The sequence below is a fragment of the Glossina fuscipes genome, unplaced genomic scaffold (assembly GCF_014805625.2).
Source record: "Glossina fuscipes isolate IAEA_lab_2018 unplaced genomic scaffold, Yale_Gfus_2 1, whole genome shotgun sequence".
NCBI classification, from domain to species: domain Eukaryota; kingdom Metazoa; phylum Arthropoda; class Insecta; order Diptera; family Glossinidae; genus Glossina; species Glossina fuscipes.
This window is the reverse complement of record NW_023998415.1, coordinates 16526309-16598397: the sequence shown is the minus strand read 5'-3', so window position 1 is coordinate 16598397 and position 72089 is coordinate 16526309. Positions and strand designations below refer to the sequence as shown.

The 72089-nt window shown below is 32.6% G+C and overlaps 6 protein-coding genes across 9 annotated transcripts in view; 2 read left to right on the top strand and 4 right to left on the bottom strand.

Annotated features, from left to right (window-relative positions):
• Window positions 1–20981: 20981 nt before the first annotated feature.
• On the bottom strand, window positions 20982–27827 carry LOC119632178 (syntaxin-7). The gene is made up of 6 exons (XM_038024973.1): window positions 27097–27827; window positions 26960–27029; window positions 26687–26831; window positions 22052–22306; window positions 21824–21979; window positions 20982–21760 (listed from the first exon to the last, which is right to left on the bottom strand). The coding sequence occupies exons 1-6, from the start codon at window positions 27230–27232 to the stop codon at window positions 21665–21667; spliced, it is 858 nt and encodes a 285-aa protein (XP_037880901.1). The 5' UTR covers window positions 27233–27827; the 3' UTR covers window positions 20982–21664.
• A 447-nt stretch (window positions 27828–28274) lies between these two features.
• LOC119645387 (actin-related protein 3) lies at window positions 28275–30564 on the top strand. Its single transcript, XM_038045596.1, has 7 exons — window positions 28275–28458; window positions 28664–28844; window positions 28937–29143; window positions 29201–29308; window positions 29372–29908; window positions 29984–30067; window positions 30127–30564. The coding sequence occupies exons 1-7, from the start codon at window positions 28415–28417 to the stop codon at window positions 30220–30222; spliced, it is 1257 nt and encodes a 418-aa protein (XP_037901524.1). The 5' UTR covers window positions 28275–28414; the 3' UTR covers window positions 30223–30564.
• A 2375-nt stretch (window positions 30565–32939) lies between these two features.
• On the bottom strand, window positions 32940–36609 carry LOC119632269 (transcription factor 25). Its single transcript, XM_038025093.1, has 9 exons — window positions 36373–36609; window positions 36048–36221; window positions 35801–35988; window positions 35422–35738; window positions 34956–35363; window positions 34746–34887; window positions 34362–34685; window positions 34047–34300; window positions 32940–33615 (listed from the first exon to the last, which is right to left on the bottom strand). The coding sequence occupies exons 1-9, from the start codon at window positions 36511–36513 to the stop codon at window positions 33437–33439; spliced, it is 2127 nt and encodes a 708-aa protein (XP_037881021.1). The 5' UTR covers window positions 36514–36609; the 3' UTR covers window positions 32940–33436.
• Window positions 36610–37952: 1343 nt separating this feature from the next.
• LOC119631763 (FACT complex subunit spt16) lies at window positions 37953–43591 on the top strand. Of its 4 annotated transcripts, none has more exons than XM_038024254.1 (9): window positions 37953–38235; window positions 38513–38776; window positions 38838–39137; window positions 39210–40387; window positions 40459–41325; window positions 41389–41660; window positions 41848–41992; window positions 42722–42856; window positions 43007–43591. In XM_038024254.1, exons 1-9 carry the CDS (start codon window positions 38167–38169, stop codon window positions 43200–43202), a joined length of 3426 nt encoding a protein of 1141 aa, XP_037880182.1. In that variant the 5' UTR covers window positions 37953–38166; the 3' UTR covers window positions 43203–43591. The 4 variants fall into 4 exon arrangements, with proteins under 4 accessions (XP_037880182.1, XP_037880180.1, XP_037880184.1 ...); XM_038024252.1 differs by having other exon boundaries at window positions 37954–38235; window positions 43004–43590; XM_038024256.1 differs by lacking the exon at window positions 42722–42856 and having other exon boundaries at window positions 37954–38235; window positions 43007–43590.
• A 4343-nt stretch (window positions 43592–47934) lies between these two features.
• On the bottom strand, window positions 47935–49680 carry LOC119631959 (protein PFC0760c). Its single transcript, XM_038024599.1, has 2 exons — window positions 49479–49680; window positions 47935–49390 (listed from the first exon to the last, which is right to left on the bottom strand). Exons 1-2 carry the CDS (start codon window positions 49531–49533, stop codon window positions 47940–47942), a joined length of 1506 nt encoding a protein of 501 aa, XP_037880527.1. The 5' UTR covers window positions 49534–49680; the 3' UTR covers window positions 47935–47939.
• A 9683-nt stretch (window positions 49681–59363) lies between these two features.
• LOC119645071 (transmembrane protein 134) overlaps window positions 59364–72089 on the bottom strand; it is a 29518-nt gene continuing 16792 nt past the window's right edge. Inside the window, exon 2 of the mRNA XM_038044934.1 lies at window positions 59364–59816. Coding sequence (XP_037900862.1) covers window positions 59465–59816 — 352 coding nt within the window. The 3' untranslated portion in view covers window positions 59364–59464. The remainder of the gene's footprint in view (window positions 59817–72089) is intronic.

Here is a 72089-nt window from a genome sequence, read left to right as displayed (position 1 = left end):
TTTATATATAAAGTATATAACTGTAAAATAGTGTGAAATATTCTTCAATATCGTATAAGGTATTCAAACTTATACTTAACATATATATATATATATATATATATATATATATATATTTCTCGGCAATTATGGGCTGCGTCCACATACAAACGAGCTAATTGATTTCTATATACACTCTGATGCACAAATGTTAACATATTCGTGACCGCTAACAAGACGACTCACTTCATTTTGAACCCTCTATTATGGGACGCACTAATTTAGTCATAGATATGTATGTGTCCGGATATGGAGATATTGTTATTGTTTATACAAAAGTACAGCAGCTATTATTGCGAAACGATACGCATATATAACGTAAAACGATTCTTCGTAATATAATTTTCCATAGTGTACAGGTACTGGAAACTTGATAACATGAAGCCCTTACGCAGATTGCTTATCTGTTAAGATATTTCTCTACATATTCGTTCTTTCATTTTGTAAATCTGATAAAGCTTGTAAATATTGGACTTGTAAAAATTGTGAAAATATCTGGTGCGATATGCATTATACTGACGCAGGCATAGGTGCAATGTATTGACTTGTTGCATGCTACTTAATATTCCAGCTCCAGAGCATGTACAATGTACGTTCATTTTTATTAAAAATTTTCCATTTGATTAACTGAATAAGAAGGAAAGGAAATGAACTCGAAAAGTCGATAAAAAGCAATTAAGGCAATTAAAGCGATTCTTAAGTATAATATTTGAAAAGCTCAAGCAAACCTATACAAATCGAAGAAGTTCTTTTCAATTGCACAATTATCTCTCTCTTGATGTTGCCCCAATTTTTCAGATTTCGTGAGCGAATTCTTACCCGCTCATCTTAGCACCCTAGTAAAATTCAAAATACAAAAATTCAAATTTGATTTGTTATTGTCTTCAGCATAAGCATAAGAATATATATATAAAAAAAAAAAAATAAATAAATAAATAAATAAATAAGAAAATTTATTATGTGACATCTTGTGACGATAGCAAGCAAGTTTTCCAAAAAAAAAACTTAAAGCAATAGCTTCGATTTGGACTCCATAGCCTTACATAGTTTACATACGTATACGCATTGCATGAAAGCACTTTGTTCAATGCAATTAATTCGAATATTTTAGCATAACAATAGTTGGATATATACAACAAAACAAACACAAACAACTGCCACAACAATATTATCACATAGAGTGCAGTTACAGGAGAATATATTAACAAAAAGGTTCGAATGAGTGAAAAGAGTGAATAAAATATAAAGTATTTTATATACAAAGAGCCCACCACCCTTCTGCAATGATGCAAATGATGGGGTTGTCTGCTTCTAAAGTGACCAACAAATTTTAACCAAGATGTAGCAAAAGAATTTCCGTCACAACTCTACGAAGCAGTACAAAAGTACAGAACATGCCAAAACGCTTGCAGTAGTGAAAAAATATTCCATATTTTTTTATTTTTTTTTTTTTTTTTTTTCTTAGTAAATGCTTTTAAAGGAAATCTTAAGTCTTAATGGAGGGCGGATTAGAAAAAGCTTAGAAAGATTTTACGATACATTTAGAAACTGAGAAATTTCGCCCTTTCCAATGCTCTCCAGCCCCCCCCCCCCCCCCCCCAAATTGTGTATCCTCTTAACTTCTATATTAGGAGGAGGGTTTATCATTAAATATATGTTCAGAATCCTTCGTATTAACAAACGACTGAAATATATAGTCATAGATGTTCTATATTTTAATTCAAAATATTACATCGATGTGATGACCACAGAAACTAAATGAGAAAGAAAAACATCAACAAAAAAAAATATGTATATATACATATATATAAAATCATATATCGGCCAATCACTTGTTAGGCATATAATTACTTTCATAGGTTAAAAAATGTTGGCAGATCTGATGATCTATGCTTTATGATGCGAATAACAAGAATAAAAAGAAAAAAAAGTATATTGTGATACAAACGTTTCACGTGCTGTAGTAGTAGTAGTAGTAGTAGGAGCAGTGTAGTGTAATGCGGTTTCAGTTGTTTAAACTATTTTTGAATGTTGGGCGAAAGTCATTTTCCGATTTTGATGAAAAAATTTCATTATTCTTCATTATCCCTTTACTGCGCTTTTCTTTTCTCTTTTTTTTTTTTTTTTTGTTTTTTGTTTGTTTGTTATATTACGTACGTGTACGTACGTACGTAACGTATAAAATGATTTATCAGTTCTTTCCACCTTGTTTGTACCTTAAGGCTTTTTTTTTTTTTTTGAATCGTTTTGTATGAATGCCAAGAATTCGAAGGGAAAATATTTTTTTGTTACATAAACAAATTCAACGAATCGTATTAATTTACTAATTTATATGCACAAAATTTTCTAAAAACATTTTACACACTCTTACGAATGCATAATCATTTTTTCCTATTTAGAATTTAATTAAATCGAAAATATATTTAGTGATAATATTTTCAAGAAATCTTTATATTCGCATTAGAGAAATACAAGCTTCCTCTTCCGTTGGCCGTTGATCTATTTAGAGGGAATTTAAGTTGTCCACAATAGAATTACGGTTAATCTATTCCACATTTTTATATACCACATATTTAACGCGGCCTATTTTATATACAGCAACATAGAATAGATGGTGAATTATTAATGACAACGTATCGTTTTTCGATCGTTAGTCGTTTTAATACTTAAGCTGTTGTGAACAGATTATGCCTACTTCCTATTTCTTATCTTAATCTTTGAAATTCTAAACACACTCAATACTAATCGATTCAGAATCTTATCTATACATTTTAGTTTGACTAAGGAGATTATTATATATACATATATACATATACATATATATATAAATCTTTTGATGATATCTACCTTCAATCTTCATTAAAAGTTCAAAAACATGGTAATTACACGACCTCTTCTTAAAAGAGAAAAAAATTCGGAAAACTTGACGAAAAGATTCGTAGAATCAGGGATTCTAAGATTCTGAGTTCAGTTTTGAGAGTTGGGACAATTGTAAGCGCTTTCGGGGGGTGACTCTCTACGCTAAACCGAAACGTAAAATGATCGGAATAAATTTTTTTTAAATTCATCATCATTAAGTTGTCCATGACATATCTTATCATATATATGTGTATGCGTATTGCATATATTTAAACTTTCTTCAAGATTCTTCAAGATAATTAATTGTACAATCAGATTTAACCAGAGAAGAAGAAGAATTCAAAGACTAAGGTCGCAAAGTTCCAGCATCGGAGGCTATCGGCTTTATTGAAAACTTTACCCACAATCAATGAGTTGTTAGTCGAGACGTGTAGCCCTCTCGGCAAAATTACAAAATGATCATTTTTCAATTTTATTCATGAGCGAACTAATACATCAATTAACCTGATTTCCTCATTTAACTTGAGACAAGTAAGAAGACAAACTTTAAGATCAAATTTAATTTTGTAGACAAAGCTTCGGCGGCATTAAGCTAGTATTCAACCGATTATCGTCATGTTGCCCGAAAATATATACTATATACATATCTTAACGGCTTAACGTGGTACATTGCGAGGCCTTGGTTCGGAATAAAATTTCGATTTTGTTTGTTTTGGCTAAAACAAAAATTGACATCCTTATAGTGTATAATGGAATTCAAAAAATTTGAACTTCCATTGATCGCACGAGTAGTCATTCGTCTGATTTGCTAAAATTAATGCTTTTGTTTTATCTTTATCCGCTCCCGGTGGCCCTTCCATACGCGATGCAAAAGCCCCGAAGCGAAACTTTGCAAACCAGTTTTGGTAATAGCGTTCTGCCCATTCATCCTTCTGCCCATGCGCATCATATAATTTTTTTTCTTACTTAAACGTTATTCCTATTCTTTTTGCTTTAGTTCTAGTAAAGTGCGCTGAATATGTTGATCTCGTCTCTCCACATATAGTAAGTCAGTAAACGAAAACTTTGAAATATATGAAGAGAGTGCGCCTCAAATGTAAACCTGGCTGCAAACAAATGCAATTAAATTCACTTTTAAGGAAAAATAGCTGCGCTATACTTGTTATCACCGCCTAGAATATCGTGTAAGTGTAAAAAAATATCATGGGAAGATTTATTTTACGGCTATAAGCATCAAGTCCCTTAAATTATATAGATTCTTGATCAACTTAAAGTAACAAGACATTTTAATCAAACTAAAATCAATTCCTTACAGGATACGGATCGAATATTGGTTTCAACATACATTTCAGTTCGTATATTTTGAGCTAAGACAATAAAGAAATGGACCTGATCCGCCTACAAGCACTTGAAGAATGGATAAAGACTAACAAGCTATACCTCTAAAAAAATTCATACAAATATTTTCTATATACCATTTCGCCGACTTACCCGATTACTGATACTTAATCGAATTCATTGATTATCTTAGATGGATAAAGAAAATATTGTATTGAAAATAACTGTGATATCTTGGCCTCTAGATCGATTTTGGTTTGTCTTCTCCGAAGGATGCGGCGTATATTCCTTTTTTTATGAGAACATATTGCTTGCAACGCCCAGAAGGAAACACCAAAGACCCCACAAAGTGTATATATATATATATTTGATCAGCATGAAATTCTAAATTGATGTGTCCGGTGAATGTCCGGCTGTCCATCTATCCGTCTGTGTAATTTCTGTTGTAAACATTCTCCTGGTCGCAAAAGTGAAGCTATCGATTTCAAAATTTGACAGAAACATTGGAAGTTCTTGCACGCAGGTTGGTATTGACAATGGGCGTAAATTGAGAATACATTTGTTTTTCAAAGGGAAAGAAAAATCGGTCTTTTTCTCATTACTCATTACGAATATTCCATGGGCGATGTTGTAGCATTTGACCACGCCCAATATTATAGTCTATCAGAATTTAAATCGCATAATCCCATAACGTGCACAAATTCTTGACCAGTGTCAAATCTTGAATGCACGTAAACATGTCTGCTGTCTCGTCTGTCCGTCTACCTGTTCGCGTAACTTTCTAGCATTTGTGGTAATATATCGCCTGAAAATTTGCAAAAGAATTTTAAATTGACCTACACTTTTCAAAGGTCACGCCCGCAACGCCCAAATGCCTCTGCGACAATATTTTTATTTTGAAAATAGGAGAAATCCACTGCGGCCAATCCATATTATAGAGCATTAGAATTTTGTTCTTTTCCTTCGATTCGGTCCCGATCGAATTTGATTACTTGATTTATTTTTGACTTTCATTGTTCGGATTGTGGGCCCTAAGCAAAAGATTCTGTTTCATTCTCTGAGATTTTAATCGTCACTTAGCTCCTTGCTACAGCTTCCCACCTAAACAATGACGAATGTTTTCATGCCCTGCACCACTTGTGGTACAAGATGTGTTAAATAAGTACAGACGTATGTAACTGGCAGAAGGGTTTAAGATAGATCCACCTTTTATTATACCGATCGATTCAGCATCGTAATCTAAATTAATCTAAGCCTGCCTGCCCATCCCGCTCCGTATTATAGAGTATGAGAATTTTTTTCTTTTACTTTTTTTGTCTTTTTCTTTTACTTTTTTTGTCTTTTTCTTTTACTTTTTTTGGGTTAAACGGTGATGTGATGGATATAAAAGATTCGGTCGCGACCGAATTTAATTTTCTTACTTGTTTCTTCTTCTTTTACTAATTTTCATATTTCGTTAATATGTATTTCCATTTTAGTTATTTTCAGTCGCTTAACGACCGGAATAACTGGAAAATTGCAGGATTTTCTTAGAAATATGAAGAAAGGAACAACACTTGAATCGCACTATATTTAAATTACGTAAAAGACATGTATTGAATAAAACGATCGTTTACAAACATATTTTATGTGATATAAACGTGACATACGCTTGACTTGACTATCTATACGAAAGAAAGTGAAAAAAGAAAATGTAAACGAAATCTGACGCCTTATTTCCCCTGAGGTCGGACGAAATCGAGCAGATAGACGAGCGGGCGTATTATAATGTGTGTGATTTCAATGAATTTAACCGCTATTATGCACATAGTATAACAATCAATCATTTGCATGGACATGGAAGGAATATCTTCCTTTTGATTTTAAGCAGGCGTAACAATCATTAGTAAAAACCATAAATAAATGCTTAGTCAGGGATAAAAACAATGGAAACAAAATATTATACAAAAAAAAAAAAAAAAAAGGAGAAAAATCTTATCCAACACATGCGGTAATCAGAGATAAACGAATATAATCATAAACAAAAAATTTGAAAAAAAACAAAAAAAAAGAAAAAAAAAACGAAGAAGTTATGAGACCAGACTAGACCAAGTGTCGCCGTAATATCGGCTGCATGTTTGAATCCACTTAAAAACAAATTATGAAATAATACTCAATGGTAAGGCACGATCAAATTTTCTAATGTTTTTTTTTTTTTTCTTTTTCTTATTGAATAATATTTCCTCTACTTACGATTGGCATTACTTGAGAAATATGAGTAAAGCAAAAAAACAAAAAAAAAAAAAGACACTTAAAGAGAGAAGAGACTTTGACTTTAAAAATAATAAACGAAAAATTGCAGATGGTGGAATTATCTTAATAATCTTTTGCAGAAGGAATTCCTTTTTTACTAGAATTTCAATAAAACTTACCCGATATGTTATACATCGGTCAAGAAATCTTCTTCGTCAAAATTCGATCACATCCATTCGCGCAATCGATCCTTCAAGTGCGATACAATTCGGCCAACGTTTCTCTATTACTTCGACAATTTGTTCAAACTGATGGAAAGCAAATAAATGCCACAATTTGACTCAAATCTTTGCAAAACAGCTTATAAACCCTGGAATGCCAATATGTAAGATGAGGTTGCGTAGAGCATCAGTTTTGTCAGTTTAGTGATCGACTTGTGACAGATTGCAGCCATCTCTTCAAACTTCACTATTGCATTATGAAGAATAATTTTCAGGATTTTTTTATGAAGTTTTCTTACGCAGCTATATCCTCATTGCATCATTGTCTAGAAAAGAGAAAAGAGGAAGACAAAGCAATAGAAAAGATTCGGATTTTTCGATTATCTTGAAGATAAAAAGAACATCCGTATAACTTGTATGTGATGCAAATAATTAATTATAGTATGAAATTTGCGAGTGGACCTACTCCAAAAACTGATATGAGCTTTGCGTTAGAAACGACCTCTTGGGAATTATTTCACCGACGCGTTTTTTATCTGTAGTTAAAAAAATATTCACTCTCTTGATAGAGATGGTGTTAGTTAGTTAGTTAGTTAGTTAGTTAGTCCTTGAATGAGCCCCCAGCGAGAATCCAAGCTTTGATCTGTTACGTTTAATATCTTTTACACTACCTAATATTATAAAAAAAAAAATAAAAAATAAAAAATAAAAATAAAAAAAAAAGAATATGAATTCAAATCGAGATTTGTATGAGAGTGCGGCATTCGAACTGATATCAAAGTTTCATATATCTTCAGGCCAATAGTATCATATCAAAAGTGTCCAAAACCTGTCGCACACACGTTATTGTCAACGTTTTTTTTGGTTTGCAGGCAAAATTCACAGTTGTTACACTTTGATTGCACAAATTTTTGCGCATTGACGCCGACCGAACAAGAAGAATCAATATATGCCCGAGACTCCATTTGAGTGAACTCGTGATGATAGGTATCGCATAACCTCGAGGCTAGAATATTTAATTTATGACAAATACACAACCTTTTCCTCGCTCGTACGGATAAACATAGTCACCCGCATAAATACATATATGCCATATGTTAATATAATGCATATTTTCAATAAATATTCGAGCAAAAAAAAAAAAAAAAAAAGAAAGAAAGAGTTATTATATATGAATAAAAAAAACAAGAATTTCATTCTGTGTAAATCGTGAATTGTTATTATATCCCATGTGTATACAATGTATAGTAGAATTAAATTAGAAGCAAACTTTAATAGCACTCTACACTACTATATCTCGGATGCAGTTTAACACGCATCTTAGTGCCAGTAAAAGTATTCAAGTTAGATGAAATTTATAAGCATTTCATAATAAGATCCAAAATTGATACAGTTAACTGCTAAGTAAGTAAAGTTCTAGATAGATAAACAGATTGATTCGTGAAATGAGCCGATGGAATTGATAATAGCCTTAGAGGCTTGACACAATCTATACACTTGCAATTTACGGATAGCTTTAAATCCATTTGTAGCAAACTATTTTCTTCTGTGTGTTATTGGAAAAAGAACCAAACTCCATAACTCCTTGTCATATAGGGAAGGGAGAGACAAACGAAGCAAATTGGGCAAAACATTGAGAATTTTATTGGCATATATATATATATAAAAGTTCTTTCAATGTTGTTCTTTTCAATCACAAATCCAAGAAGCAACTAATGAATACTTTATAGTCGGGCTAGGCCGACTATTAAATACCTTGCATAACATTGTCTAACGCAATTCCTATTGCCACAGAACACAAAAATTATACTCCGTTCTCATAGCAACTTACTATTATGCAACTGTGCAAAATTTAGACCTTTTTGCAAATGAAATCTTGCGATCCGTTAGAATGATTTTGCCCAAGAGGTTCAAAAATTCATGTACCTTTGATATTATTTTTTATGTCAAATTACAAATGGATTAATTTTTATTATAACATATTAAAATTTTGACTTTTCTACCCAATAAAAGGATAAAGTTTCGCGAATTCCTTACATAAGATAGGATCCAACAAATGAGCCGAAATTATCCAAATTTAATACAGTTAATTTTTTTATCTTAAATTACTATTATGATATAATTCTCGTTATGAATCATTGAAAATGATTTCTTTTTGTCGAAAGAACATCAACTTTCTTTGCATGAGAGGGGATTCTAAAAATTGCCCCAGATGGTCCAAAATTTTCATACCAATTTATAATGCCAATATACTACTATTTAGTCACTTTTGCCGAGAGATTTTGAAAATTGCAATTTTTTCCCATATAATGACTTTACAGAATAGCGCAGCATATGATCGTGGCGTGGTCGAGAAAGTGGACCAGCGTTCGTCCTTGGGTCAAAACACGCCATTGTACCAAATTTCATCGCAATATCTCAAAAATTTCGACCCGTAGCTTAAGCACAAATTTACATGGACAAGAGTCAGACGAACAGACATGCTTGTGTAATAAACGTTGGGTCTATCTTAAGGCCTTCTGCGTCCGCATTAACTTAATTTACCCTGTGTCACAAGCGCTGTAGAGTATAAATAGTAAATAAATTTTTAATTGCTTCCTACAATCCAACAGTATAGGAAACTCGTCGCTCGTTAAATGTTTAGCATGAATGGTAAAAAGCAAAGAGCTTACATACAATGGAACTTGTCAGGTCGTGGTTATTTCTGTTATTGGTCTAAAGATATATATATATATATATATATATATATATGTATATGGATTTTAGGCAACATTTCATTATTGTCCTTCCAGATCTATACTCTATAATATAGTACCCCCATTCCGGGTAACTCACCCCTATCTACGCCCAACCATTTCAATTCATTTCGCACTACGAACATTTAACTAAGAGAAATTAATCTGAACAGCCATGAAAATGATCGCAATCAATGATCGCAGCTTTCATTAGTTACTATACGTTAGTACGTTGGACTTCAAATTGCGTACAGCCCTACAATATGAGGAAAAATGCCATAACATTGCAAATTCAGTCGAAAATTCATATTCAAAAACTACTATTCGCGTTAGATGGCAATTTGAACTTTAGCGCAAAAATCGTGTATATAAGATTATATAAACTTGATATGAATCAGATCATTAATAATCTCGAAATAAGTGATTTTATCGTGACTTTTGTACATTTGTATCAGGGATCTAACAAAAATTGAGAGCAATTTTTCTTATAAAATTATATAATGAATGAGTCGAGCAAAATTATATCAATAAAAATATTATCATCAGACAAGGCCGACTTTGAAAAACTGTACGTCACTTCAGTCTAATAAAATAATTTACTTATTTTCATTGTAATTACCTAAGCTTGTCCTTTCATGAGAATCTTTGTACTATGGTGGTGGTACGATGTCCAAATTTGATATAGGAAAGCAAAAACAGCTTATTACTCTTTACAAATTTTCATAAGAAATTTGGATCTTGTTTGCAATGAAAGGCTTACCTTTCCATGTTTACTATTGTGTGGGGGAGAGAATCCAAGTATTCCACATACATTAAAATATAACGATATACTATTTCTCCACAGTTTTCCAGTCGAGGAATATTCAAAAAGGCAAATTCCATTCTTATAAAGATGTCACGTTATAGCGAGATATGTTTAACGAGATGCCAACAAATGTCAGTGAACGAAATATTATGAAAATATCTCGATAATTTTCTATCTCGACAAGCAAGCTAAAAAACGTTTCAGAAAATGATTCAGAATCGATTGATGCGATGAAAAGATACGTCTTTCTGCATTTCTTCTAAACATACATCTGCCTTTATGCGCACACAAGCTTAATGTAACTGGTGACACCAATTATCATATATGGTATATATATAACATGACGTTATTTATTTATGAATACGAAAATTTTTCTCTGTACTTACACTCTTCATAATCTTAGATAATTATTTAATAAAAATCTTAACTTAATTTAGAGAAGGATTTATGGATTTAAGTTAAGGTAACATTATGGCATTAGTTAGTATAGCTTTTTGGAGAGCTATTTGCAAGCGGATTGATTCATTCTTCTGCCAAGAACTTGAAAGTCTGGAATAAAGCTTTTCGAGTTAACTCGAATCATACAAATTCTTGTCGTTTTTTTTTTTTTTTTCATCATTTCGCAACACATAAAGCGCAAAACACAGGCGTCTGTTGGTATTTTGGCAGATGCCGCGACACTGACACCTTTCAAAAACCAATCTTCAAGATAAGGCAAGAGAGAGGAAATATATGAAATATTTTTCAAAACAAAATTAATAATTTAATGGTTAACTATATATGCATAACACACCGTCGCCCCTCCTTGCATCCCAAAAATGCACTTTTTTCGATCTGTTAGTGTAGTGATGTTACCCCTTAACATAACATTGGCATAATCTTATAAATAAAGTAAAGATCCCTTCGGAGTAAAAGGATCGCAAACGCTAATGCATATGTCTGTCACTCTGTCATCATACATTAAAACTCCAAAATGATTCCGTAATTACATTGGGCCCATGAACAATTATTGCTTAAATACGGCAAATATATGTGGTTTTTAATGCTGAATTTCAGTATCACATCGCACATCATATCATACGTTTTGACAGTTGAACCGTCACGTTCAATTATCATATAAACAATTAGTTGGGAAAACTTCCGATACAAAAATATTTAAATTATTTCTCATCAATTTAAGTATGTATGTGTATAATCGGAAAAACAATTTGAACGAAAAAATTTCGTATAGTGTGTTAATGGTTTGAAATAATAAGCCGATTGTAGCTGAAGCTGTAAGTCATAGCCGATCATTGAAATTTTAAAAATTTCTTTAATTAAGGAATTTCCAAAACAAAATTTCTTTCTACATTTTTTCCTCTTTTTTTTTTTTTTTTTTTTTTTTTTTTTTTTTTTTTTTTTTTTTTTTAATAAGCTAAAGTCAAAACATAAGTTTAGCATTTCTAAAGATTTGTTTATAAGCAATGACTTCGTAAATGAGATTCAAATGACAGACAATATGTCAATATTATTATAATGATGTGGTTAAGCAAGAAAAAGAAAAAAAAAAGAACAAAAAAAAGGAATTATTGCATTTAAGACTACAATGAAGAAGAAAGACGAGAATGCCTGAAACACTAAATGTATTGCAGAGAATTTGAAACGGAATTTAAACACCCTACTGCCTTGCATTATAAGGAGAGTGCAAACGTTTTCTTAATTATCGCGATTACATAAATGATTTATCATCTCATTCTATGAAACATTTCTTAGCTGTCACGAAGAAGTTACAAAAAAAAAAAATCCAATTCACTGCAATCGTACAATCGTCTTGATAGAGTTCGTTTTCAGTTAGACTTCAACTCAGACAGGTATGCATCATTAGTTTAAATGTGTACACTCGTATACAGATAATCTAATACTGTTGGTAAGCAAGCTCTTACAACACAACCGACGTGACCTTAGCTACTGTATGTGGCATTAGATTAACATTGCCTTTCTTTCCTTTCATTTTCTTCATCAAGCAGATTAGAATGCTAAATAATTTGTGCTCATCAATATGAATCCTGTTTTTAAGTAGCCCGTAAAATGACTTGCTTAATTTTGGTGATACTTCAATGTATGTATGTATGTAGATATATGCATATATACAAATCCAATATTAAAATTGCATGTCAAGTGATTTGCAATAGCAAATCGATGAGATTGAATTTGGCGAGAACTTGGTGAAACTTTACTTAAAAGGGCAAGGCCGACTGTTAAATATCCTACATTATTTTGTCTTAATGCAGTTAGGCAATCAATCATATACCAAAAAGATACACATCACTTTCATGGAAAAGCGTACTTTTCGTAAAAGCCCGCATATTGGATGGAATAGACCCATGCGATCCAATGTTGATTTCTCTTACTAACTACTAATTTTCACAATGAAATATGAAAAATTATATCTTTTTATCGATCCAGTTTTCATAAGAACTTCTATTATATGAGAGAAGATTCACCAAATCGTCCCAGCCAGACCAAACAACAAGTTTCACAACAATTTAGAATACTTGGCCACTTTTGTTGAGAAATTTTGAAAATTGCAATTCCTTTCCATATAACGACTTTCCAAAAAATAGAGTGTGTTGAGAGAGGGGTGTGTGTGAGCGAAATAGTGAATCGATTCAAAGAATATTCAATAGCGCTCCTTCGGTGTAATAAATTTCATTCAAAATCTTATTAAAAATTTCCATCTGTAGCTTGACCATAAATGACGGACAGACAGGCTCAGATCGATTGAGCAAATGATTCTGAATCGTTCATTATAATAAAAGATGGTTCTCTCTTAAGCTCTTCTGGGTGTTACATATGTCCGCACAAATTTAATATACCCAGTACTAAAAGTGATGTAGCGTATAACGATTCGCAATCAAATCAAATCAAATCATCTTAAATTCTTCCGAATGTTACATACATATGCAATAAGCGTAAACTTTATGCACCCTATACGACAAGTAATGTTGAATGTTTTGACAGCACTTGAGATGAATATAAACAACCACTCAACGATCGTTTGGCAGTTCATATGATGATAGATTGATAAATACAATTTAAACAAAATATCTATAGTCTTAACGAAAATTAAAGCTTTTATAGAGTTTTGGAAAGGCATTTAATAATCTATTAACCGTATATTTATTAAAAACCGTAATTGAAAATTTTTTTGCATTTTTTGCAATTATTGTGCACTTGGAGTTCGTTAAAAGATGCACGCGAATGAAGGATGGACAGAGTTAAGAACGAACAAACGGCAAGGTGAACTAACAACAAGCCGAGAGAATGTCGTGACAAATGAACGGAAGGATGAACAGGCAAGGACGGATGGAAAGGTCGAAATTTCGGAAAGTTAAATGAACGCAAAAGCAAACATAGAAACATACCTTGGCTTATGTAATGTTTAAGTGGGACTGAATAATGATAGAGTGTGTATGTATATCGACAAAGAGTAGCTTAACGTAATCAAGTATTATCTGCTAATTTTTTCTCCATTGTTAGCAACATGATCATCAAATTCTCGGATAAGTCAATCCCTTAAAGCTATATTAAAAACAAGGTATACCTAAAATTTATTAAAGAGGCCACTGTGACCAATAGAATCTTAACGCAAAATTGCTTTTCCTTTCGTATTTACTGATCACACAGTAATTTTTATTCCTGCACCACTTGTAATACACGATATATTAAATTAGTACAGACGAATGTAATAGTCGGAAGGATTTAAGCTACTAGACCTACTTTAAATTATACCGATCGATTCAGAATAATAATCTGAATTACTCTCAGCCTGTCTCTCCATCTGATGTCTGTCCATGTAATTTTGTGTGCAAGCTACAGACCGCAATTTTTGAGATATTTTGATGAAATTTGGTCTAGTGACGTGCTTCGATTCAAGGGCGAACGCTACTGAAAACGGTTCGGATTCGTTCACTTTTCTGAAAAGTCATTATGTGGAAAACAATTGCGAATTTTCAAAATTTTTCGACAAAAGTTCTTAAGTAGTAGTTTTTCGGCATTCTAAATTGGAACGACTGGGGCAATTTTCGAGCCCCCTCCTCTCATATATCGAAAAATGATATTCATATGACCAAAAGATATCATTTTCACTGCTTCATGATGAAAATTATATCATAATAGTAATTTAACAAAAAAAAAAAATTAACTGTGCCAAATTGGACTATTTTGGCCTATTTTTTGGATCCTGCACTACTAATAAGGATCTTCACGAAAATTGAATCTTTGTAGAACAGAAAAGTCTCAACTTTAATATGTGGTCATGAAAATTGACCCGTAATAATAATTTCATACAAATATAAGAATTGTGTTAGACAATGTGTTGTAGGGTATTTAATGGTCGGCCTTACCCGACTATAATGTTCCTACTTGTTAATCATAAAATCATAGCAATTTAGTTCAATTATTTGGGGAATTCGGACTCTCTGCCACACGACATTACTTGCGATGAAGAAAACTGTAAAATGAAAGGTCATTGTCGCCCGCACTAGATAAGTGCGAAACTAACTGAACGATCTTTCTATATTAATAACTAATACAAATCATTTAACAGAAAGCAGAAATTATTCCGAGTAACTTGTAGTCATATATATATACGCTTTTGCATATAGATATATATAGATTATTCTCGCTTCTCATAAAGTCGCAATACGCGAAGAGGATAATTTAAAATTTATTTTACCCCTATTTACTTCTTAAAGTTTTTCTTATCATATGCCGCACACACAACCTAAACAAATTAGGTGTCAAGTTTTTCTGTCCGTATGTTTATATCAAAAGATTCTTTTGCCGATTCTTTAATTTTTTGCTTTAATTTCCTCGCATCTGTAATGAAGTAAAAAAAAAGCACTTTGATCTTATGCCGATCTTCAGTTAAACGCATGAAAATTACACAATAAGACAAAGCAGAGCTCGCTCTCTCTCTCTCTCTCTCTCTCTCTCTCGGTCTCTCTGGTAAAATTTTTAAAGGGGGTAACAACAGTCTCCCTTTTACCTTAGCGCAACACGTTAATGTAATTGTGAAGGCGTTTTGCACGTTCACATACGATTGTTGATTGCAGAAGACCGAGGGAACGGATTTTAATAAATTCATTCATAAAAAATATGAATTTAATTTTATAAATCTTAAAATATATATATATATATATACGCACACAATCAAAAATCATTCTGTATGTCAAGAGTGCACGCAGATGTGTTAATCTCTCGTACACGCGACATTTGATTAAGATCATGCAACTGTGCGAAAAACTTTTATTTCAACTAAAGAAAAATAGGAAAAGATTCCTATGTCATGTTACGGGCTAAGTAATAATCTTTGGGTTTTAAGCACGGCAGACTGCATAAATTAAAAAATTGGTACGTAACGATGACATTCGCACATATAATATCATATAAATAATGAAAAGAGTTTAAGGGGGAAAATTTGTGTAAAAAAAAAAAAAAAGAATTTATGCTCTAGCGCCGCTTGGTTTATAACACAATATGTTTCATATGCTACGATAAAGCAAAAGATCAACGAGCAACGCGGGCATAGTAATTTTGGTTGATAAAGTAAGGAAATCAAGGTAATAAATAAATCAACGCATTAGTTTTTATTCATGTGCGAAACGTTGCAAGACCCCCACGATCTAATAGAAGGCTACGACCCTGTTTAATATTTATAACACTTTGGCTTTTGATAATTTGCGAAAATTTCAAAGTTGATACATTTATTAATTCAAGAGAATATCGACAAATCTATCTACATATTTTCTTAGAAGCTATATGCACACACACACACGTAAATAATTAATAATATAGACACTATTCACTACTCATTATTTATTCTTGGCTTGGTCTGTTTGTTTCTTTCTTTCTTCTTGCATTCGCTTTTCATTAAATGTCATCATCATCATCATCATCATCATCATCATCATCGTTATCTTAAAGAAATACGAATAATAGAAAATCCGTAAAATGTGCAACAGCTACATGGACATTTAATAGCATAGCTCAGCTCAGTTTTAGAATTGACAGTCAATCACAAACAACATCAATAAAGATCCCCCCTCCCCCGAAATTATTATTATTATTAATATAGAAAATAACTCGAAGATTTTTCGTTGCATTCTCTTGTTTTTTTTTTTTTTTTTTTTTTGTCCCTTTGAACACAAACCAGGATTAGCATCAATAAACAAAATCCTTAAACCAAATGTTTACTATATTAAGGTTTTAACGAAATTCTTTTTCTCATAACTATTTATAAGAAAAAGTGTTCAGTGTCTTAAGCTAAAAGAAATATTTCGATTTAGTTTCCTTTCGGTTTTCTTCTCCTTTCGATTTTCGATTGCAAAATAATGCGAAGACTTATTCGGTCGATATGATTTGAATTGACTTGATCGCAATGAAACGCCAAAAATTAGTACGATAAACAAGTAAGAACATTATGGTCGGGTAAGGCCGATCCTACATCACATTGTATAACACAATTCTTATTTTCATTATAGAACACAACAATTACATCTTTATTCCCACATATTTATGAGGAAGCCACATTCAATAGCGTTCGTCCTTGGATCAGAACACGTCACTTTACCAAATTTCATCAGAATATTTTCAAAAATTGTGACCTATAGTTTGAGCACAAAATTACATGGACAGACGTCAGACGGACATTAATTGGCCATTTTTCAATTCAATTCACATAAATATCAGCTGAATTAGGCTATTTGTGTTAATAGTTCGAGAGGCGAGCATAATTCAACATTATAGCAGCACAAGGCCCTGAGCCAAAAGTATTCACATCTTTATCTATATATTAATATTTCAATAAAATGTAATAAAAAAGTACGTGAGCACCATTGTGGCTCTTTGCACCGGGGGTTTTGAAAGTTCAATAAATCAACGCTGATTTACTGATTATTCTACTGATTTACATCTACGTACGACATTGACATTGATTGTACGAACCTTTAGAAGAGTTGATTTTTGATGTCAAGTATGATGTCAGATATATTACGATTAGATTGTGAATCCCCGCACTTGGGATTCTTAGCAAGAAATAAGAAGAAAGAAGTAAATAATTCGTAATCGGTTTTACATTAACTAAGCTTCCAGAGAGTATCGAACAGGAGCGTTCATATAGAGTCAATAACTTCACTGATCAATTTGATCAAGTATGAGATTCCAAGTATAGAAATTGACGGTTCTTCACAGAGAGTAATGCTATGAGTAGTAATCTATCTTCATGGAGTGCTAAGGTTACAAGGGAGCATCGATTCGATCACTTCCGCATAACAGCGATAGGAGATAGGATGGAGACCGTATCTACACATCATATTCTAATATTGGTCTACGTAACGTCACATGTTGCCTTTTCGTAATGTATCGTAATCTTCAATCCGTCTTCATTTGTAGTGAATAAAATGTGTAGCAGTTAAAGCATCAAACTTTTCTATCAACACTCGCCGAAATATTTAATTCGTAAGTCATATCCGTCAGTCATCTCGCCATTTATACGAGTTTATAAATTATTTCCTTACAAAAGATAATTCTTAACCTTTTTCAAGTTCGATCTTATTAATGATTATTGTTATTGTTAATTGAATTGCCTTTCATGGCGAAGAAAACTAATAAAGTTCCCTAGTTTGTCTTTTCTGGCAAGCTTAGTATAACTCTATTAGGAAAGTTTGTGTAGCAATGTCAAGGAAACCAGTTGTTCCAGCACTTTATAACCTATAGTCGATATCGATGTACTTTCCAATACAAGAACAATTTACAATTTTAATGCAAAATTATCTCCTGTCAAATTGCTGCTAGGAATCAAATTAACTAAGAAAAGATTTCTATAGACTTTTAAAAATTAAATTTATACTTTTAAAAGAGAAAACATTGCGTGCGAATAAAATACAACAAAATCTACTCATTGATTATTCGATGTAAGCTGTACTAAGCTAATAAGCTAACGTACAATTCGATTCAAGTTCAATGAGTCCTCTCCCTGACTCCTGATCTCTATGGCACCTGTTTTGATTGCGTTTATTTCAATTGCACGAACACTTCTAAATAATTTTGAAGCCCTAAAATACTTTTTGTTCTAATTTAAAAAGGCGATCAGAATTCTTGCAATAATTGTAATAAAATTGTTTCTCTAGATTTGAGCAAAATGCAAAAAATTTGATTGATGAACGAACTTACATGCATAAGTACATGAATTATTTAAACATAATTAATTTCTATAAATATTCCATTACATGTAAGCATTCTGTCAAAAAAGTGAACGGAATTACGTAACGTAAAAAGATTTTTAAGTCAATCATGAAAACTTATATGTGTAGCTTTTCTAAAATATACTAACCTGTACTACACTTAACCCACTTGTTAAAGCTTAGAGTGCCTTGCTTTCTTTGACTTTTTCCTCTGGCTTCTTAGTTGACTTGATGTTAGATTGGGTGGAAGGAAAAAATTCTAAGAATTAATGTCGAGTTTTTGGCCGCAAATTGTAAATGGGGATACAGGAGTTTGAACTCATTCGGAACGAAACGAAATGCGCGATACTTTATGCCGAACAACATCGAACATCGAAATGCCGCAATGCCCGGCTATGGACAAAGACCGGTATACAGGTAAACGAAAGTGTCTTGCTGAAGTTTAAATGATAATGATTTTCTGCTTTGTTTTGTGTAACTAATAAAAGAAATTATTTTAGTTAAATGATTTTGCGGACATACATACATAAACACTAATATTACTAAAGAGTGATTACTTTTTGATATAACGATTAAATGAATTATAGAAAATTCCTTATACTTTTTTGACAGAATAGATATCCGCTTATGTCTGAATCACTTGAAGTGAGATCGCTTTTAATTTCCAACCTAATGAATGATATCTGCTGCATCACGCTGCAACAATGATAACCAATATCATGAAGTTTCAACTTTTCAGCACTTTGAAAAGCGCAAACATCACCAGAAAATAAGAAAATAAGAAAAATTGCATCATTAAATATAATGCACGAGTTTTATTTTTCCTTTTTACCTCAACACTTTAGCAGCTTAACATATACACGCTTATAAGCATACACACCATAAGTGTGATGACCAGAAATGTAAATAATTTTTCTTTATCCAATAAAGTAAAGAGGACAAAAATGAACGTAAATACTACATTGAGTTGAATTGAATGCACTTGAAACGGAATCCCCCTTAGCTGTACGCTTTGTTTGGGGGATCATACTTGAAATACCAGCGCGTGTGTGGTGTGATATTCTTTAAAAAAAAAAATCCAGAAGAAGAAGAATAAAAAAAAAAAAACACAAACACAAAACTTGGCTGTATTTGTAAACATGACAGAGCAAATTTTTATTTATAGAGTATAAAAAATTATAATCATATCATATAATAATAATAATAATAATAATAATAATGATCATCGATAATGAAGATCATTACGATTATTGATATGGTTAATGGTGATGAGATCAAACTATTTTAAAGGTAAGTGTGTGCATATCGTCCTATGTATTGCACTTGATGACATGCGCCTCATTTTGATATGTGATAAATCGCTTAGTTACATTAATTGGAGCTTTCTCTCATTAAGAGACATTCTGCTCTCTTTCTTTTTGTTTTTTTTCTTTTTTTTTTTATCAAACAGAATTGCAAACTGTTTCCAGATATTCCTCCGTCATAAGGACGGTGTGTAAGCAATTAAATCTGCTTATCGCCAACATTCACAAATACGTTTGCAATTGTCCTCTCACCATCTGTCTGTGCAGATCTTATTAACGCGGAAGCTTCACGTAATCTATATGCTGATATGAATCTTTTTAAAAGAAATTTCATTTTTTACTTATGTCCGTCTTAAGTACTTCTCAGTGTCGCATACATCCGCACAAACTTAATATACTATGCGTGCGTCAAGCGCACTAGGATATAAGAATCGATCGGTATAGTAAAAGGTATGCCTATCTTAAGTACTTCTCAGTGTCGCATACGTCCGCACAAACTTAATATACTATGCGTGCGTCAAGTGCACTAGGATATAAGAATCGATCGGTATAATAAAATGTATGCCTATCTCAAGTTCTTCTCAGTGTCGCATACTTTCGCACAAACTTAATATATCTTCCGTACAGCATACGTGCAGCATACAAAAATACAGGAGCTGCTCATTTATGTTTGCTACTCTAAAAATTATGCAGCGAGAGCTTCCTTTGACTTTTTAATTGCTTAAATAATGGAGCAACACATGTCCGAGCAAACGGGGGCCAACTATCCGATTGCAGTTAAAGACCTAAACTCCCTCTTAACTGCATTTAAATACGGCTATGAAACTTGTCGGCGAAATGTTCTCTACTTGAAATTGGATGAAAAGTCACTGCAAGAGATACTGAGACCCGTCACCCCAAACATTTCGTAGGCATAGTGCTTAAATCCCAATACAGCACTAAATGTTATGCTTCTTCTTTTTTTTTGGCGACTATTTTCATTAAGTTTTCTGGCTTTGAGGATTTCAAGTAACGATGGACCAAAAAATCCTCTTAGACGCCCTCAACTCTGTATATCCTTATATAAAAAAAAAAAAAAAAAAAAACAAAAATAAATATTTTCGGTAAATACAATGCATATTTTTACACAAAGCGACGTTCGACTTCAAAAAGGTAAAGTACAAGATTATAAATAAGTTCACTAGGAATAAATAAAATTATTTTATTGTATTTAAAATGTAATTATTTTTTTATTAATTTCTTCATTAATCAATTTATAATTACTTTCAAATATTATCGTATTTGTATTCATGAATTACTACAATATATAAAAATAAGATGATAATGTATCCGATTCGAAAGTTAAAGAAATTTAAAAACAAAAATACTCTAATTAAATATGAATAAAGCAGATAATAAATAAAAATTTAGCTAAACTCTGAATAAATTATGAATAAAATAAATATTTGGATAATATTTTTGATGTAGTACAATTTTGGTTCTTCTAGAAGCAAATTTTTTTTTTTTTTTTTTTTTTTTTTTTTTACAATAAAATAAGAATAAACAAAGAATAGATGACCTAAACCACGTACACAGAAATACATAATAAATGAAATTGAATTCTATAAGTATGTTTGTGATCAATGTAGTTAAGGACGTTTTAATTCATTTGAGATTATTTGATTTCTCCTTTATGTTTCTTCCGCAAAATTTTTGGCTGATTAATCCTTAGGAAGAGGAATGTCTTCGCTTGTATCGTTTTGGTTTAGTTTATATAATAACATTCGTAATCGTTTAATACACTCAAGTGTTAATTTTGGTTCCCATTTGTTTTTTTTTTTTCTAATTTGTTTTTTTTTTTTTTTTTTTTTTTATACACATTATGATGATATTACATATAAACATAAATAAAAATAATAATCAGTAATTAGTTCCTTAATTGCATTATCATTACGATCAATATCAGCACAGCAACCACAGTTAAAATGCTAAACAATATCAATTTCTTCTTGCGTATTTTATTCTAAAAAAGCAAACGCATTAATTGAATTTTGAAATAATTTTTGGAAAATATATTCTCTCGTACCTTATAAGAACTAGCTTTACGTAAATTATCTGCTGCTTGGGATACAAAAACGCTAGTTTGTTCAACTGATGACTCTATAGAATCGACGGTTAAGCCTTGCTCGTAAACCATGGCTCCTAATTTCTTATAAATCTCATTAACACCGACAATGTTATTCTAGAAAAATTGAAATCATTATAAATTTGTCACAATTTTTTTTATTTATAGCTATTTTCCCCTTTTCCTTACCTCCAATTCTCTAATCACTTTTTCTTGTTCTTCCAGGGCTTGTAAATCAATTTCTTCTTGCACTTGCATCTGCTGTTGTTGCTGCTGTTGCTGTTGCGATTTTTTGCCAAATATGTTGTCGTCAAAAAAGGAATTATTACCACCATTGTTTGTCGTATTATTTGAACTACCTGGTGGCTTGGGTATATTGTATTGATTGGCTTTAGCTTGATGCACTTGATTTATCTTGATATCAAGAGTTTTACGTTGCACAGCCTAAAATGTAAATATAAAAGAAAGAATAATGAGAAGATAAGAGTCCTACTATCAAAGTTAATAACAATGTTGTAGTAATGCAGCATTTTACGATGAATTACACTAATCAATAAATCGATAGGAAATATTGTTTTTTTATTTATTGAAGCAAGTCTGGAATATCAGTCATGTAAAGCAATAATGGATTTCAATTTTTTGATGTGCTATCAATATGCTATCGAAAAGAATAAAGTTTTCGATAATTTTCAAGCTTGTTCCCTTGTTTTGAGTTATAGCTAATCTAATCAAGATTAATTCTTCGCTTCTTAAGGAATTAAATTTTCCTTTATATAGTCCGCATAGATCCCCAAATCTACTGATCAAATACATAACTAAGCTGAGGAATATTTGATGCTTACTCGAACCTACTGTAAGCGAATACACAAAATATTATCTATGAAGTTAATTCATTACATATAAACAAGTAAATATATGTACATATATACGTATAGGTCGGACGGTGAGACTGTGTCCACAGCATGGTCGCATATTCGCTCTTTTTCTTATCACGTTCAGTTTAACAATAAGCTACATCTCTTCCTATAGGTTGGCAGTATAGTGAGAAAGCGAATAAATAAAAAAAAAAAAAAAAAAACAGGCCTGATCATCAATTCACCTCAAATCAATATATACAGGCGTCTCCCTCATATAGCACGGTCAATTCGTACCAGTGTGCTATACGAAAGTTTTTCATTAATTAAAAACAAAAAAAGAAAAGAATATAATAAAATAATATAATTTAAACTTAGATATAATATCCTAACGTGGTGTGATAGATTGAAATTGCGTACCAAATCTACATATAAATGAGAAACTAAGTAAACTTCATAATAAAACAAAAAAAGAGAAAAATTTTCATTAAATTTAATTTTAATAATTAATTTATTTAATTTATTTATTTTTGTTTTTTTACAAAGTTAGTTGAAACTTCCCTTAATTAGTTATTTCTAGTCTTATTGTGTTGTATCATCACGCTCGTATAATAACAATATGTAATCTCAAATTTTGTACTGGATTGCAGCGAAACCATGTTTTACAAATATCTCATTATACGAGTGCGATTTGTATTGAAAAATATTTAATTTATTGTGAACGTTTGTCGACATAAACAATTTTATATTGATCTTTTAGCTGGTGTTAATAAATATTTTTACCGATTTCCGAAACTCTCATAAAACTACACTTTTTAGGTTCTCGTGAGCGGATTGTAATAATTTATTCACTGCATCGCATTGTGTGCATAAACTAAAACGGTATATGTTTCATTTCAATCTTCGCATAGCGAATCACACAAGTGCACATACACAGAGATAGGGACGGACAAATGGATACTGTTAAATCGACTCGAGTCCCACAATATATATGTATATATATACTTTACAAGATATTTGACGTATATTTCTGACTATAACGAACAGAAGGACATATCTAATATATCTGCAACTTTCGATCGTGGATATGAATGAAAATCTACAGATGTAACAATTTTATTCGCATACATGTCCTACAAGAGGACAGACTACTATGCGTAGATGTGTATTTATATAGAATATATATCTACATATATGCATACATATACATATATCCATATTTGCATATATGGAAAAATAGGCGTGAGATTAATTTTTCCGTTCTATGCCATACAAAATGTAAAAGGTAACTTCCACAGTGCTCACACCACGTTTTCGTAACACAGTTCAAAATTAATTCCCACGGAATCGCATGCGAGTTAGTTTTGTAGTAAAATGTTGCGAGCTTTTATGTTGCTTTAGTACGTTTTTTAGCTAGACAGTGAAATAGATGCGTCCTCTTTAGAGTTGGGAAAAGTAAAGTGCTTTGCAAAATTTTCTTGTAAAAGTGGACTTCAGAAAGGAAATGCAATATGAATTGATGTTTATAATAATACTAGATAAGTCGAACTCGTCATTGGAGACATGAAGAAGGATGGCTAGATCATCAGCTTCGAAATCAGGCAAAAACGTACAAATTTATTGCCATGTTACTAATTCGGTCACATAACTTTGTTATGAGTGCTTTAAACACCCAAAAAAAAAAAAGTGTCGAGAGGCGCGGAGTAGTTAACAAAATTCCTCCTGCAAAGCGACATCCCGTCAAGTTGTGTAGAGCAATTACAAATGAAATTAGAAATGTTCTGTCACCCCGAACTGTTCATCGACATTTATTAGGTGCTAATCCACGAGGAAGAATATTTCGGAAAATTCCCTTGCTCAGGAAAGATCATTTGGAGAAGAGGAAAGACGTTGCTTTGGTCCATAAAAATTGGTTCAAACCAAAATGCTGAAGAAAAGTGGAGAAATTTAGTTTGAAACGACCAGAGAGAAATAAATTTGTTTAGAAATGATGCGGGAAGAAGTGCACTTCAATTAAAAGGAAAAGAATTCCACGCCAGATTTATTAAAAATCTGTAAAGCATAGTGGAGGATATCTAATGGTAATGGTTGTTTTTCTTGGGAGAGCAGCTCAGACAAAAAAGCACTATGGACAAATTTGTATGCCAATGCTATGAGAATTTCAGCAGGATAATAGCCCGAAGCATTCAATTCAATTCGATGAGAGCACGATTCTTCGATCATATCTTGAATGTCATGGAATGACCAAATCACTCTCCCGACCTCAATCCTGTTGAAAATGTTTGGGGAGGACTAAAGCGTCATGTTTCCTGCAGCATATTCAAAAAGTCTGGTAGAATGTCCCAATACACCCCTGCGATAATGAATTTCATCCATCCCTACAGAAGTCGAAGCTATCCTGAAAAATGCTTAGTGGTTATATCGGCTATTGACCATTTCATATAATGTCCCAGTAGACCACTGCGATGATGAATTTCATCCATCCCTACAGAACTCGAAGCTATTCTTAAAAACGCTAAGTAGTTATATCGGTTATTAAATATTTCAATTGATTTCTATAAAATTAATCTTTGTCTACTTTGGAGTACAATATTTAGCATTATTTTCAAGTTTTTGTATATTACTATCCACCTGGAAACACTGCGATATTTTTGAAATGAACTTCTATTAAGTTTTTGCTTATACTTAGCGTAACTTTAAAATCACTTTTAAATACGAAAATGTTCATACTTTATAAATGAATGATAAATATAATAAATGATAAGAGGAAAATGAAAAAGAGTACTCTCCGACAACATAAAACAACAATACGCCTATCTTCCGGCCTATATGCGTATATCGTCGTATATACATACATATATGTATATATATATATATATTAATAATTAAGTTCTGGTCGTTCTATGGTCGCATTCGTTTATCACAGTTTGTATATGTTAGAATTGCGCAAATTTTTGTGTGAACACGCCATACGGTCATGTAATAATGTACTTATGCTTACGTGACAAAACAAAAAAAATTTCAAATATTAAAGGAGTCGATATAATTCTTCTTAAGGCAGTATTTCCATTTCCTAAATTTATATACGGAGTCGTGGAGTCATAAATATATACCAAAATATTTACTCTATCATCATAAAAAAATTTTACATAGGTGACTATTATTAACCAAGCAAGAACAAGATAAATAAATTGCAATAATTACTACAATCGGAGTTGAATTATATTCGCGATTGAGAAATTATTAGTTAACCGACTATGTTTACAAAACTAAAACATACATATATTGACAACACTACTACCAGGTGAATCCACGTCTAATATGCACCATTGAAAAAAAAAGGCAAAATGACAAAATTAATATTAATGTAATCTTATCGTCTGTACATAAGGTCTTTTCATTTACAGTCTTTAATTGCACCTCACCTTTTTTTTAAATCTGATCGTTCGATCTGTTTCATCGTACATGTCCGCTTGTTGGTGCACCACAAGTTCTTGTTGAATATTTAAACTCGGCATACATATTCTTGCTATAGCTGTACAGACCGAGACTGAAAATGGTGTTTCGACAATCAAACCTACAACATTAAGTCAAGCTTGAAGAGAAAAACCTCTAGTTTATATTAATGTAATGCATTCATCAAATTTACTCGAAATGCTTTATCATCCCTCCGGCGTCTAAGCAAAACACTTTGCAACTTTTCTATATTATGTACGAAATAGTGAGTAAATAGCCAAGCTTGATAACTTATTTTTTTAATTAATAAAATAATATAATGGATAGTTACGTTAAAAAAAAAAAAAAAACGTAATGCCCTATATATTTCGGTCATAATACTTTCTGTTTTTGCAATGCACCAGATAAATGAATTTTTGCACTTGCATCACCGTTATCATACAAGGTTTTGTCGTGATAAATATGGGTTTGGTAAAATATTGTTAAAGAGGATGAGCAGCAAGAAAATACCAACCTGAAAAGCAGTTATGGCCGTTGTAAATTCATCGACCAAACGATCCCGCTGTATCTTTAAATGGCGTTCTCTACATTTTTCTACCTCATCAAGCTGATTACTGGTATCGGACACCACTTGATTCGTATAAGTCATAATTTGATGTCTAAAGAAACATTAAAAACACAAAAGCAAAAAGAGAAATGAAATATGAAACCTTATATGTTTCTTGCAAGCTATCTGGTTAAGCTTTGAAAACAAACAAACACATGAGATTGTATAATAAACACATACAGTTGTTTTTTCAATTCAGGCGAATCTTGAGGGGTATTGCATTGATTAACCATACGTTGCATAGTAGAAACTATAATTTTGAATAGAAATTATTGTTGTTATATGTTTTTTATAAAAAAATGTTAAGCTCAAGTTACCATTTTGTACAATTTTCTGTATACTAGTGGCTATAATTTGAGCCAATCTTTGAAAATCTATTTCACTCAAGGTCCCCGTATTTCCGACAGTACCTCCTCCTCCTCCCATACCATTTTCCATATGCTTCAAGTCCATACTTTCGTAAGCACTCAGTTTGCTAATTTTAACTGGCTCTTCTTTCAATGTTTATTTATTTAATCAATTATTTCAACTTTTTATACTGATTGCGTATTTTTTTTTTTTTTTTTTTTTATCTGCTAATGCGAAAACGATACACCTCTTCTTTTTTCCGATATAGACCTTGCATATATGTAAGACGCAAAATTGGATGACTTCACTAGTTGGGAATGCGTTTCCTTTTTCTTGTTTTTGCTTCTTGCAAATTTAATGCACTTTAATATAGTTCAATTAATTTACTAACTTTGCTTAACTATATTTCTTATTTCCTGCTTTTCGAAACTTTCTGGCTATTTGTCTGCTGATTGCTTTTACATTCACTGTTATTCGCAATACATTTGTAATAATTGTCTTCCCCAAATCTCCCCCAGATAGCACTAATTTTTTTTTTTATGGACTTTTCAGAAAATGTAATGCCGCAAAGTAATAAAAACACTTTATGAATTTATCACTTGATTTAACGTGGATGTGTATCTTCGGTTTTAATATTTTTTAAAAAGTGTCTTCGCTAATTTTGCTTAATTTCGAAGAAAACTCTTTTAAACATTTCGTTTTTTTCCATTAATATACTTCACAATACCATTCATACTGTAATAGGGCTGCCAGGTTTTATACATCATTCAAAAAAAAACCCCAGTCTAAAAGAATTGAGACGACAGATTGTTTTTTGAATTATCATTAAAAAGATACATATTATGACATATGGATACTGTATATGAATGTGATGCATTATAGATATCACTGGATTTACCTTATGAGCAAATAGTCAATGAACATTTCCTCTCACATAATGTAGTTAATTTATTGAAGTCTACAGACTTGTGCTTACAAATTTATACATAATTTATGCTAAATACCGTATAAAAACGGAATATCGTAAAATGATGGTATTTTTCTTTGAAATCTCTTATGGGGACAATTAAATCATAGTATCTGAAAGAAATTGTTAATTGGGGAACACTACGTGTAAATTTGGATCTGCAGAATTGGTTTTTTTTTTCATGACACATCCATTTGATTAGTCGAGGTGTGGTTGCAAGAATTCGTAGAATTTCGCGAACTTAATTCTATAAAACTGAAAATTTAATAAGAATTATATTAAATAAAGTTAGTGTTAGGACAATATCCGATAAAAATATAATGGCCAACAGACTACCGGCGTGTGTTATCGATGTGGGCACCGGGTAAGTGCACTCTTAAAAAGGTTGTCATGGCACTCGGTTTGTATATTTGTGTGCGCGAAAAGGAAAAATAAGAACGATAGCGGGGGAGCTGCGCGTTTAAATATGTCTTTTTATATTCAAAAAGTGATGAAAAATAGGTCACCGCATGTCTATAAATTGATATAACAATTGTATTTATTTGCGATTATTTGCTTTCTATTTAAAGCTACACGAAAATGGGCTTCTCAGGTAACAAAGAGCCCCAATTTATAATACCTTCAGCCATAGCTATAAAAGAAACAGCACGAGTAGGTGACACCAATACAAGACGTATCACAAAAGGTGTAGAAGATTTGGATTTTTATATAGGTGACGAAGCATTTGAGGCCACAGGATACTCAGTTAAGGTAGTATAGAAAAAGGCTCTAACAGATGACTAAATAATAATTATCAATTTGAACTTTGCACTTCTTTCTATTAATAAACAAATAATTCTTAGTATCCTGTACGTCATGGCTTAGTAGAAGATTGGGACTTAATGGAACGTTTTCTGGAACAATGCGTATTCAAATATCTGCGTGCCGAGCCGGAAGATCATTATTTCTTGTTGACAGAACCTCCCTTAAATACTCCCGAAAACCGTGAATACACTGCTGAAATTATGTTTGAGACATTTAATGTTCCTGGTCTTTATATAGCCGTACAGGTGTGTGGTATTTTAAAGACATTTTTAATAATTTGGCCTATCTGTGTATATGTTTAGGCTGTTTTAGCTTTAGCTGCTAGTTGGGCTTCCAGACCAGTCGAGGAGCGTACCCTCACTGGCATAGTGGTCGATAGTGGCGACGGTGTTACTCATGTTATTCCAGTGGTGAGCACTTGAACGTTTTTCCTTTCTCGGCAATTGTTAAAAAGTAATTTCTTTGGAATTTAGGCAGAAGGTTATGTTATTGGATCTTGCATTAAACACATACCTATTGCCGGTCGTAACATCACCTCATTTATCCAAAGCTTGCTGCGTGAACGTGAAGTGGGCATACCGCCTGAGCAGAGCTTAGAAACTGCCAAAGCTATTAAAGAAAAACACTGCTACATCTGTCCCGATATAGCCAAAGAATTTGCGAAATATGACTCGGAACCAGGCAAATGGATACGCAATTATACGGGCGTTAATGCGGTCACAAAACAACCCTTCACAGTCGATGTAGGCTACGAACGTTTTCTTGGGCCCGAAATTTTCTTTCATCCAGAATTTTCAAATCCCGATTTTACTAATCCTCTATCGGAGATCGTTGACAATGTTATACAAAATTGTCCGATTGATGTGAGAAGGCCTTTGTACAATAACATCGTTTTGAGTGGTGGATCCACAATGTTTAAAGATTTCGGACGTCGTTTGCAGCGGGATATTAAACGTTCAGTGGATACACGTTTACGCATAAGTGAAAATCTTTCGGAAGGTAGAATTAAGGTATGATTAACTTAACCAAACTTTCTCTCTAGATGCTACAAATTTAATTTTTTTTTTTTCTTATATTGCTAAAAGCCAAAACCAATAGATGTTCAAGTCATTACTCATCACATGCAACGTTATGCAGTTTGGTTCGGTGGCAGTATGCTGGGATCAACGGTACGTTATTATTATTTAATGATATTAATGTTTATTATTCAAAACTGGTTGTTTTTCAGCCTGAATTTTATCAGGTCTGTCATACTAAGGCTGCTTATGAGGAGTACGGGCCCGGTATTTGCCGTCACAATCCTGTATTTGGTACCATGACATAATTTTTTTTTCTCTTTTTTTTTTTTTTGTTTATCTTCCTTCTCGTATGAGTACAGTTACATCTAATTTTCTAATCTAATTTCGTTTTTCTGTATAAGCCTCTAAATAATTTTAAAGTATTACTTTTTTTTTTTTTTTTTTGTAAAAAATATTTTCTATGGATGTTTTAATCTATGTGTGTAATTTTTGCAATTTTTAATAATGCATTTTTTGCTATGTACTGCTTCTGAATATCCAATACATAATTAATTTGTATATTCTTTGATAATCAACCTCATCTAAATGATGAGTCTTTTTCCCATATATGTAAAAAAGACAATGATTCCATAGTTTTTCTAATTTAACTCTCGTTTTTTATTTTATATATAAAAGTCTTTTTCTCTAATCATAGCTAGGAACACGGTTGATCTTAGGTAAAGTAAGTCGATATTAAGAGATGTGTATGTGCTATCTATGACATGAAAATAATATAAATACGAACAGTGTTTCACACTTTATACAACAAAATTTACTTTTACTTTACCTTAGATGTATTTCTAGCTTAAACTGAACATAACGACCAGAAGCAACAAATATATATGTTTAAATATTATAATTGATTATGCGAATAAAAAACGAATGAAAATAACCAAAAAAAAACCCAACAATATTATACTCGGTTTAAACCGAATATTTTTTTAGTGCCTACCACTTGTTCCTCCTTTTTTACTGGATAATGTTGGCAAACATACTGCAACACTGACGAAACTATATTTTGTGAAGAACGTCTATCAGCCCTTAATACACATAGAAGACGAAATTGCTCGAGTGGATATATATAACTTTATGTGTAAACTATTATTATAGAACAGAACATTCAAGTACCATTAAGAAAACATGTCTTAAAGAATGACATAATAATGCATTCTAGGAACACAAGTTATGTAAAAGATAATAAGTGAAGTAGAAAAACTTTCTGCAAAACCAGTAGTGTAGGTTTTTATGCATGAATCTCTGAAGCGATTTTATCGAATTTTTAATTTAATTCGATAAGACTAAAAGGGACGATTCTGAGCTTAGTTTTCTTTTTCAAGGCAATGTTTTCCATTTTGAATTGTGGAGTCAGCAGATAATCGATTACAAAATAAAACGATTCCAGTATCAAGACTGCGTATAACTTAATCAGTATATGCGGTTGGAAAACTTAATACACCGACCGTGCTGAGTATAAAAATATGTAAATAGATAGATGTTTGTAAAAAATTGTTGCAATCCCAACAACTTCACTGAAGATAATACAGCGCCCCCAGAGTTTTTTGCAGCAACTAAATACAAATATTCGTTTAACTAGAAAACAAAAAATAGTTAAAGTATGCAAAAAGAAAAGAAGAACAATAAAAGTCAATTTATTACCATGAAAAAAAAATAACGTGAATCACTCATTTACAACAAAGACTGCTGAGTAATCGTTTTGCATCTATGTACGTATGCGCTTCTATTAAATATACAGTGAATACTAATAGAGCAAAAAATACATATATATTAGTTTAATTAATTGAACATTAGTTGAAATGCAATTGAAAATCATAATTTTACATTGACAACAACAACACTGAATTATAATTAATTTATTTAAAGTATGGAATTTGTAATTCTGCTTTACATAATAATGGCTTGTGATCTTATTTGAAATTTTGAACAAGTTGACCGAAGGGATATGTAGAGGAATATTTCATCTGCTACAATACAGAACAAGTGAGTTCATTATATTTGCCTGGGACTGACTATAGCTATTATGGCCATCATCCATTTGATATTGATTAGATAATGTCTGAAAGGTTCCGCTTTGGGTGATGCAAACCTTTTGCCAAAAGAATGAAATTTTAATGCTTTACAATATTAAGTAGGCGTAGGCGATTTTCTTCATTTTCGTATAAGTCCCAACTATTGATCGTTGTATCTGCTGTGGTTTAAAAGTGACGAGCAAAAAAGCAAATTTTTTTTTATTTTTGAAAACAGATTTTATCTTAAATTAGATTGCACTTTGATCGTGTCCATCGAACGATTTCGCTCAAATCCAATACAAGTCTATATGTAAGAATTAACATTAATTTAAACGGAAAAATGTTCACCACAGACAAACGAACCGACGGACATTCTTTAACCGATTTAAAATTTGATGCTGCTCAAGAAGAATATATTCAGTTTATGGGATCTCTGGAGACCTCCAGTTTTGAAAATTTTTTCAATACATTTAGAGTCTAGATACTCTACATATCTGAAATGAATATCAAATTTTTAGCACAGGTTACTATTTCAAATTTGTCATTATGCTAATTTTATTGTTGTATATATATATATATATATACACAATATGTATTAAATTTTATTAAAATCGCTAACGGAAATTTTTATCTAATTCAAGATGACGGCAAAGTTAAGGTTAATCAATCTTATCTGCTTAGACAAGTACCATGAATGAGATTTAAAACATAGTTTGAACAGAAATATTGTAGTGCGTAGTTGGCTAGTAGTTAAAGACTAGATTTGATTTCATTGAAGGCGTAGCTTACATCAATAGTAGGCTTTTTAGTTTAGATCTTTTCGAATGTAAAATAAAACCCATTGTGATTTTTTTTTTAATAAGCGTAGACATTTATTTTATTATTTAATAATAGATCATTAAATTTATATATTCCAAAAAATTGGCGAATTTTCATTTGCATTTTTTTTTTTTTGTTTTTTTTTATTATAAAACTAAAAAGTATATATTTAATAAAAATTATTATGCAGCAAACTCGAATATGATAAATTCCCTCTCCACACAAAAAAGCTTGTAACAATTTAAGTGTTTTTTTTTTTTTTAGTACATTCATTTATATAATATTTCATTTAAATGAGATTTCTCAACAATCTCAAATTAACAAATTATGGTGTACATTTTATATGTATGTGTAAGAGCTTTATATGCATATATATGCACATATATATACATATATATATATATATATCAAAGGAATCTCTGTAAGATAAACCAACTAAAAGTGAGTGTTGAATGTAAGTTTCGACGATAATTATAAGTTGTGTGTGTAATATATTTAAATTTTTACGTTTTCTATTATTTATCTGCTTTATTTGTTTTATCGTTTGGAAATCTTCAAGTGCAAAATGAAATTTTTGAGAGTACTAAAAGCCATTAATTTAATTTAAATTTAATTTGATTATATGACTGTTCATTCAATCAAAGTAGTCGCTGGTGTCTTCCTCAGTCGTCCCATTTTCATCATTTTCTCCAGGCTGCATATGTTCAGCGATACGAAAATTTTGCAGAAAATCACGCATAGCTTCAACAATATTGGTCAATGATTGCGTTATCTCCCGATAAGAAGCACCAGCTTCGGTACCTTCAGCAGCACCTTAATAAAAATTACAATAATTAAGATAGAATAAAAAGTACATTCGCCTTCAAACGCGTCTTAAGTAATCAATTATAAATGGCGACGTGCCAAAGGGCCGTTCGGGATTATTTCATGTCATCTTTTATATATTACCCACAAGTTCCCAGCATTTAAAATTTCATAATATTTTATATTTTAAAATATTGTGAGAGTGCATCCATATTGAGTTTTGCTCGGATTTGGTTTAAGTCTACGTGAATTTTTTTTACACAAATTTGTTAATTATAAATGGATATCGCTCCCGCTGTGCCATTAAGACTATACGTTGTGTGTGGATAATATAGATAGTTTTGAGGCGAAAAGAAGAATTAAGGGACGATCATGACAAGTAGTGATCACAAAAGAGATCATGCGGTTGCCGTCATACGATATTGCAATTAGGCCCTTACCTTCAACAGCGGCATGCTCTAAATTCATATTAAGTGCCTGGAGATGGCGGTCAACTTCAGCAAATTCATCTTCCACTGCTACCGCCGCTCCCACTGCACCTACCCGTCCAGCTGCCTGCTCTACGACGTCAGCAGCAGCGTTTTGTTGTTGCTGGGGCGGCGTATTAGCCAAGTTGAAAGATGGCAATAGCGATTGAAAGAACATGGAAACGGAACGATTTGTAGCTGTAGTCGGACTACTAGATGAAGATTTTCTATAGAATAATTCCTTAAAATCAATTTATTTTACAACATTAACTTTAAAGATTCAAATACCTCTCATAGAAATTGACAGAGTCTAAGGGTGGCAATGGATCATATGTCATAATTGCCTCCTTTTCTTTGGCAACAAAAGGCGCCAAAGGTACTTTTTCTTTAAAGTCAGACAATACAACATGCCTAAGTATAGGTCGCGGTGGGTGAACATAACGGGTAACCCTTTTTTGACAATACTCACGAATGACCTCATCTTTAGCTTCAATGCGATCAAGGGCATTATTTACATTACGTTCCAGCCAATGAAGTATATTATTTTGACGCCATACTATTTTAGCTCGACATATGTAAAGGCAAACCAATTGATGCAAAGCAGGAGGTTGGCTAGAAAAATATTATAGAAATTATCTATCGTTGTCTCTTTTATTGTCCTTTGATACCTACTTGCCCGATACGTCTGAATTGAAGTACGGATTTGTTACTACTCGTTGATCGGTCTGCACGGAGAGTTCATCCAATAAAGGACGCAAAACGCCAGGAAACATCAGCAAAGCGTATTGTAAAGCCTCATCAGCACTTTCACTCTCTACATATGTAAAAAAAAAAAAAAAATTGAAATATTTCAAAATTTTATTAACAAATGTCATCTATTACCGCCTTGTTGACAGAACAAAGACAAGGCGTAGGAGTACGCCATGTTTGGTAGCTGGGATAGATTACGTGCAGCATCATACTTCTCATAGAAATTAATAAGCCAATTATATTGCTTGCTGCGTAAAGCATAATAATCTATAATCAAAATCATGGCTAAAGGGTCCACATCTGGGTTAAGGCTTAAGATTAGTTTGGAAATTTCAAAAGCAGTGCGACAACAAGCGCGCGCCTCAAGATATTGAGCATGTTTAAACAAAACCACAAAGAATGCGCGATTTTCTTGACGTCTGTAGTCTAGACGACAATTGCCGCTAGTGAGACTGAAGCTGGGATGCAAAGAAGATTCTAGCAACCAAACAGCTCTTTCAATAAGCTCTGCAGCTAATGAAAAATCCTCAGTCATTTTACCTGAAATTACGAATCATTTAACATTTTCCGGTTTCGAGAATCGTCAAAACACACTTACATAATTCGCTTAATTGTATCAAAGAGTCTACATGATAGGGGCATCGTCTGATTAAATTGATTTGAAAATCAGAATCCGTGCGCTCCAAAGCCGACAAAAATAAGTTTTGTACACTTTGATAATATTGACTATGTTCAAAAGCAAACCAATGGGCTTTGTCGCCTTCACCAATAATACTTGATTGGCTGGTAGTGGCATGTTCCGGTGCTTGCGTGGGTTTCATAGCTACTATGTTTTTAATAATTGGCGGCCAAGATTCTTTAGCGGTTACCATATAAGTTGATTTTAAAGTCAATTTTTGACGACCGCGTTTATTTCTAATGATTAAAGACTTTTAGCACCTTTTTTGTCTTTGGTTAATTTAAAAAAAAATCCTTACTCTATTTTTACTACCCTTTTGCCAAATGTACGTCGCATTTCATTTTGTGGGTTGAGATTTTTTAATTCTACAGACAATAATGATTTATCTATAGCAATCCGTGAAGTATTTAATTTTGGATTCTGGATAGTTGCATCACACACTTTATTAAGCAAAGGATCCATTTCATTAATATATTTATCAGTGAACTGAAACGTTAAGAAAATTATTAATTTTACGAATCCCGCCGAATGCTCCACAATTTTACCTCATTGTCTTCACTACTTATATGATTTCCGCTATGTTTAGCCTTCTTCCTGCGCTTCTTTTTTTTCTTTTTAGAAGTCACCATTCCATCGGGCAAACTGGCAGCCGCGGAAGCATGCTCCGTTTCGTTGTCATCCTCTTTGACCTCACTTTCCGATAAACTTTGCTGATTTAACTTATGATGTTGTTTGTGTAATAATGTGAAAGAAAAAAAATAACGGCAAACATATGCTGATAATTAACCTACTTATTGGAAATTTGTATGTACACCATGAATATATATATATATATTAAAGGGTACATAACATCCTGTCTGTTTGACTTACCAAATCAAAAAAGTTTTTATTTTTTCCTTTGCCTCTGGTATCTGGTTCTTCTTCCTCTTCGCTTGCTTGGCCATCATCCTCATTATTTGGCTGAAATTCCAAATCGTCACCTTGTAATTTTTTCAGAACTCTGGACGACATTCTGACCGTTCACACGAATTTATCTTTATTTTATATTAGAATTTCATAAATTTTTTTCTACTAAGACTTTTGCTAATTACAGGGTTTCCCACTAAACCATTAGCAAACGACAATACAGTCTACACAGAGATGTCAGCTTTTAAAACCAAAAACGGAATAACACCTTTTACATAAATACACGATCTCAAATGAAGGCATCAATTAAAATATCGCGTCTAAATTACACTGAAAAAACTACATTGTTCTAGTTAATTAATTAATATCAGATTTTTGTCGTAGATAAATTAAAGTGGAATTTTCCACTTTACTTATCTCAGTGAAATGAAATTAAAAGCGAAAAAAGAAGAGAAATGCACTTAACACAGGAAAATTTAATAAAAAATTAGTGTATAAGTATATAACAATATATATACACATTCCTTTTTGTTTTTGGCTACTATATTACCATTGTATGTACCATTGTAGACCAATGTAAACTGAGAACACATCTGTTCTCAAGAGCAAAAAAAAAAACATGTATATTGCCTATATTTCTTAAGCTAAAACTGATAATATGAAACTAAAATCTGTCTTATATCCCAAAGGCGAATTTTCAATTTCTATAGCAAAATGGAAGATATCGATTACATTCACCCATTTATCGTATAAAAATGTCGTTTTTCGTTTAAATTTTTTCATACGATAAAGATGGCGGGCATAACCTAAGAATTCGTCATTTAATTAATAACAATCGGTTGTGAATGTGCATGAAGAAAAACAATAAATATTTGCTTTGTTATAAAATTTTAACAGAGAATTTCGAATACTTACTTAATAAAATAACAGCAAAGGATGCAAAACGAATAGTTTAGCTTAGATTGTTACAAATTTGTTCAGATATATCATATATACATCTATATATACATCTGTTCCATTCAATTGTTCCGTTTCTGTTTAGTTTGAGTTTAAAATCTCTTTCCACTTGTGTTCCAAACCGCTTATTGATATTTGTATATCGATGATAAATGAAAACGGATTTATGCTATTGCCAACGTTACACAACTCAAAGCTTTTTCATCTTTAATTTTGGCGCTTAGACGATTTGCTATAATTTCTCTGGTGAAAAATTGGGAAAAAGAGTGATTAAAGTTAAAGTTCATTTCCACTCAGCAACTCAAAAAGAAAAAAGTTTAAAATATATATATATATATATATTATAAATAAATTGAATATTGAAGAATTATATTATTTTTAATTGAATCAGTTCATTAGTCTAAAAGTAAAATAATAATAATAATAATAATTGAATTTGAATCATACTGAGCACAGTTGTAAGCGCTTAAAAGCATAATTTTAATTTTTCTAACAGTGGTTGTGACACGTTTTTGCAACCCTGCTCTGCACGCTGTTTCTGCATTTCTCATTTTCACTGTTGTTCTTGTTCTTTGGCTTTCTGTTCACGAAAGAAGCATTTATTTAATTTTACGCTAAATTTGTCTGCTGCGGAGTTATTTCTTGGTCACACGGGTGTGATTAAAAGAATTTCATATTATTTACTGCATTTCAAACCAAATATTTACGACTTAAAGGCAAATTTAATATTTTTTTCTTTTTGAAAATTGAAGAAAACACGCAAAGGCATTGTGAGCAATATTGTTCAGTCAAAAGGACATCATGTCAAATATAGTACTGGACAAGGAGAATTTTTTACGAAGAATAAAACGCCTTTATGACGAATGGAAGGTAAATAAAGTCGAAGCTTGACATGATTAACAATAATAATTTTAATGTTTTTCCGACAAGATGCTTTTATGCCATTAGTTTCTCCTGGCTGGCTCTTAGCTATAATTTAGATAAGATAGGCTTAACATATAATGGTTTACGTATTTTAACTTTGTATACGAATTTTTAAGCCGCTCTGATTTGCAGAGAGTACGGCATGCTGTAAAATGCAATTAGAAGATTTTATTGTCTGTTCTGACAGTTAATACTTCTCAATTCATTAATATTTACTTGATAGGAAGGTACCATAGCGCATGATGATTCATTAAAGAAAGTAGATTGTATTATGTCAGCAGTGGGCGCCGATGAGGATGTCGTCTATTCCAAATCGACTGCTTTACAGAGTTGGCTATTGGGTTACGAACTTACCGACACAATTTCCGTATTTTCGCAAGATGGCATTTACTTCCTAACCAGTAAAAAGAAAATTGAATTTCTTAAACAAGTTCAAAATTCAAAATCGGATGGTGTGCCCGAAATAAAACTGCTAGTGCGTGATCGTGTAAGTATTGATTATTCAGTATACATTTTAACATTGAAAGCAATCCAATTGATGTTTTCAGAACGATAAAGATGTTGCCAATTTTGAGAAACTTGTCAACATTATGAAATCTTCTAAAGGCGGCAAAGTGTTAGGTGTATTTGCAAAAGACGGTTTTCCTGGTGAATTCTGCAAAAGTTGGAAAAATGTCCTGAAAACAGCGGCTTTTGAGCAAGTTGACATAAGTGGAGCGGTTGCTTACTTAATGTGCCCGAAGGACGAATCAGAAATAAATAACATTAGAAAAGCATCACTGGTGTCGGTGGACTTGTTCAATAAATATTTAAAAGACCAAATTATGGAAATAATAGATTCAGATAAGGTTAGTTTTCTCTAAAACTTAACGTTAAAATTTGATTCAAAAATATTATCTATATTTTAAATGTTACTTTAGAAAGTCAAACATTTGAAACTTTCGGAAGGTGTGGAGGCTGCTTTATCCGACAAGAAATACGTGTCCGGTGTAGATAGTTCACTTCTTGAAATGTGTTATCCAGCTATTATACAATCGGGTGGAAATTATTCGTTAAAGTTCTCTGCCATGAATGATAAAAACATTTTACATTTTGGCGCCATTGTTTGCTCTCTAGGCACCCGCTATAGATCTTATTGCTCGAATATTTCGCGCACTTTCCTAGTTAATCCCACCGATGAAATGCAAGATAATTACAATTTTCTAGTTAACGTGCAAGAGGAAATTTTGAAAATGTTAAAACCAGGAAGCAAACTTAGCGAAATCTATGATCATACCTTGGAGTACGTAAAAAAGGAGAAACCAAAATTGCTTGATAACCTAACGAAAAACTTCGGCTTTGCTCTTGGCATTGAATTTCGTGAGAATAGCATTATTATAGGCCCGAAATGTCAGGCTGAAGTCAAAAAGAATATGGTTTTCAACGTGACTGTGGGCATAGCGAATCTTACTAATCCAGATGCATCAGAAAAAGAGGGTAAAATTTACGCCCTTTTAGTGGGTGATACGGTATTGGTAGGTGATCAATCGCCAGCTAGCATTATGACACCGTCGAAAAAGAAAATAAAAAATGTCGGAATATTTATCACAGATAGTGAAGAAGATGATGACGGCGACGAAAAGGCAAAGCCTAAAGAAGATAAAGGTTCCGAGATTCTAGGACGCAGTAAACGCAATGCGGTGCTAGAAAATAAATTACGTACCGAAACGAATACGGAGGACAAACGCAAACAACATCAAAAGGAACTTGCACGAATATTAAATGAAAAAGCGCGTGAACGTTTGTCTAAACAGGGAGACGCTAAGGAAGTCGAGAAAGTACGTAAAAACACAGCTTCATACAAATCCATCAGCCAAATGCCAAGAGAACCGGAAGTTAAAGAACTGAAATTATATGTAGACAAGAAATATGAAACGGTTATAATGCCTATATTTGGCATACCTGTTCCCTTTCACATATCTACAATTAAAAATATCTCACAATCCGTGGAGGGTGAGTACACCTATTTGCGCATCAATTTCTTCCATCCAGGTGCCAGTATGGGTCGTAATGAAGGCGGTTCGTTTCCTCATCCAGAAGCTACATTTGTAAAGGAAGTGTAAGTTCTCATCAAAAAAAAAAAAAAAAGCGGTGATTAAGTAAATGAGTTCGTTTTTAATTCCTTTCCAGAACCTACCGGAGCTCAAATGTTAAAGAGCACGGCGAAACATCTGCTCCGTGTTCTAATCTTAACAATGCTTTTCGCCTTATTAAAGAAGTTCAGAAACGTTTTAAAACGCGCGAAGCTGAAGAACGCGAAAAGGAAGATCTCGTTAAACAGGATACCTTAATATTATCACAAAACAAGGGTAATCCTAAACTAAAAGATTTATACATACGCCCCAATATTGTAACGAAACGAATGACTGGTAGCTTAGAGGCTCACACTAATGGTTTTCGTTACATATCTGTGCGTGGTGATAAAGTGGATATATTGTACAATAATATTAAAAGCGCCTTCTTTCAACCGTGTGATGGTGAAATGATTATTTTGTTACACTTTCACCTCAAACATGCAATTATGTTTGGCAAAAAGAAACACGTTGATGTTCAGTTTTATACGGAGGTTGGAGAGATCACAACGGATTTAGGTAAACATCAGCATATGCATGAACGTGATGATTTAGCCGCCGAACAAGCGGAACGTGAATTGCGCCACAAACTGAAGACTGCTTTTAAAAGTTTCTGCGAGAAGGTGGAAGCGATGACCAAACAACAAGTAGAATTTGATACACCATTCCGTGAGTTAGGTTTTCCTGGAGCACCATTCCGTAGTACGGTTACCCTACAACCCACCTCTGGCAGTTTGGTAAATCTTACCGAATGGCCGCCATTTGTTATAACATTGGATGATGTAGAGTTGGTGCATTTCGAACGTGTTCAATTCCATTTACGTAACTTTGATATGGTTTTTGTGTTTAAGGATTACAATAAAAAGGTAGCTATGGTTAATGCAATACCTATGAATTTATTGGATCACGTTAAGGAGTGGCTGAAGTAAGTATAAATTTTATTTAAAAAAAAAAAAAAGAACAGTTTCTAATTGAAAACTTTGTTCAGTTCTTGCGATATACGTTATACAGAAGGCATACAGTCCTTGAATTGGGCAAAAATAATGAAAACCATTATTGATGATCCGGAAGGCTTTTTCGAACAAGGCGGCTGGTCTTTCTTGGATCCAGAATCTGGTAGTGAGGAAGAAGACGAATCGGCAGAGTCCGAAGACGATGAAGCATACGAACCAACAGATATTGAATCCGATATAGAATCAGACGAAGATGATTCCGAATATTCTGAAGCGTCTGAAGATGAAAGTGATGAGGAGAGTGATGGTATGTTGATTGCATATTAAAATTTATCGTTAAGGATTTTTCTGTTGACAAACGAGAAACGGTAAATTTTTATTGATGAAGAGAAGTCGTTCTCACTTATACATAAAGCAGAAAAATAAATTAGAGCTAAGATATATATTGAAATGAACCGATTCGGATATTTATAATATCTATATGCATATTGTAGAACTTGGCTCGGACGAAGAATCTGGCAAGGATTGGTCTGATTTAGAGCGTGAGGCAGCCGAAGAAGATCGCAATCACGATTACAACGCTGAAAATAAACAAAATGGCAAACATCAAGCGAAACATTCGAAAAGTTCAAAGCATAGGTATGTAAAAATTTTATAAATCCCGTTATTTATTGTATCGAATAACATATTCTTTTCCATGTATCACGTCTTTATTATATTCCCCACAAAAAATATATGAGACTTGTTAAATGATTGTAACGTAAAACAAACGAGTAGGATATCCCTATATATCCATATACAGCCTAAACATGTCTATCGGTCTTCCTTGATGCTTATCAAAATTTAAATTATGATTTAACTTTTAGTTTTTCCTCCTCTTCCTCGTCCGGTCGATCTATAAATTTACACATAATTACTACTTACCTATTCCTAAATGATATTTTTGGTGTGCGTAATAATAGCTTTATTACGTAAGTCTGCTGTTTCTCGACTGCGTTATGTCAATGGTGTGATAATTTAAACGCGAGCATTTCTAATAATTTGAGTATGTGATATTCAGAAGATTGAGTTGACATATGTCGCCATAGTTCTCTGTAAGCTACGCTGCCATATATTGTCATTCATGCGTTTACCACTTACCAAGGAATCATATGTGCATATATGAAAAAAAAAAAAAAAAAGAAAACGAGTGGTGGATATTAAAAGGTTCGGTTTAAATCGAATGTAATTTCTTTTTTGTTTGTGCTTCCTATTTATGTTTTGCTTTATGTTTGAAATCCACTCAAAATTCATTTAATAATTTTTTTTCAATAAATTGAAGAATTGAATGTGTCTATATATTTCTTATTTGGTTGTTATCCGCTACAGTCGTAGAGATCGAGCGGTACAAGAACAAAATCGAAAGAAACATCAAAAATCTTCTCATACATTGAATTCCGCCAGCACTTCAGCGTTAATGAAGTCGTCAAAACATACAAATTCCACTACCAATTCAACGCATAGGTTGGTTTGTACTGTTGTTTTGTATGTTTCTTTTTTTCTTTCTACTTTCTCGTGTTATATCACCATCAAAGAATTAAAAATATTATATTTATAATTCCCTTTTAAAAAAAAAAAAATGAAAAAAAAAATATCCTTCTCATCTTTTAGTAGCTCGATGAAATCGTCTCATAGGGATAAACATAGCGATCGTAGCCGTGACAAGCACAACTCCTCTTCATCGCACAAGGATAAAGGCAAGGATCGCAGCCACGACAAGGGTCGCCATCATAGCAGCAGCGGCCATAAACGTTCACGAGACGACAGTCGAGATAATGATCGCCACAAATCAAAAAAATCACGACATTAATTATAAAATACAGAATACAACCAACCCAACCATCATCTATGCATCCATACATAAATACATAACACATAAATAATTGCATATTCCTTTTTTAATATTATAATTTTCTTTTTCTTTTTTTATATATGTTTAACTCCTGTCATTCGTCTTATGATAACATAAAACTTCCATTACCTTAACTTTAGGGATATCCATCAGACTTTAGACAGTTATTAGCCTTATAAGCGTGTATTTATTGGAAAGCAAAAGAAACGGCTTTCAAATTGTAAGATTTCCCTAATTATTTTCATGTTAACTTTCTCTGTTCAATCGTCAAGCACTCTCGACTTATTATTGAAAAAAAATATCTGCAAATTAAAAAAATAAATGAAAAGGGAATGGATAAATACATTAACATTTTTTAAAACTATGAAATAAATATGCTTTATACATGAAAATTAAGAATAAACACGGAATAAGTTGAAATCATGAAAACTTACCTAGTGGTGAGACGTTTTTTTTTTTCTCTTCATATCTCGTGCGTGAAAGGTTATTCGTGCAACAAATCGTCTTATATATAGATATACATACGCATTCGAGTGCACTCGAACGGTAACTGTCAAATGAAATAATACATTATTAATTATGCTTATGCGATCAGCAGCAGATCGATCAACAACGTTTTCATTCAAAAAACAACAGCACGCAGCAATGGACCATTGCCTACCATTAATTACCCCTACACTGCGCTATAGTTATTCATATAATGACTTCTCAAGCTAAGGCGTTATATGAATCTATCTCAACGATTTCTGGGTATTGCATATATCATAGTGGGTGTCATTAGCAATTTTCTATTATGCCTTCAAAAACGCTTTCTCGAAGTTATTAAGTAACTCTTGTTCGCAAAAGTAGGCGAGCAGGTGAGATAGAGTTTACTTTGGTCGCAGCTGTAGTGAGTACACACCGATTGGATACACAGATCCAACTGCGGCCACTTCCCTATATCATTTCCTTTCTTCACTTCTTCTCTCCGGTCATGAATAGGATGCATCCCCGGAGTCACTGATCATTAAAAAAAAAAAAAAAAAACTTGAATGTGTGCTACTTACCCAATCATCTTGGTTAGGGCTTTGAATAAACGCTTGATAAATTGGTCGCTTGGATAAATCGCACATAACGCGCATATATCGCTATGCACACATCCGCAGAAACTTAAGAGTAATAATTGCTGATGAAATTAAATAGAATTTTTCGTATTGTAGTTCGGTCGTCGTGAACGTTGAAATAAATAAATATTCGATCCAAAGTCCGTAATATTCATTTAGTATGCAATTTTTTGATCGGTTTTTGTTGAGATATAATAAAAATTTCTAATACAGGGCGGTCCATTTCCAGCGGTTATAAAAATGGGCAAATTCACTACGATTCATATTTTGCCCTGAAATCTTTCGGTTTTTTTTTTTTTTTTTTTAATGTGACCAACAACTTTTCTTGTCCACTTTCGTTATCATGAATTAATTTGAAAAGTCATTGTATGAATGAGGTCGTAACCCACTGTAATGTTTTAATGATTTTTCTTGTTTTTGCTTTCACACCCATCACCGAAGGATGAGAGGTGTATTCATTTTCTCATAATGTTGTTACAACATCCCAAAAAAAAAAAAAAAATTTCAGAGCTCCTATAAATTATCTATATTTTCGATCGGCACGAAAGTCTTTATTCTGAAATTGATGAAGCCATGTCTGTCTATCTGCGCGCCTGTGTGTGGTGTATGTTGCTGGCAATCTCTTGGTTTGCAAAAATGAAGATATCGACTTCATATTTGGTAGAAACATTGGCAATTGTGTGTGTACGCTGATTGGCATTGAAAATGGGCCAAGTTGATCGGTAGCACACGGTAACAGTAAAGCGTACACTGAACGTAATTCTGTTCGGGGGTTTTTGCTCATTACTCACAAATTGTGTTAGACAGAAGGCTGAAATTTTCCACATTCACTTTGTGCACAACCATACTAATTATGTGCAAAGAATGTCGGCCATGCCCACACTAAATTTTAAACGATTAAATTTTCTTCCGTTTTATTTATTTATTTATTTTTTTTGATGTTTTATGCTGTGACTGACTAATCGTGAGGTAAGCAAGACGGCATTTTTAAAATTATTTTATATATTATTTGTTGCGTAGTAAAATATAAGTTGGGTGGACATCATGACTTGATGGATTAATTTTTTTTTTAACAATACCATCAATATGGGTATGGGTATCAAATAAAGGGACTTGAAGAGCAGAAAGCGATAAGCTAAGGATGTTCTTAATTCTTAATTAATTGTGATGGGCGTGTTGTGGAGTTTTTTTCTCTTAACAATACCAGCGACATGATTATCAAATAAAAGTACTTGAAGCGTACAAAGCGACAATCTAAGCGTGTTCATTCTAAATTTATTGTGGTAGACGTTACGATATGCTGGATAAATTTAGTGAATAAAAAAGGTGTAAAATAAATTTTATTTAATTCACTTTTTTTGTAATCATATATGAAAGCATGGGTGATGGATATTCGAGATTCGATCTCACTTAAACATAACTTTCTTATTTATTTATTTATTTATTTATTTTTTTTTTTTTCTTGGAAAAAGAACAGCATTTTCAAGTTAAAAGAAGCAAAAATTTTACATTATTAATAGCGATAAGAGAAGTCCTAATTAACCCTTACGGGATACCGAGTAAAGTTTTTAAAGTATCTTGTCGAAGCTTTACGTAACAGTATGACTTATCTAACTGAAGTAATTACGAACAAGTTTTTTTTTCGTGAATTTTGAATCAGTCCAACAAAGCGCGCAAGCGCGGATAGGAAGCGTTTTATTCGAAGGAAATTGTTATATCATTTGTCGAATATAACGAAATCATTAGTGCGGGATGTATCAATGGCCCCGTTAAAGTAAATTGTTGTGAAATGATAAATGTATTCCTTTAATCATATATATAATAATTTTCTGTATATAGGTTCTCCTAATTTCATAAATCCATAAACCCGGCGATATGAATATACCTTAAAGAACGTTAGAGAGCTAATAGGTAAAAACAGAGAGACGTTTACTTACCTATATACTCATAGAGCATCGTACCTACCGAGGCGCAATTAACATTTTCTCATTATGGAGGTAAATGCTCGCAAAAAAAAAAAATTGAGATCAGCAATTCTCTCAAGTTCGTATTGGTAAAGGCGAAGTTACCTTGAAAACGATATAATATCGTTGAATGTTTCTTATTTTCGTATAGTCTACAATGTTTGTTTTTTTTGCTGCTCGAGCAAGACTATCGTAGTCTTGGACTCGAAAATTTACTGAGACATATATCGCTTTTACAAATGGTTTTATCGTATGATTAATAATGCACGGGTTCTATTTAATGAAAATTGATTTTATTCAGCTATCGTATTACGTTTACTCATAGGTTGCTGTGTCGTAAGATTCTAGACTAAGCGAATCTAATGCTGGTATCCATCTCCGTCATTCAAATTCAGTTGAGCAATAACCCGCTACTCCTGCTTCTATCTTTCAAAAAATTTAAGTTAAATTCGCCTTATGATGAACTTTTGATGAAATATTTTATTAAGTGTAGCGGTCTATGAACTCATCCTACCATGCTTTAAATTACCATCTTCTATACGCTGGATTTTCATAGCTTTTGCTTATCGCAAGCATGTATCGTAGGCGTAGCAAACCGTGCTGCTCTTCTGTCGAAATTTTGCATAGTCTTCTAAAAGTTTGGTACGCAATTCGAGAATAATATCTCGTATGAATTGGAAATAATCGTTTGTCACTTGCATTTTGTGAACGCGGTTAAGTGCTAATCTAATTTTATCCACGATCATTGATTAACCGTATTTCCGCATTTTATTAGGCATTTGCAGACACTTTTTTACTTGAAAAAAAAAAAAAATATATATATATATATATTAGTCAATATAGTTTCAATTATTTTCTGGAATATTATCGGCAACATGGCATGATATAAAGTCGAAAGAACTTATGGCAGCGATTCACCCACCGACCCATTTCCGCACTTCTTCACGCAATTTGGGGCCTCGCATGCCAGCCATGCTATGTTGCACCGCTCAGAAGAAGTGGTCATCAGGGAGCGCCATATCTGGTGGTGTCGCAGAACTTTCCATCCGAGCTGCAATAGTTTATCTCGGACAACTCTTGCAACAAGTAGCCGAAATATGTTAGTTTCACTCAATTCCTGTGGCCACTTCTACACCCTTGAAACCAAAAACGATAATTGGGATTGATGGAGCAGCGTCGCCGTAATCCTCTGAACCTGTTTGGTGAGCTTCGGCAGCAGATTTCTTCTAATAAACAGTAAAAGTTATGTATTTGGAAGAAGAAGAAGAATTTAGTGAGCTCGACGGTTAGTATCGGCGTATGTTGAACGGAAAACTCTTATTTTACGTAGAGGAAGATCAAAACCATCGTTATGTACACTGGTATTTCCCACTTCCATATCATTTTTACCTGTACAAGTAGCTGATTAAAATTTTTGCAAATACCTAATATTAAGAAGAAATTAAAAGAAAGAAAACAAAAAAAACTGTATATACATATATGTTACAAAAAGTATTTATTAAATTTTTATTTATTCTTATTTTTGTGGAATTTTTCCGTGCTTACGTGTGCGTGTGTGTGTGTGTGTGCTTGTTTGTTTGTTTTTAGTAAAAAGATATCATTAAATAAATTCTACTTTAATGCTGGTTTCAGTTTTCATTAATTTTCGAGCCGCTGGCACTATGACGCTTCCTTATGAGTTTATGTTGATTTATTAGCGATCCATTCGCGTTAATTTCATCATTGCCATTAACATTGTTAATCTTTTTGATGCCGCCAAATGGACGCTTAACATCGAACATATTTCGCGTTCTATTGATGGGGAAACGCATCTTATTTTTCAGCCATTTTACGAATGCTCGCTCATTCTCATGCATTTTGCGAACTTCCGCTTCAGTGGTTTTTAATGTTTGCTGCAAGAGCGAACGATGTTTATGTTGCAATTTACGCTCACGTTCTATTAGCTGCTCACGTGACAAACCGTATTCGGAGAGATAGCCGGTGTACTTAGGTAATCTCTGCTGAGTGTGTTTATATTCGCAGCATACTTTATAATGGAGTTTTAAGTCAGTGACTTCGGGTGGCGGTTTAATATGCTTACTTGATTTGTGCTTCGACGTACGAATTGGAGAAGTGTTCGTTGTACGCCGAAACGGGAAATGTCTACCAAATGATAATTTATTTTGCCCATTATTATGGGTTTGCTGTAAAGAACACTCAGTTGTGGTCAATGAAGTCTGATCACAATTGTTATAGCTATCAGGTATATAAGAAGCTACAATTATAGAAAGTTGATCGTCATCGTCATCGTTCTCATCGTTCTCGTCGTTATTATCGTTAATATTTTGCATAAAAAATTTCTCTGAACTGTTATTAGTTTGAGGATTCGGTTTTACAAATTCATCATCTTCGCTTTCCTCCTCGCAAACTGACTCATTACAATTATAATCGTCATTATCATTATTATCTACATTGTCTCTATCGTCGATATCGTTCGATATTAAAAGATTCGTTAGACTTTCGTTATCGAATTCGTTGTCATCGCAATCGAAAGTGATTTGTTTTAAAATCTTCTTTTGAAATGACGACGAACTTTTGGGTCGTGGTGTAGTTTCGCTTTGCTCCGAGTTGTTATCGTTTTCTATATCCATGACAATGATTTCTTCACAAATTTCATCAACTATAACATCCTCAGGGGATTTTTTTAATTCTTTAGTAGTCTCATCGAAAATCTCGATAAGATTTTCGGTTAATTCGACAGATTGAGTTATGCTATCTATCGTTGGAATTGATTCGTCTGTCAGTTCTTCTTCTTGGTGAGATTCTTCTACAATAACTTCTAATTTGCTAAGACAATTGTTTTCATTCGATTCCTCGATTAATTTATCTAAAAGTTGCTCCGTACTAATTGTTCCGTCTTGCGGTTCATATTCTTCTAAATTGGCCGCGAAGCTCACCTTACGATTTATGGCCAAATTGTTGATAACATTTTCATTATTCTCTTCGCCATTCGCCAATGCAAGATTCTCATGTGCAAATAGTTCCTTGTTTGCTTCTTTAATTTTCTCCACGATATTGTATTCGTTAACTGGTTTCAAAACTATAATTAATTTCAGAAAGCTATGAATTATTATTATTATTTTTGTTATTTTTTTTATTTTGCTTTGTATACATTTTCTTCAACTTACAATAAATCTCGGAATCATCATCTGATTCACGTTCTGTTTCGTCGATATTTGCCATTACATCTATATTTGGAAATTCTGTTTACACAATCTAACCGCCAAACGTCGCCTCAAATTAAAATGACCTAAAAGTATGCTTCAAATTGTTTCTTTGTTACACATCAATCTATGGAAAGCACAAAGTAAATTTCCTTTCGAATGTAATTCTGTTTTTTTTTTTTTTTTTTTTTTTTTTATATTTGAAAGTTTATCGTGTTACAAATTCATTTGTTTTTAGAAAAACTTTTTCTTATTACTTCACGAACTATTCCAATCAATATTTATATAGTTATTAAGAATTGTTTTTCGCCAGCACAGGCGACACAGGATGAAACTAAAGCTAAGCTACGTTTGTTTATTTGATAAACACGTATGCGTGTGTGTGTGTGTGTGTGTGTGTGGGTGTAAATGCAAATGCAAATATTTACTCGAAAATTTTGTCGTTTTGAAAATGAATGTAAGAGTATTTAAGAAATAACATAACCGTACTGAAAACATCTTGAATGGCATTATGTCTTGCATAGCCTCACTGTCTGCTCTCTAAGGCAACCGTGATACGGTTAATGTTTGATCGATGTCATCTAAATAAATTCACTGAAACTTTATTATATCTCCGTAGGTGAAAATGCACATGTACACGAAATAAATATTGCATACATATTTATATACATATTTATTTACTTACATATATAGATATATATATAGATATATATATATATATATATATAAATATAAGTTTGTTACTCCGTTTACAATATCCGCATCAATGTATTAAAAGCTATTACTCTTAAATATACTGATTTTCGATCAGGCCGATCTGGGCCTTTTCTTTCGTTTTATTGTCTCTTTTTTTTTTTTTTCATAATGGCTTTGAAGTTTTCTTTAGTTGAAGGTTTTGAAATTTGAAATAAAGGCTGTTTGCTATTCGACGCATATACAGGCAACTATCCTATAACACGAAATCCTATCCTGTCCACGAAAAGAAAATTGCGGCAATCGCCTTATAATGTGATACTTGTACAACAGGATAGCAGTATTTTTGTTGGTCTTTTGAAAGTTTTCATTGGTTATGCAACCTTTTTTTCTATGCAACAAAAGTTTTCTATGTATGCATTGCATGTTAATTGGGGAAATAAATGGAATTTTTTAATTAACATGCATATGTTTGTAGACATTTGCATCTGATCTGGAACGTTATTCCTCATCGCTGTAGTAGCCAAGTTTTCGGTTAACAAACGATTTTGAAATTTTAGAAATTACTTCTACCGTATTATAAAAGAGTTACGTGTACTCTTCTCATATTCAGTTCATAAAAAGTATCCCGTAGATTTTATTAAACAAAAATATATACAAGCTATCGTTACAATTTTCTTCTACAAATTGGTGACACTCTCTTGGGCTATTTCTATGACATTTGAGGAAAATCTGTTACTCGGTGCATTTTTGTTAATAATAATTCTGCGATTCTTGTAATGAGAGCGTTACAAGCAGCATAATCAAGTTTCTCGTTTTCAATTGCCCAGAGATGTCCATCAAAACGTCAGTCATATGAACGATAGGATTAGGGATTAAAAGGCCCCAAGCAATCGAAGAAATTAGTAATGGAGATTTCGATTAAAAAGTCGACACGTTTTTTTCGTCTACTCATCCGTAATCTTCGGAGTAATCTTAGTTATTTTTCCATTTTTCTGATAAGCTATTGCGCCATCATTGCAAAAGTCTTAAGAAGAAAAACGGGACCAAGTGATTTCTTAAAGCATTTTCGAAATCAGCAGTTCTGAAGCGAGTAAAACAAACGGCTGTCTGGTGGCACAAGGGACGTGTCAAGTCTTCCCAGTTAAGCTCTTTTAATTTTTCTTCAGTGTGCCTGGTTTAGCATCCTGTGGATAATGAAATCAGTGGAGCACGTCAAGCTGCATGACATGGGTTTGTCATCATTTCTGCAGCCTTATTCATCTTGAGTCATCATTTTTTTTGCATAGCTCACTTTTCAGTGCCTGCTATTACCAATCTCATCAAAAGAAAAAAGAAAAAAAAAGAAGAAAACATGACATATGGACCCAGAGATGGAATGTACCTTTGAATAAATTCATCGAGATTTTATCCAAAGTCGTAACCAAAGTGATTGTGCAAGCATTGTACTCAATTATTATGACATTTTACAGTTTCCCAAATTTAACTTTTGTTTGAGAGAAAAATGTTGAAAGAATTGTAAAAACTTCAGCAAATTCCTTTTCTTATTTTTATACCCTACGCACCTTTTGGCCCATGGCACATGGCGTCCAGTCGTATGTAACGCTAAGAAGCCCTTAAGATAGATCCACATTTTATTATGCTGATCTGAATCGATGAAACCTCACTAATCCGTCTGTTCGTTCTTTTTGTGTTCAGTCCAAAGGTCGACATTTTAGGGTTTTTTTTTTTTTTTGAATTTTGGCACGTTGAAGTGTTTTGGCCCAAAAACGAATCCTATTGAAAATAGTGATCCGTTCGGATCACTTTTCCGATCATTGCCCCTATGACCCAACCTTTTTCGAATAAGGTTGTTATATGAAAGAAAAACGTCATGTTCAAAATTTCTCGACAAAAGTCACAGGATAATTAGTACTTTGGCATTCTAAATCGATGTAAAAATTTTGAATCGGCGTCCATGTATAATAGTTCCTATGAAAACTGAAACTTCGTATGGCAAACAGGTCTTATTTTTAATACTTTGTGACGAAAGTTGATCTATAATAATAACTTGACATAAAAATAGCTGTGGCAAATCTGGACTACGTCGATCTATTTTTTTTTGTTGAGACACTCCGCCACTCTTGTGTAACGGGACAACTCATTATATTAATATAGTCGAAAGGTTAGAGAAACGCACGTGTCATTGCAAAACTGGTTAATTCGGCTGTAATGGGACGGAAGACTCCGAAAACGGGTACACTCAAGAAATACAGGCACGGAGACAGGCACCTTTGCATAACCGGAGGTTGTGACAGATAAACGCACGTGTCATTGCAAAACTAGTAAGTTCCGCAGCAAAGGGATGGTTTCACTGTTCTTCCAACAAACACCCAAGAAATACAGGCGCAGAGATCCTTATGAGGAGGCAAACGAACGATTGAAGCTTCCTTACCCGATGAACTGAAGTTATTCTACGCCCTGCCTTACCTACGATCTCCTTCGGCCTATAATTTGGTGTGGGTGTGTGCGTGTGTGTGTGTGTGAAAGAAAGTAGTAAGAAACGTCTCTTTCGTTCGCTTCACATGCTACACTCTCTTTTTACACGTGCTCGACCATTATATAGGACTATACTTTATTTGATGCAGATAAGCAATTTATTTTGCTTATATATATATATATATATATATATATATATATGAAAATAAAAGGAATTTAATGACATTTACTATTTTATAGATAAATTAAAGGAAAAGTATTCATGAACGTTGTCGAACGAATGCAAATAACGTCGGAAGAGGTTGAGGTTAGATTTACAAGTATCCGCCTGAGTGGCCGAGTAGGCAAGAGTCTCGACTTTCAACTCAATGGTCGTGGGTTCAAATCTCAAGTGTCGTAGAGTTTTTAATAAAACCGAAAGCCTTAGATGCTAGCGCATTAAGACTTTAGTCTTAGAATTTATTCTTTGGATCTAAATTTATAATAATAATAACAATAATAATAATAATAATAATAAATAGATTTAGAAGCCGATAGAAAATAAACTAAGGAATGTCTGATTGATACCATCAACTAAAGTGATAATTCTTCCCTGTTTCCTGTGCTTTGGCGAGTCTTTTATAAATACATTGCATATGTGGCAAACAGTGAATAGAAATGAAGGCGGTCTTAAAGGGTAGCGGGTGTAGCGAGCATTTGGAGGCAAATATGACAGATCGTTGTTCCGGTTCGTGACTTTGTTAAATGCATCGCGTTTCATCGTAAAGTGAACAAGGCCGGCAGGAAGGCAGGATGGCTGGCTGAGTGGCATCGACGCATCGATAAATTTGAGAAGAAACAAATGATGATTTCAAAATTTATTTAGTGTTTATTTAATTATTATTTTTTTTTTTATAAATTTTTTAAGTGAAATTTAAAAATGATGGAGATCATTTGGCACACAATGAATGAGCTTTTATTTAAATACATGTTTGCATGTTTTATAAATCGAGTCGAATCATTTGAACCTACTTCAACAGCAGCTTCAACACTTGTTGCTTCAAAAATGTATTCATTTTTTCTCCTTGACTCCATTAAATATTAATTATTATTTTTATTTTTTTTGTATTTGTTTTTGTATTTGTATTTGTTTTTTGTTTTTTGTTTTTATTCATGTATTTGTTTTTCAATATATTTTTTGTTAGTTGATTGATATTCAAAAGGTTATTAAACCTTTTTATTGCTCTTTCAGTTTACTTGATTTTTCTTTCTACGCTATGCTTATTATGGTTGTCGATAATTTCATTTGTGTGTTGATTGCTTTTGTTTTCAAGTTGTTTTTTTTTATTTAATTCGTGCAGTTTCGTTTCTTTTTCTTTTGATTATTTTTCTTCATTTGAATTAACTTTAATTATATTTAATAAACACTTTCTTATTTTGTACACTTCGTAATTAAATATTAATTAAGCCTTGAATTGTGTGTTTAAATAATTTAGCAGAGTCTCATATACATATATTGTAACTAGCATTTTATATATATATATATATATTCAGATCTAGAGTTTTGAATGTGTGTCTATTTATATAAAAATGAAAAATTATTTTATTATTTTTTTAAAGCTATTTTTAAAAAATAAAATGTTTAGTTGCTCGCTTTTATAGTTTAACTTTAAGTTTACGTTTTTTTTTGCTTTTTTTTTGTTTTTTTTTTTTTTCTTTGCTTTATTCTCTTTTCTTTCTTTTTCTCTCTTTTAAATGGGATTAAATTTCAAGGGACGGTTTAGTTTTCTAATGTGTTGCAACAATTTATTGAAATTTTTATATTAATTAGAATGTGAGTAACATTGAATACCCACCCACCCACCACTTTAAAAGAAAAATTATGTGAAGGCCTGGGAGGGGAGTGAGACAGAATCAATTCCGATTTTCGATGCTCAACTACATCTGTTCGACTTTCGTAGCTACCGGAGTGTATATTGCATTGCATTTACCCACACTTTCTCGCTGAACAAGACTATATATAATGTCTCATGGGATTTCTTGATGAGAGATGTGAGAAATATTCCTTTAATAGAATTCTTTCAAATAAATAGAGCAATGACAGGATAACATTATTGAAATAAAAAGTGCTGAGAAGAGAGCGAGAGAGAGAGAGAGAGAGAGAGAGAGAGAGAGAGAGAGAGAGAGAGAGAGACAACATGGTAAAAATTGATTGTAGAAACACTCGTTTACCAAATGCAACTTGACTTGCGCTTTGAAAAAAAGTTTGCAAGAACTCCTGCACTGCCGAAGGTGGAAATCAAGATAATTGTAGATAAGTGATTTAGGCGTTCCTTAAATATTTTAAAGATAAAACAAGTAAACATCGGAAGTGTTCGGAATCACGTGTCCAACTCATGACGAATATTTTGCAAAGATAATCATAATTTCGACTATGAACTTGTTTCACTATTCCCGATCTTATCAGCTATTTTCAATGATATATGTTATATATCGTTGTTTTTCTTATTCATAAGCATATACAGAATACTTACGCGACTTTCATATTGATTCGATAAAAACTTTAAAATGTTCATAAAGAAATTTATGTCAACCATCAAAATAGTGAAAGTGAAACGTTCACATCTAACGAAGTACTTAGAGATATTCTTTAATTGGATTTGGAAAGATGGATATAAACGAGTTAGTCCAAATCCATGTAATTTCCTTATCCGTTACATATTGTTTGCAAGGTGGATTTTCACATTTGAGCCGAAAGTTTACTTACTAACGATGAAAAGATCATACTTTATATCTACTTAGCCGGGAAACCTAAAAATTTAATGAATGTAGTTTTACATCTGCCATTGCTGGATGAGAGGTATATTCATTTTGTGAAAACGTTTGCAACACCCATAATTAAACTTCAAAGCCGCCAGCCACAAAGTATCTGCATTCTTGGTCAGCAAATTTTGGGATGTCCGTCTATCTGTTTGCGTAATGTCTGCGATATACCTTCTCCTGGTCGTAAAAATTGGTTTGAAGATTGGAAATTCTTGCACGCAAATTGCTATTGAAATTGAGTGAAATCGGTCAAAGGACATGCGGCAACACAGAACAAAGCAACTTGGGATCATATGCGGTTTCAAAAATTCAAAGAAAATTTCCCTCTCTTCTCTCTCTCTCTGGCTTATAAACTACAACAGATACGACAATAACAATTTGAATGTGAATTCTATGGATGATCCTGCCGCATATGGACAAAAATGGAACAAAATCGGCGACAACTACTCAATAATAGTATTAAGACTTCATTCGTTTGTCGAAGTATTTGCAGCACTCAGAAGAAAGAAGTTTCACAGATCTGATGGCTGAACCATTGCAGATGTGTTTGTCAGTCCGTCTGTAAATGTAGATATCTGCTTAAGACACTTGAAATAAATTTCCTCTTTTATTCAAATCAGCCACGCCCACTCAATGCTATAAAGTATGAATATTTATTTTTTAAATATTTTTTTTTTTCTCTTTTTTTGCGATAACAATATGGAGAGAGAGTTGGTCGCAGTCGGGAACTTACCTATTATTATTATTATTTTTTTTTTTTAATCAAGTTTAGTATCATTGCTTAAGCCTTTTTTGCTACCGAAAATGTTTTGATCGCCCTGCTATGTACTAAATGTCAACTTTCTACCTGCGATTTTTCTGCTTCATGAGGTTTCAACAAGAAAACCACGGAGTTATCGAAATAAACTCAGAATTTTTTTTGGGAATTAAGTAAACAAAGACCCGAGGGCTTTGATGTCATTTTCCATAGATTAGAAATGGAATAATAGCTATAAAAATAATAAGCTATAGTCGAGGAATAGGAAGAGATTGGATTTTTGCGTTTCTGTGGAATACTTAGAAATATGCATTAGAGTTTAGGTTCGTATAATTCTAAGCGCACTTTCTAAACTTTCTCAAAAACACATATTTGTCCGAAATCGATTAGAAATAAGTCCCTAAGGATAGTATAAAAAGCCCTCAATCCCAATCGATCGATTAAAATATGTTCCAATTCTTATGTACCTTACGGGCTGAAAGATAGCGAATATGAAATGTACCTTACAAAGCGAATATTGGTTCAGGTTACAGTGTATTCAACACAGGGATATCCGATAATCGAAATATAGCGCTTTGACCTTAGTCATCTATTTAGCTGTTTAGTTAAAGTGGGTTAGCCTCTCTCTCTCTTTCAAAGCCTTCACGGCTTTACATTCACCATAAAGATAATAATAAACGACAACACAACAACGGCCAAGTACCGAATTCTTAGTTTCAGAGAATTGATGATGCGAACTAAATATATACACGATCTACAAGAATATCGATAGTTTCTAAAGCTTGCGTACTGGTTTTGAACGCGTAAAGAACTTTTCGATATTGAAAACTCTTCAAATGCAACGTAGTCGTCAAGGGCTTCTCCTGCTTCAATGAAAATGTATTTATTTTTCTAATCGTAATTTCATTTAATACGAAATGTTCTTAAATCGTATAGTAAGTAAGTGGTGGATATTCGGTTTAAAGAGTGCTCGGCTTTTATACAACACTTATTATTTACGCAAAAAGGTGAAAAGTTTTTTATTACTCGACTACTAAAAAATATTTTTCAAATTATATATATCGGGTGGTAAAAATCTTTGGAAACCGTAAATATAATTTTTCGCCCCAGTAACTGGGGCAAATTGTTGAACGTAAACGTTTTTTACTTACTTTTCATTTTGGTTGTTCGAGAAAAATTGCAATAATTTTAATCAAATAAAAAAAAAAAATCCAAAAAAATAAATAAATATTCGTATAGGGACGAATGAATGACTACCCTTATCACCTTAGACAAGGAAACTATATACGAACCGTTCGGATATCAATCTGATTGAACAAAACATATGAAAATCGTAATCACATCATTATTTTCATATCGTTTCCTATATAACTTCGATAAATGTTTGCTTAAAATATGCTCAATAAATTTTGCAAATTCTTCTTCTTCTCCTTCTTCTTCCAAATTTTAATAATTGATTTTAAATATAAAATGTCAATTTTTTTAACTAAGTAAACGCCAAAGTTTTCGTCATCTCTCTCGTTCCAACAAAACAAACAGAGAGACGAGAGGTCGATTGAGATTTGATTAGAGTATCGGTTGGAAGTTTATAGTGATCGCAAATATTATAGTTGTAGAGTATTCGCGAGCACGTGTAATCGCATAAAAAATGCAATTTTAATATTTTGCAAAAATTTTCACAAAAAATCGCTTTGAGTGTACAGAGATTTTTCAATATTATTTTTTAACTTATTATTAACATGTATATGTTAAATTTTAAATTTCCATTCAAATTGTTAGAAATTGGGAGAAGGTAAATGACGAATAGATAGATAGACGGACATTGGCAAATTTCTAAATTCTTTTTCGTTTACAAGCTTTGGTGATGAGTGTAGAGAAAATGAAATTTTTTACAATAAAATAATAAATAATAAAATAAAACAACAAGAGACAAGAACAAAAAACTTTGAAATTTCATATGGTTTGTCTGTATTGGCGTTTTCGAGATTTTGTTTTGCTTTTCATACATACATATATATATATATATCTATATATATGCTAAGCTTAAAAATATTATGAAGTATTTATTTTTCAGTTGTTTTTGTTCTTCTTCGGTATTTTTATTTTTTTTATTATTTTTTTTTTGTTTACTTCGCTTTAATTGTAAAGATTAAGATGCAGCACACATTCATTCATACCATTATTACAAACTATACTAAAAACGTACATACGTTCATTGAGATATATTTATTTATTTAGTATCATTGACAATTTTAATAATATTAAAAATAAATTTCTTTTTTTTTCTTTCTTTCTTTCTTCTTTTTATCAAATATTTTATACAACCATAATGCGTTAAAATATTAAATAATTAGTTTAAAAGTAAAAAGACAAAACAAAAAAAAAAAAAGGAAAAAAACAAAAAAAACTTTAACTTAACTCATACGTAGACACCTTAAACACCTTAAAGTTATAATTTAATGAACTTTTCAAATTGTTCTCGCAACGTAAGAACACAAAAGAAAGGCATGTGATGTTCGATTGGACAAAAAAAAAAAAAAAAAAAAAAAAAAAACGGAAAGCAAACTAAAGCTGACGCCGTGGAATAAACCAAACTTATAATCTACACTTTAGAGTATTATACATAAATTAACTACAAATTATATATATATTTAATGAACTTACTTATGTACGCATGAGTTTTACTGGATTTGCTTCTAAATTAGATTAAAAAATAAAAAAATAAAATAAAAAAAAAACTCCACACAACTAAGAGAGTCTTTCGTTAATAAAAACTAAAGACAGACAGACGTACGTATACAGAGAAATTTTGTTTGTCAATTGTAAATACTTTGCTATTATCGAATCCCGAATATATGCTTATTTGTTAAGGTGGGAATTAATGTGAAGGGGGAGGGGAGGGGGGGGGGGTGAGTTGTGAATACGTATGTATATATAGTACAAACTATTTGCTTTGTTGTACAAACTTATAGTTTGAATGTTTAGTAATAGACATACGTATATACATAAATACGCACATTCATACATATATATATATATGCATAAATATATAAATGCATGTATACATATATCTATAAATGAATGTGCATATTTATGCATGCATGCATGCATGCATGTGTGTGTGTGTGTGTGTATGTATGTATGTATGTATGTAATTGGATTAATATCAAATATTTGAATTTCATGGAAAAGAAATCGTAATAACCTGACAATTTATACCTTATGTAAACAGTGGCAAATGATAAAAATCAAACCCTCGATAACCTTTGGCAGCCAACCAAATGTAGACAACATGATAAGCACCTGGTATGAAGCATATTAGGCCGGCAACAAAAAATACAACACCTTGCGATGTATTGGCCGGATCGGCAACAGCAAATGTTCCCATTACAAACAGCCCTGTACCGACCAGCAAGAGTGTAACTGCTGCCAATACTGTACGCCAATTTTCACGCACTTTCGGATGCCGCCAGCAATATGTGCTCACCTCATCTGTTGAGATGTTTCCATATTCCTGTATAAGCGAATCACTGTCACGTGATGTGGTATCCTCATTATATTTATTGTAGCCCCTATTAAAGAAAATGAAAGAAAAAAAAAAAAAAAAAAAAAAGGGAAAAAAAGATCATAATTAAAATTAAAATATCAATTTGCTTTGACATTGTTAAAGGCGTGGCATTACGTAAAAGAGTCAATTATATTTATACACAGCTTCATTTGTATTTAACGGACACTTTTCATAATAAAGTATTAAAGCTTTTACGAAATCGTATATGACTATTGGAGTACGTACTTCTCGCCTTAATATAGAGCCGCTTTCAGTTCAAGGATGTCAAGGATTTATTATTATTATTATTATTATTAATAAATTTTGCCAGAGAATAAATTCTAAGACTAATATCTAAGGCTTTCGGTTTTATTAAAAACTCTACCGCACTTGACATTTGAACCCACGACCATTGAGTTGCAAGTCGAGACACTTGCCTACGCAGCCACTCAGGCGGATTGCTAAGGATTTAACTTAAGAGAATGGCCCCCAAGCGGACTTTGTTTTAAACAACGTCATTTCTTTGTAGACTTGGCGAAAGGGACTGTTCGAAGAGATGCTGAGTTCCGAAAATTCACGCAATCAACTAGCAATCATGCTTGCTACACCGTGCACTTATTTGTCCTATGAGGCATGTGCTTTTCCGTTGATACTAATACTAAATTTTGATAAATTGAAGCAAAAGGAGCAAAGCAAAGAAAAGTGAAGCATAAAAGTGATTCCATATTTATATCTATTACCGGATAACTGATAGCGGTTCGCAAGGGTGGGAGGATAAGTTCGAATTTAAATTGCAAACACTAGCGTCTTGTAAAGGCTTTAACGTAGCTCTGTTAAGTTGGACCGTTCCATCGTCAAAGGATGACGGTATAGGAAATCTGTTTTTCCATTTGTAGCGCTTAAAAACCCCTTATTAGAAAGCATATAACGTGTACGTAATAAGTCTGCCGAGTATTCCGTGCGTCTTTCCGTCGGTCCGTTCAAATATCTCTGTTAATGCGTTTACGAGCCGTGAGAAGTAAAAATACCTTTTCTGGATTTTTGCAAATAAGTTTGAAAATTTGCATGAAACGCACACAACCGCATCTATAAAAAGCAGGAACTAATGTAAAATTTGATAAAGAACTTTTATAAGAACCATTTAATTTTTCAATCAAAATCGGCTATGTAACGAGTTAACGATGTAAAAAACATTATGTTAACAAATCGATTTCCAGTAGTGGGTATCAGATGAAGTTCAAAAGGTCCCAAAATATGCCGAATACGAGGATGCGTAAACGATTTGTAACTTATATAAAAGTGTTTAATTAAAATATATGACATTACTCAATAAGTTTCCAATCTGACACATATACGATATCGTAGTACTATGTATATCTTTAAGTAAGAGTTACAATAGAATTTCAATAATAAAATGTAGATCAAAATTTGGTCAAAATTATTTTGATTGAAAATTTTGCAATTTTATAGTGTAAACCTAACGATAAAATAAATAGAATCTTATCTCGCAATAAGGGTGGAAACAAATAAATTTACTGTCAGGGTATAATTAATCATTTAAATGTTGTTTCTCATTAACACTGAAGCCCTGACAGTGGCTGATAAATAACAACAAATTACATCATTTTAAACTGCGTTTCTATTCAATGATCAGAGTTAAAAACATACACATACACATACAAATATATACAAACACACACACATACATATACACACACGTTCATAACTTTCATTCTTGTCGGTCAATAAATACGTTTAAATGCAAATACATTTGCATTGGCATGCTATGCTTGCTATTTATTGTGTTAACATATCGATCTCTATATGTAAATAAAAAATTAAGCATTTTTTTTTTTTGCAAATATATGCCTTTTAGTTTCTTAATTTATTTGTACAATGCGAATAATGTGTAATTATCTCGTTTATGTGCATAGTTATAAGTACACTCCAAAAAAACAAAAAAAAAAAGAAATAATGCCCCTAAGCTAGTTTTTATGATGATATAGATATGCATAAATATGCATGAATACGATGCGTGACTTCGAAGAATTTACATTTTAGTGCACAATCAGTGCTGGCTATATTGTCATTGCGTCCAGCAGTTATAATGCCACTAACTACTGTCGGCCCCCCTCTGTTTACAAATCAAAGCAATACATTGACTTGATTGTCATATTGACATTGTGTCCCCTATACTCACTCACCACATATTAGATCGTCAAGGATGAAATTTGTAAAAAAAAAAAAAAAAAAAAAAAAAATAATAGGCAAAGTGTGCTGTGTACTTATATTAAATTATGCGCCTTTATTGTCTACACACTTTTGCCATTTAAGCCGGCCGGGTTGTTCAGGACGATTGTGAATCCTGATATATCGCTACATTACCGCAAAGTGATCTTTTTGGTCAATATTGTTTTTCTTAGAAAACTCGTTGATGATGTTGCACGACTTTCAAGAGGCGTCACTTCGGCCGCCTATAAACGATTCTTCATTTTAGATGAGACCAAGCAATTAATGTTCTTTGCACAGTTCTTCGATTGATGCATACTCTTAACGACTGACAAGTTCAATTTTTTAAAAATGTTATCGTAGAACTTTTATCACGCATAGCGGACATAGAGTACAACATTTACTTGTCACATAACTTGTATTATTTTTTTTTAAATCTTAAGGGCTTAAAACACTAATGCGGAGAATTTCTTACAAAATCATTCTTCGACTAAAGCATAACGTTATCAGTGCTTTAGCAGTATTCTGCTTCTCATTGCTGAAAAGCTACATTGATTTTACACTCAAGTGAGCAAAGTAAAACATTACGTGAAGCTTGAATAACTAGCTTGTATACGAAACATTTACTCATTGAAAGAAAGAGATTTCACTCTTCGTCACGATATGGTGTCAATATCGGAGGAGACAACGATTCGGTTCATAGGGAAAATGAATTCTGAAAAGCAGTGGCGTGGTGCAAGTGATTAACTTGCATTCGTTCAACTCCGACAAGCGATTGATTCCCCTCTCTACCAACAGTAGTTGATGCGATTAAAGCGCAAAATTCAACTAAAGCAAAACTGTCGTCTTCCATCACAACAATGCCAGAAGCATGCGCGCACCTTTAATGACTCCCGAAAAAATGGACAAAGCCTGTTTGCATAAGTTTTGATGCATCGCCATCCATGCTATAGGCCGTATCTTATTATAGAGATTGAATATCATTTTTTTCACTCTTTCAAGCGAGGCATGCGGACATCGCTTGCTTGAGGGCTTGAGTAGCTTTGAACTAATGCATAATGCAAATAGTGTCAACAGAGAGACGGCACAAAATTAGTTTAATTTAATCGGTTCATATAAATTATACGAAAAACTTTATTATTGAGTAAATGTTTGACCGAGTAAGGAAAGATTGAGCCTGAGAATTGAATTGAAAGACTAAAATAGTCCGTCCAATGATAATAAATCGATGATCAGCAAATTCGAAACTTGATTTTAAAATACATGTTAAACGCCGGTATTGTTTCGTTAGACATTAGGAATATATTGAATGCGATACGGTTTGGAAATGTTCTGAATTGATTGAAATTTTTTCTTTTGTGTACAATCCCTACTATGTATGCATATCCATACAATATTAAATACTATAATTAAAATGCGAAACGCTTGTAAACATTGGTATGCAAACTATTTTTACACGACACAGACACAGACAGAACAAAAAAAAAAAAAAAAAAAAACAACAACAAAAGCGAGAGCGGTAGTATGTCTACAATGAAGAGCGTCTCTAAACGTTTCTTTTTATGCAAATATAAGACTTTGCATGGACCTTTCAAAATTTGATATAATTTCTATCTCTAATATGAAATTTTAAATTATTATTATATCCTACGTCACTTGTGGTACATTAAGGGGTATATTAAGTTAGTGCGGTAGTGCGTAAAACGCAGAAGAGCATAAGATAGATCCGCCCTTTATTATACCGATCCATTTAGAATCATAAATCGAATTGATCTAAGTGTGTATGTCCATCTGTCCGTCTGATGTGTTCAAGTTACGGGTCACATTTTTTGGTGATATTTCGCTGAAATTTGGTCCGGCTACGTGTTTTGACCCAAGGACGAACACTATTGAAAATGGTTCGGATTGATCCATTTTTCTGAAAAGTCGTTGTGCGGGGGAAAAAATTAACATTTTCAAAATTTCTCAGCAAAAGTGAGTAAGTAGTAGCATTTGGGCATTTTACATTGGTATGAAATCTTTGGATAGGCTGGGGGCAATTTTCGAACCCACTCCTCTCATATATCAAAAACTGAAATTCGCACGAATTCATTATAGTAATTTGTGATAAAAAAAATTAACTATGCCAAATTTGAACCATCTTGGTCTAGTTTTTGCGCCCTACCTTAATAAGGATTTTTTTGAAAATTGATTTTTTTTATAGAGCAAAAAAGCCCAAGTTTTAATATGTGATGATGAAAATTATGGTGTAAGGTATTTAATGGTTGGTCTTGCCCGACTATAATGTTCTTATTTGTTTTTTTTTTTTTTTTTTTTTTTTGAAGAAGGTTTCATTCCCAAACTATATAAAATTTCAATTGCACGCAGCAAGTGTAGGAAAAACATATCAAATGTTTTTTGTTGTTCAACCACAATAATAAATATGAACCGATATAATATGCAAATATACAGGCACGTAGATGTAACAAAATTTTTTTGTAATTAATTGCAAAATAAGAAGGAAAACAACACAACATGCGAAACCACAATTATGACGATATTCGTTATACGAAATCTTACAAGTGCCTTCAGTAAAGCAAGAAAAAGAAGAAAAAGAAAAGAGATTATATTTGGTTCGTATCGATTCTTTAAATGCCCGCCTGCTAATATATATTTGTCATAATAAATATTACAAAAATTCTTGCACTTAAGACTATCGCGTACCTTATTCTAGTGCACGTATCCCTTTCATTCAGTGCAGTAATGGGAAACTTACGCCCTCTGTCTCTCTCTCTCTCTCTCTCTCTCTCTCTCTCACTTTCGCTCTCTATTACTTATTTCTTGTAAGAAATCGATCAAAGAATATAATTGTAAATTTTAGCGCAAGAAGACGGACATACATTTCAATGTTGCATACTCAACGAGAAAGTTAACATACACACATCTCATCACAAACATCATGTATAAAAAAAAGCCTAAAAAGTAATATTGGGGGCATCAAGAAATATGTTAAAATTAAATCGATTTTTTTATTTTTTTTAATCAATTATGTAATCAACCGCGTTATCATTAACTGTTTGCCATTTAGTGTGCAAATTTTCAATGACGGATCGATAAGAGTCAATTGGTTTTTAAGCAAGATATCTGCATATGTTATTTTGGACATTTGGGATTTTGCACATTTTTTTGCAATCGGAATAAATGGAAATGTGATGGCGCAATATCTGGCGGGGATGATGAGTGACGCAATACCTTTCTCATTTGAATTCGTTAATTTTTTCCACATCCTGTATTATCATTCTGTTGACAATCCCTTGGCACTTTTCAATTACAGACTGACTTACTCGATTCCATTGTGCGCTTCCATGCAGTTTGTCCAGATTTTAAGCGAGAACTCCACCAAGCGCACAGAAGTGCCTTTTGGGGTGTGCTGCTGAAGCAATAAATTAGATGCGGGGAATCGGTTAGCCTTTTTTTTCTACGGACAGACTCAAGCGTCTGCTTTGCTTACTTTACCGCCAATCTACAGCAAATGTTCTCGGATGGTTAGGATTCTTTCACAGTTCCACCGTTGTCTGACACGAATTTATTTCAATTCCTAATAAGCTCCACACGCACAGAGGCGACATTACTTTCCGGTCCCCCAATTACTTAGTGACCTATTTTTTTTTTTTGTTTTTTTTTCTTTTTTTCGTGTTAAGTGCATATTTGCACAGGTATTGTAAACATTCGTGTCACAAATGATGATGAACGAAGCAAGAAGAAAACATATTGAAAGCTATCAAAATTGAAATTGCGTTCTGCTCACCTCAGATATATATTGATTTGTGCATTCCAAGCTAGTTAACGGTTTAGTTGCAAAAAAGCCCGAGTAATTTATAGCGTGAATATTTATTTACAGGGATTGGATACAAATGCTGAATAATATTAATTGAGAAGCATTTTACATTTTCATCCACTTTGTGGTTGCAAACGGACGCAAACGTAAGTAAAACACATTTCTTTCTTGCGATGCCGATCGAATTTTTTTGCTCAATATATTTTTTGGACGTTGCAATTATTTATGGAATACAATCAGGTATAGATATTATTGAAATTTATTACGAAAATAATGAATCTATCTCGTGTGACTAAGGATTATTGGCCCTCCTCGTACAAAAAAAAAAAAAAAAAAAAATAGAAAAAAAAAAAGAAAACTCATCTGATGTTCGTATTTAGATATTTTATGGGTATAAAAGTAACTAGGCGTGGTTTATGGGTTGAACACGTCATTTGTGGACGTGAAAGTGACATTGCAGGTAAACTCAACGGAGAACGCTGGAGAAACATGTGTAACTAATGTTTTTGTGATAAAAGTTCGACTCTTTATTGAACATTTTCTATCCACCAGTGAACTCCCACTACTCACTTTATATTTTTTCAAAGAGGAAGCATCGGAAACCCAATAAACTATATACATTTTTGATTAGAGCGAAATTTTGAATTGATTTAAGCCATGTCTGTCCGTCTTTGCGTCTGTGTAGTGTTTTGTTTTTAGCACTGTTGTCGTGGTTGCAAAAATGAAAATGATATCGACTTCAAATTTGGTAGAGACATTGCGACTTTTCGTAACCAGGTTGGTGTTGAAAATGGGCCAAATTGGTCAGAGCAGAGGCCCGCAGTGGAGCGCGAATTGAACGCAGCTCCGTTTTTCTTAGCAAAAACTCATGGATTTTTTCTCGTTACTCAGAAATTATAAAAGTGAGAAGGCTGATAATTTCCGACATTTACTTTTACGAAACACTCTACTCTCTACTCTCTACTTGGAGAAATGGGCCATGCCCGCACAAAGTTACAAGTGATTAAATTTTTTTATTTTTCATTTCATTTTTTTGAGGTTTTCTGCTTATTTATCTTAACGTAAATAAGACAGAATGTTTATATATGTATGTTTTGTACATTGTTCAAATAAAGATATATTATCTGCCTAATCTCTATCTATCTATCTATCTATATATCTACGTTAAACTGGATTAATTCGAAAATAAATATGGTAGATACCGCCAACTGATGGATCAACTTTTTCTTAATTATACCAGGGATATAGGTATAGGATCAAATAAAAGAACTTGGAGAGTGGAATGCGAAAAGGTGATTATGCGAGATTCAATCCCCACCGAATACAATTTCCTTACTTGTTTATTTTGGGGTTATGTTAGAATTCCATAAATCACGAAATCTCAACCAGCACGTTCGTCAGGGTTGTTTGTCTTATTGCGGACGTAAGGGCAGATTTTGGTGGAACCGAGGTGTCCTAAGTTATTTACATGAAATCATTATGAAATAATGTCTAAAACAAAAAATTATTTCATCACCCAACATGTTTATATATGTTTATATATATATATATATATATATATATTTTTAGATATACGAGGTGTGTGCGAAGAAGAGGTGACTTTTCAAATTTCGTGACCTAATAAATATTTTTTTGAGAAAAATAAAAGGATCACTTTTTTTGAACGTACCTCGTACATGTGTATATACGTGTATATATATATATATTAGATCATTTTATATATACTATTCGAATTTAACTTGATATGAGTGATTAACAGAAATTTTAGCTCTAACGTGTCGAGCTATTTTAGAAGTTGCACAGATCGTTACGCGAACGGACACTGAAATTGATTCTGCTATATACAATGAAACAACAATGAAAGAACATGCATAGTTTGTTGAGACTAATATGCATGCATGACGGTTTAAGTAGGTATCTTAAAACGGTTGTGAAGGTGAAAGTCAGTCGCCAACAAAATTCTCTCCAATTGACAGAAGGCCGTAATAAATAACAAAAGTAAGAGCTTTCAGTCAAAAACATATTTATTAGTCTTCAAATAGGTAAAAGCTTGTATAAACAATGCAACGGTTCTATCTTAAGCGCCATATTTGCACATCGAAGTTCAAGTGGTGTACACACAATAATTATCGTATCGGCGCTTACGCCGTATATACCGTACTTAGTCAAGAAATCGGCTTGTTGAACCATAGCCATGCCCATTTTTATATATATTAACCCCGTTATACGTTGAACTATTATTTCTCATATTTTTAATGTATATGTAATCATGATCCTCTGCGATGTTCCCATAGAATGATCGAAAAATTTTCTTTAACAATTTACAACAAAAGACATTTATCAATCTCATGTAAATCCATTTCCAACAAAGTCTGCCAATTTGATACAATGTTTTTCGGATTGATTATGAAACTTAAGTTTACAACACGAACGATGTAAGCATCAGAATAATCATAATAAGCAAAAAAATTGATTTTTAACAGTAATAATAGAATTATTCTGAATTGTTTGCTTGTGATAGAGGGCAACGAAGATGCTCCTGAAAGCGCTTGTTGTCATTTGAAAAGAAGTGCTTGCATTAAATTGACAGGATTTTAAAGGAATAAGTTTGCAGTGTTCTAATTGCGATCCTGATTTAGGTCGATTTGGCTCCAGCAACATGTATCTTTAAAGACTTCTAAATCAATGTAAAATACGTTCGCTTTCCTAGCGTTCCAAGTGCGCTCGCTGTAAGAACAGTTAGGAATATATTAGGTGTTTGCAAAAATTTTGATCAGCGAATTCTACAGGTAAAAATGATAAAGACATAGGAAATATCAGTGTACATAACGGTACAATTTGATGGTGGCATGATCCTCCTCCACATAAATGAACAGTTTTTCATTGAATATTATTGATTTATTCAGTGCACGCCGACACTAATCATCGAACGCTCAAAAGTCTTCATCTTCTTCTTCTTCTAAATTCGTTACTTTAGTTTCGTTTATTTAAAAAAAACCTGCTGCCAAAGTGCACCAAACAGGTTCAGAGGTCTTCTCCGTCATACTCCATATCATGGCGCCTCCTGATTACCCCTTGTACAGATCGGTGCAGCTTGGCTTGGCTGGCACACACGGGTCCGCGCAAAATTGAAAAAGCGCGGTTTGGATTGTTGCCAAACCAATATAAGTTGTTTCGATATCATATCGTCATGTTGCCTAATATATTCTGAAATGTTGTCGAAAATGATCGAAACTATTTGGTTTAATTTCTCGCAATAAATGCGTTTTTCAAGTAAAAGAAGTGATCAAAATTTTTGCAAACACCTAATAATTATCTTGTAAACGAAAGCATTTCCTAACATTTTTGCCAATCATTATTGATTTTCCTTTTTTTGAATACATATACTTTCAAAAGAAAAATAAAAAAAAAATAAAAAAAAAAATTAAAGGAAATATAGAAAAACATATCTAAACTTTTATTGATTAAAGATCGGCAAGCAACTGTTAATATAGTTATAAAGTAGAAGAGCACTCGTTCAATAGCAATTTTTTAAGGAATTAATTAATAGCTAAATAAATCTTGACTGGCATTACACACTGGACACCTACTGAGGTACACACAGACACATATACTCATGCACATATGTAAATATATTTTATTTGGACTTCCGTTACACGCTTAGAACGGGGTGTGTATGTGTGTGTGTGTGTGTGTGTGTGTGAAAAGTCAGAGTCGCACACTATACAATATACAAAAACCTAAAGTGAAGAATAAATGAATTTTTATGTAAATGACACGACGGTAACAATCAACATTAGTAAGCTTGTTATCCGACTAGGTAATGAATCCATTTTTTCAAGCGCCATTTTTATTTATTTATTTTCTTTTTTTGTTCTGGTTTGCATTTCTCAGTATTAGTGATAAGCACTATAAAGTGAAATGTTAGATAAAAATAGAGAAAGAAATCTAATCTGAATAATAAATAACTCTTGCTTGTACGCCACAGTCAAGTTTAGTTGAATAAGAATGCATAGTGACAAAGTGGAAGGAAAAAAAAAACAAAGAAAGAAAGAAAAAATTATTTATCAGTGAAAGCATTCTCAAAAAAAAAAAGCTTTAAATTAATGCTTAAATATCATCAAAAATTTACAAGTCAGAAGAGACTTTTCTCATTTATATTTTTAACACAACGAAAACAAAGTCAATGAATTGTTTCCGGGAAAAAAGGAAAAAAAAAAAAAAAGCCGCTAAAAGTGTAGATAAAATTGTACTTTATACTCAATAAGGCGAACACCTTAAATAGTTGTAAAGACGAACATTGAAAGACAATGAAAACTGAACAAATATCATAGATAGAGGCGGGCACAGGATGACAGGCAGACAGGCAGGCTGCAGACGGGGTTTTAGGCAGACAGTTAGCGAGCCCAGCCGGCTCGTTTACATCGGCATTTATGCATTTCTCTATATACCTTCATTTACATATCATATAATTTTATTGATTGCAAGCATTGATTGCTTTTATGCGTTTTGATAATAATGCTTAAGGTTTTACGAAGATATATATATATATATATATATATATAATACTATCTATGTCTCCAGGTTGTTTGTGTTTGTGTCTCTCTGTATGTGTGTGTAGATGTGATTTTTTTTTTTTTTGTTTTGTTTTTGAGGGGAACGTGCCAAATGACGAGGACTGACATATGCTATTAATGGTAAGCCAGATTGATAGATATAGACAAGCAGCAAAGCAAGACAAAGAGAAGGAGACATACAGTTATGAGTGAATAATGAAATGAAGCTTTTCACGAATACCGAGATGCACTTTGGGCAACAGAAAACTTAAAAGTTTCATGATGAAGCTATGTATGTATGCATGTATGTATAGTATGCACATATATTCGCGCAATTATGGTGATTAGAAGTGTTTAGTACGAAAGAAGTAAATTTTTTTTTTTTTTTTTTTTGGACAAACGATACCGGATGGTCATGTGGACATATTAAATTGCTTCTTTCGCGTGACACAATCGGAAATATGCATAAGAAGAACGTATAAGCATATGCGTATAAGCATCCTTGATCAGCTCAAGTTTCTGACTGACACTGATACCATGTCCATCTGTCCGTGCAGTCTTCTGTTGTCTATTGTTCAAATGCTTATAGTCATCAAAAATTCATATATATATAAAAAAAAAAAAAAAAAAAAAAAACAAGTCAAACCTGACATACGCAATCTGCCCCTACAACTATCACCAGAACGGACTAAAAACTATATTTGACTACAAAAGTTGGTAGACATATTTGCGGAGGCTTGCTAAAGGCCGAATGGCAGAATGATTACGACCGAATAACTGACACGCCCCTACTTAATAAAATATATTGGCATCTCAAATGTGCTAGTATGAGATTGGCTATAATCAAGCAAACATGGCTTTCACACCAATCCCTCTATAATCGACTTTTGCTTTAATCCCAATTCCCACTGATGCATATATGCTAATATACCCACTATAAGCTGCTATATGTAAATGTCCAGTCGCGTTTGCCGACCACATAGCATAAAGGCATGTTTCGTGCTTTTACCTGCGGTATGTCTAAATGACTTTGACGGATACCGAATAACGTATGGATATTTCATCAGCTTTAAATTCACAAAATCACTGATAATCGGTAGTTTATATAAAAATAGTTGGAAAAAAGAAGTCTTATTATTCCACGCAGAAGTCTTCCAGGAAATTTCCTGGAAAGTTACCCTTAATTGTTTTTGTGTTTAAGTCTTTTTTGTTACTATTAAATAGAAATGAAATCTGTGTCTAAAGGTGAACGCAATTGCGATGGCCTTTCCAAGATATCGAATGTTTGCGTCTCTTGCCATATGGATTTTCAATTCAATTAATTTCTGCATATCCATTAATTGGCCTTCGAAAGATAGATTTGCAGCAATCAATAAATTTATTGAAAGCATATAACTCCCCTTCATTTCTAATATCGCATAAATTTTGTGCATATATGTATATGCATAAGCTTGTGAATGCATTCATGCAAGAATGCGTGCGTGCACATGTACGAATCTCTCCATAAATAATAGTCCTCGCTGTAGGAGTGATTGCATCGTAATGTATCGCTTGTATCAATTATTTTATAACAAGTTTTATGTTTCCTCTCAAAAGGCAAGAGCATGCTTATTTTGGTACACCGTTTTGGCGAACTTCAAAAACACACGACTAAATGATTTCGAATTTCAATATTTCTTTGGATATAATAAGACTG

Coding starts and splice junctions, on each gene's coding strand:
- LOC119632178 (XM_038024973.1), bottom strand. CDS start 27,232: ATGGACTTGAAGCATATGGAAAATGGTATGGGAGGAGGAGGAGGTACT. Junction 26,832..26,959: donor CCTGAATTGAAAAAACAACT/GTATGTGTTTAT, acceptor ATGTTTCTTTAG/ACATCAAATTATGACTTATA. Junction 22,307..26,686: donor CGGCCATAACTGCTTTTCAG/GTTGGTATTTTC, acceptor TTTACATTTTAG/GCTGTGCAACGTAAAACTCT.
- LOC119632269 (XM_038025093.1), bottom strand. CDS start 36,513: ATGTCGTCCAGAGTTCTGAAAAAATTACAAGGTGACGATTTGGAATTT. Junction 34,888..34,955: donor TTTGTTCTGTCAACAAGGCG/GTAATAGATGAC, acceptor TTACATATGTAG/AGAGTGAAAGTGCTGATGAG. Junction 34,686..34,745: donor AATTCAGACGTATCGGGCAA/GTAGGTATCAAA, acceptor ATATTTTTCTAG/CCAACCTCCTGCTTTGCATC.
- LOC119645387 (XM_038045596.1), top strand. CDS start 28,415: ATGGCCAACAGACTACCGGCGTGTGTTATCGATGTGGGCACCGG. Junction 28,845..28,936: donor CCACAGGATACTCAGTTAAG/GTAGTATAGAAA, acceptor AATAATTCTTAG/TATCCTGTACGTCATGGCTT. Junction 29,144..29,200: donor GTCTTTATATAGCCGTACAG/GTGTGTGGTATT, acceptor GTATATGTTTAG/GCTGTTTTAGCTTTAGCTGC.
- LOC119631959 (XM_038024599.1), bottom strand. CDS start 49,533: ATGGCAAATATCGACGAAACAGAACGTGAATCAGATGATGATTCCGAG. Junction 49,391..49,478: donor TGATGATTCCGAGATTTATT/GTAAGTTGAAGA, acceptor AATTAATTATAG/TTTTGAAACCAGTTAACGAA.
- LOC119631763 (XM_038024252.1), top strand. CDS start 38,167: ATGTCAAATATAGTACTGGACAAGGAGAATTTTTTACGAAGAATAAAA. Junction 38,236..38,512: donor GCCTTTATGACGAATGGAAG/GTAAATAAAGTC, acceptor TTTACTTGATAG/GAAGGTACCATAGCGCATGA. Junction 41,661..41,847: donor AAGTGATGAGGAGAGTGATG/GTATGTTGATTG, acceptor TGCATATTGTAG/AACTTGGCTCGGACGAAGAA.